Here is a 72,089-nt window from a genome sequence, read left to right as displayed (position 1 = left end):
ATCGTGTTGATTAATATTTTTCTTGGCTCCCAATGGTAATTTCCAGTGAATCGACTCAGACTTGACGTAGCGCATTGGACATCACATCGATGCCAACGACGCAATGAGTTGGTTTGCACGTCAATAGTCCTATTTTTAGTAATTAAAAAGACGTATCCTCAGGAATATTACGGTCTTTTTCCCACCCCTATTCATCCTTAAAACACGAGATTCATCCTACATTGAGCAAAATATACTTACTTTCTCTCAAATTCTCAAGAATAAGAACCCTAGGTGATTTAATTTCAAGGCAAACAATCAAGATTTCCACCATTTTCTTCAGGAATTAGCAACCAAGGTATGTCAAGTGTTCATCCATGGGTTCCTCCTACCCTTGGAGTCCAAGAAACTCTTTTAAACTTCAAGTAGCTTGATTTCATTCTTTCCATGATTTAAATTCAAAAGTATTCATGATTATATTATTGATTGGATTTCTATTCCATGATTAAGTGTAAGAATTCTGTAAAAACAACTATTATGTATGTAGTATCATGTTAATTCATGTTAAAGCTTTGAAATTGTGATGCTCATGTGTTGATTAGTACTATGTGCATATACAATGCCTTCCAAGTGTTTGATGAGTTGTTCATGAGAATTAAATAATGAAATTATATCATGTTAGCATGTATTCAAGTTCAAGTCATGCAAGTGCTTTCTAGAATGTCTCAGTGAAAGAATGATGATCAAGTAGTTATTTATCATATTTCAAGATTATGGCAATTAATGCTATCAACTCCTAGGGGTATTTAATACCTGACAATTTAGCTGATTACCTAGAGCTATGGTTAGTCTCAGGATAGTATTAGTCATGTCACGATCAGTAGTACTCTGAGTCAGTTACAGAACTTAGGAAAAACTCACTAGACTCAGTACCAGTCCAATCCAGTTTAGTATTCAGTTCAGACCTCATTAAATTCAGACAGTTAACAAAATTCAGTAGTATTCCATCAGTCACTGTAACTCGGTGAACTTAGTTTAGCTAGATAGTATAATCAGTAATAGTTTAGTCAAGCCTAGTATGAACTAGGAAATTGATTCAGTTTCTATTTAGATGGGAGTAGGATTCAGCACCGAGTTAAACCAGGGATGAGGACACTCCTGCTAGCAGAGGGTTTGACCTGTAGTAACAATCCCTGTATTATAGAACTACATAGCCAGCATAGGTTGAGATATCTTCCTATCAAACTAGGGTTGATACATCTTATACATATTTTCCTGCCATCAAGGGTTGACGAAAGAGCTTCCTATCAGAGAGGGTTAACTCATAGCTTATCTTTACTCATGGCACGGTACTGATACCCTTCTAACTGGGGTTACAGGATGGACCCCAATCTATTCAGAAAGAGGTATGTTGGTTAGATAATTACCTTCCACAGTCTCAGTTTTAGATTCAATCTCAGAATAGAACTCAGTTCAGTTCTACAGATTTAGGACCGTCAGATATAATCACTTAGTTCAGTACGGAACTCAGTATAGTTCCATAGGATCAAGACAGTTAGATACAGTCCCTCAGTTATTATCTACACAGTATCAGTAAACTTAGACATCAGTAAATCAGTAATTCAGAACTCAGTATCCAGTGTTATAACGATCTCAGTTACAGTATACGTATTCATGCATATATTCCCATTCAGTTATATTCATGTCATTCAGTCAGTATTGTTTATGCATATGAACCCATGCATTTTTGCCTACCCCACTTAGCATACCAGTACATTCAAAGTACTAACGCATACCTTTCTTTTGTGCTATGATGTTTTATATCATAGATTCAGACGCATGGGCTCCCGGTCATATATAGCAGTTTAGATATTCAACTAACAGAGTTAGTGGTGAGTCCTCTTACTTTGAGGACATGATGTTTGTTTTCGTAGTTCAAAGTTAGTTGGAGACATGTCCCATTAACTTCATATTTCAGACAGTTTAGAGGTTTTTTCAGACTAGAGTATTTTCAAATAGATTTATCAGATTCGGTATTTTTTATACCATATTCAGTTTTATTATAGTATTGAACCTTATTGCATGTTTTACGCCTAATTTCTTCTTACTTAGGTATTATTGTTCAGTTATTATATCAAGTACCAGTCATGGGTTAGCTTGTGGTCTTTTGGGATTATGAGCACCGTGTAGTGTCCGGAGTACAGACTCGGGGTGTTACAGTAAAACTCCTTAAAGAAGGATAGGAGCAAATGATTAAAATGGTCTTGATAATGAGACAAGTTCTTTGATAGATCACCATTACATAACACTTTTTAAAATCTTGGTAAAGGTTCAGGTACCTGAAAAATGATGAAATGAAGAGATCTCCATAAAATATGTATATTTGGAACCATTATCAAATAACCATCAATGGTATTTTTGATATAATATAGCACTCACAATTATAAATGTAATGAGGATCGTGAATTTAAATCTGTCAAATAGTGTGGACCGATAAAGTGTGCAATTTAAGTATATTATATTTCTTCTAAAAAGTAATTTTTTTCAAAATTAGTCCATACACTAAGGTATAATGTCAATAGGATACAAATTGGTGATTGTGTGAATATTAAAATCGTACGATATAAAATATGACTTGTGCCTTGAGGCATATAGGTTATTCGCAAAAATTCAAACATTATTGTTTGGAGATGTTTTTCCCAATGGTTGATAAAATAAGGTTTCTTCAAAATCTGATAATGTATGAAAATCTTGAATACGTATAATGAATTATTGTCATGTAAAGCTAGACAGTAAATGCTATAGGAAAGCCCTTGATCACTTATCATAAAGAAAAATTAATTTTGATCTCATAAAATGATTAGAAAATATAATGTATTAGTGAAATTGGTGCATTTTTATATCCAACTATTTTTATACATGAGATAATAATTTTTATCAAAGTGTAGAAAAGATATAATTTTAATTTTATGTGAATGTGAGTGAAATCAAATATTATTGATATGAATCTACTATTTCTAATAAGTATTACCGAAAGATTGTCGGTTATGTAAATGCAGGAAGAATATTTGATCTAAAGATAATTTTATTATCATGCAAATGAAAGTCTAATACCCTACAAGTTCCTATATATGTTTTCAACTATTCGTCATAGGTTTAAAAGCCCCTAAGTGATTATTCTAAATCATAGATAAGTGACATGATCATTAACCTTGTGTGTAAAGTATTTTCGATGTGAATCATTGTCATAGGAAGCACTTAAAGCAAAGTCGAGTTGAGAAAACTTGAATCGATTGAGTTTTAGAATCTGATCCTACAAGAGTCAAATTCAATTGAGTGTAACTCCTTGAATATAATGATTCAGGTGACCTACTATATATTAAATGAAAACTCTTCGAGTTTTGTTTCCAAAACATCTAATATAGCCTTAATCGAATATCGAAGTAGAAAGTTATGCTTATTTTATCCAGGAGTATCTGCCTTAGAGAAGGTGACGACTTGAGTGACGAGCTGTCAATTAACTGACGAGCTATCCCAAAAAAACCCTAAATCACTTAGGAAAGGTGACGATTAAGTTGATAAGCCGTCAACTACTTGACAAGTTATCAACTAAGTTGTCAACCTTAACCAGAAAGTGTCCAAGTACAACTAGAGGGTGAAGACTAAGTTGACAATCTATCAACTTAGTTGTCAAGAAAGTTCCTACAATATTTTTAGGTATTTGTAGGGTAATTTTGTCATTTTCTCACATCAAACTCCTCCCCCATGACTTAAATCACCTATAAATGATATTTTCATACCATTAGTCAGTTTTCAACACTTAGTCTCCTCTCTACCGTCAAGAGAAAAAAATTAGGGTTTTATGCCAAAGTTCTACTCCCAAGGCTCTAATTCATGTTCCTTTTAAGAAAATTTCTAAATTCAGGTATGTAGGGTTTGAGCAAGGATAATCTATCATCCTTGTGTCCAAAAGCTTTAATTTTTTTACAATTAAACTTGTGAGATTTCAATTAGGGTTCACACCCAATTTCTATGTTTTTGAGATTATGGCCTTATTTAAAGCTCAGCTTGCACAAATATTTACTTTTACTCATATTTTTACTTACGTGGTTGTTATTATGGGATGAAATTTATTATATTGATATGAATTTTCATAAGCTGGCAAACATACATGATTTTTAATATGATTCAGTCAGTTTACCAAAATGAGCATAAGAATTTATCATGGCTTTCAGTTTACAAAAAGCTCAGATTTTCTATTTCAAATTACTACAGTATGATTCATATTTTAATTTTGATCATATGATCTCAGACCTGATATGAAATTCGCATAGATAGTCATGAGTATGATTTATTAACATAAACATGATTGATTTTTAGATTTATAAACCCAAATGCTTATTTTAAGGCAAATTTCATTAGTTTGAACATATAATGTGTGTGTGTGTATATATATACATCTATATATATATACATATATATATATATATACATATATATATATATATACATATATATACGTTGGAATCTATATATGGATCAGATGTTGGAATTCATGCATACTCACATGATTTTTGTCGGTTATGAGAATCTCCACAAGAGAATAGTATTTTAGAAACTAAGTATAAAGACTCATAGTTTTATTCAGATATTGTTTACATGAGTTATTATCCCACAGAAAAGACAATTTTTGAAATAAAGTGTAGCAACTCACCAAGCTTATCATATTATGTTTGTTACTCATGTTTTATGATATTTAAGCTTTCAGTTTATTTTAGTATCTTGGTGAGTCCAATTGTACTTAGAATGGATGTTTAAGATTATGCATTGATTCAAATTACTTATTGCATTCATCCCTACTTACTTAATACATTCAAGAAGTACTGACCACATATACGTCTGCGTGGATACATTATCTCATAATGTAGGTTCCAGTTGTAGCCCACACATCATATTGAGAAAGTTTGCAGCTTTCAGCTAGAAGATAATGAGTTCTTTTGATTCAAAGACTCGAGTCAACTCTTGTTCCAGTATTATATTTGTATTCAATCATATTGATTAGGAATGGTTGGAGTTATATCCGGCTATCTATAGTAAGTATTAGTAGATGATTCATAGAAAGTCAGTCAGAGTTGATGTATTAGATTTTAGTTCTTTTTGGACATTCCAGCGTTGTAATTGTTTTAAGAAATATTGTATTGAACATTTCAGCTAACGACATCTCTTCCACTCATTATCTCTATTTTATGTGTTTTATTCAGTCGCTCATGAGTTATGTCAGTATCATGAGTTATCTTGGGATCACTTATGGTTCTAAGCACCATGTGACGTCCAGGGGCAGTCTCGGAGCAGTACAGAAAAAGTCCACAACTAATTAGATGTCGTTACGAACAAGTTCAATGTACAAACTATTAGCGACGATGTGGTTACTAATAAAGTGATTGTCATGAATTTATCTGACTAAGTTCAAAGACTTAACATATCCAAGAAACAAGAAAATAATATATCATGACGATTTTAAGAATGCAACATCTTCAGGAATGTGATTTGATCACAAATGCACAATCTATATCAAAATTTAAATGCTGACATATAAGATTGGGAGGCGTCGTCTTTGAGATGTGCAATGATGATTGTTTCCAAGGAGTAAAATACGTTCTGCATTCTTTTATCCTTGCCCTGAGCTTTGTCCATATGGGTTTTTCTTGCAAGGTATTTAATGAGATAGCAAACAAATGCGTATTATAAGAAATCTGTACTTTTTTTCCTTCACTGAAATTTTTTCCCACTATATTTTTTCTAATAAGGTTTTAACGAGCAATATCATCTATGGAAATCCAACGGAGAATGTTAAAAAATATATTATTTATGTGGATGTCCACTTAATTTAATTCCTCCATCTCCCCACCACTATTTACCATTATGTTCCACTACTTCATGATCTCGAATCCTAATTGCTATGTCTTTCACCACCTCCATGATCTTACTCCTTAATGTCATGTTTAAGACAACCCTAGTGAATCTATTTCATACGTCAGATATCCGCACCCCCTACAAATGGTATCAAAGCCCAGTAATTTAAAAAATACAGAAGTGAGATATATGTTAAGTGAGATATGTGAGATATATCTATTAGAGTTATCATCAGAATTTACCTATAAATTATTAAATTAATTATGAGAAGACCATTTAAAAATAGAGAAGCTTTTAGAAAAATTAAAGAATCTTTAATTAGTAATTATTCAGAATATATAAGTCTAAATAAAACAAAAGAAAACCCACAAAGATTAGCATACTTAATTACATTAATATCTAGTATTGAAGCGAAATTAATAATCCATTTAAAATCTAGAAGAATGAAACACATACTACCTAATTATGATAAAATTAGATTTAGATACCTACCAAGATATTATAAATATGGTTTAAATGAATAAAGTACAACAATACAAAAAATTAAAACAAATTATTTCTGAAAAACGTAAAGAATTAAAAATAAGAATAAAAAGACTACATTATAATATATTTGCCGGAGTTAGTAAAAACTCAATAGATACACAAAAAGATGAAATATCAAAATTAGAATCACAAATAGATAGTTTAGAATATATATATATATATCAACATGAACTATTCACAATAAAATGAACAAAGAAGAATTTATAATAGATGAAAAAATATATGAAAACCACGAAGGATTAAAAATAAAAATAGTATTTTCTAATCTAGGAAGAAGATATAAGAAAATAGGTGAACATTTATATCTAATGTTAGAAAAAGAAGAATTAAAATTAGAAGATAAATTAACAGCAATGGTAAGAATAGAAAGAGAAAATGAAGAAATAGATAGGAAAAAGGAAATAGAAAAAATAAAACAACAAACTACGGAAGAAATACGAAAAATAGAAGAAACTAAAAATAGTAGGATTGCTGAATTAGAAAAAGAACTAAAAATGTTAAAAGATCTGTATGAACAAAGACAAAAGTAAAAAGAAGAGAAAGATAGAGAACAAAAATTACTAAACGAGATAATAAATTTAAGGAAAAATTGGAAATAAGAAACAAAGAATTAGAAATAAATAATATAGAAGTTGAAGAGACAAATAATTATGATTCAGAAGATAGTGAAACATATACAGAAATATTAACAAATACAAAAAATTTAGAAATCAATGAAAAACAAAAAGAAATTAATGAGGAAAACTTAGAAAGTACCCATACAGAAATAAATACTCTTGATAAAAAAGAAGATGAAAATATAATACCTAAAACAGCAGAAATAAGAAAACCTATATATTATAAGAGAAAGTTTAAAAAATATAATGAATATGACAAATGGATACCAAAACAGATAGTTAATAAAAATTTTAACTTTTTAGACCTAGACTGTGTAATGGATACAGAAAAAACAATACAATTATGGATAGAATATATGACAAAACAATTATTAGATAATAATATAAACATAACAGATGCACCGGAATATATAGAAAGAACACTAATAGGATCAGTAAAATTATGGTTTTCAAATTTAACTGAAAATAGCAAGAAAGTATTAAGAACTAATAAACCTATAGAAGGAACATCATCGACAACAACTAAACTAACACCTATAGAACTATTAAAAAAATATGAAACAGCTATAAAAGATGAATTTGGTAGTACGACAACAATCGAAGAAGAACAAGATGAAGAAAAAGATACAAATAGGAATTTAATGTTAAAATTAGCAATATGTAATATATGTTATATAGATGAATATACTTGTGCATTTAAAGAATATTATTATAAAGGAGCATATAGTATAGAAGAAAGTAAGGAAATAAGAAAATTATATTTTAATAAATTACCCGACCCATTTAGTTCAAAAATAATAAAAAGTTGGGAAGAAGCAAAAATAGTAGATACGTTAGGAGCAAGAATAAAATTTTTACAACAATGGTATAGAAACTTATGTGAAAAATATAGAGAAGAATTAAAAATGGAAAAAACATTAATAAGAAATTTAGCATGTTGCAAAAATAAAATAGCACCCCAATTTGGATGTGAAGAAAGATATTATAAGAAAAGAAAAAGACATAAGAAATATAAAAAATATAAAAAATCAAAATATAAATATAAGAAACCGAGAAAAAGATATTATGTAAAAAATTATAAATACAAAAGACCATATAGAAAGAAGAAATCTATAAAAGAATGTACTTGTTATAATTGTGGAAAGATAGGCCATTTAGCTAGAGATTGTAAATTACCTAAAAATTCGAAAAATAAACAAATATCAGAAATAAAAATAGATAATACAGAATATATGCAGATAGATTATATAGATTATGAATTAGAAAGTGAGGATAGTATATATGAAATTTCAGAAAACGAAACAGATAATGAAATAGATAATGAAATAGATAGTGAAATAGATGAATCAAATTACTGAAAAAGATATAAAAATAATAACAAAGGAAGAATATTTAAATGATGAAGGAACGGAACAAAAAATAATATTTGACAGTAACATATTTGATGAAATAAAAGAAAAAGAATTAGATTTAAGTGTAGAAAAAATATTTAAAATACCAACAATAAAAAATATGTTTACTAGGAAAAAGGACGAATATTATGTAGTATGCCAAAAAGAACATGTAATAGACTGCAGATATGCAAAAGGCAAAGCTAGTATACCACTAGTAACAAAAATAATAATTAATAAAGAGATAAATGATATAAAAAGTAAAGGAGATCCAATAAAATATGTACACCTAGGAGGTACAAAGATATTAATAAAAGCATGTTTTAGAGAAGGAATAGATACACCAATAGAATTATATTTAGCAGATGATAGAATTATAAAACCTATAGAAAAAAACATAATAACTACCGTAAAAGGAAATCTAATATACGAAAAATTTAAATTTATAATAAGTGCAAATTATTCAGTAGCGGTAACAGATAAAAATATAGATAAATCACTCGTATTATATTGGAAAATATCAGGAATAGAATTAACCCCAGGAAGTAAAATATTTACAGCAAGATGCAAAAATTTATATGTATTAACAACAAAACATAAAATAACAGGAAAAAATAAGATTAACAAGATACGAATAGAAAGCTCATTCGAACAAATCGTAAAAACAATAGATTATAATGATTATAGCTATAGAGACATAGATATAGAAGAAAATTTAGAAATAGTAAATGATAGAATAAGTACAACAAAAAGAATAGCTGATGAAAAACCAGAATCATCAAGCTCATCAAAAAGAACAAGTTATGAAATAAATTCAATAAGTAATTTAAACCAATATTACATAACAGGAAAAATAAATGAAAAAGAATATCTAATACTTTTGAATACAGGACAAGAAGAAAATTATATAGCAAAATATCTAGTAAAAATGAAGAAATAAAAACTAATAATGATATGTGCCCAGATCTACCAAGAAGTTTAATAAATAGTAAAAATATAGCAGAAAAAGAAATAATAATAGGAGTTAGAAAAATAAAAATAGAATTCGAAGTAAAGGAAGAAATGCAAAAAGCAGATATAATATTAGGAATAAAATGGCTAGAACAAGTAAAACCATATAATATAGAACATACACAATTAACCTTAACATATAGCAAAGAGAAGTTATTCTTAAGAAGAGCCTTAACATAAAATGAAAATATATGTATTAATGAAGATAGTAGTAGAAGGATATTACAGTAGATATTATACGCCTATGATAGATACAGGAGCAGAAGCTAATTTATGTAGATATAATTGCTTACCAGAAAGTAAATGGGATAAATTAAAAACACCAATAATAGTTAAAGGATTTAATAATGAAGGAAGCTTAATTACTTATAAAGCTAGGAATGTAAAAATACAAGTATAGGATAAGATATTAACAATAGAAGAAATTTATAATTATGAACTAACATCAAAAGATATACTTTTAGGAATGTCATTCTTAGATAAATTATACCCACATATAATAACTAGAACAGACTGGTGGTTTACAACACCATGTAAAAAGAAAGTAAGAGCAAAAAGAGTTAATAATAAAATAAGAAAGCAAACTGATTGGATAAAAGGAAGTGAAAAAATTACACAAAAGTTAGAAAATATAAAAAATACTGAAGATACAATAGAACTAATAGTATTTTCGATAAATAAAACAGAAATAACTATATTTTCAATAAATAAAATAGAAATAATTAAGAAAAAATTAGAACAATTATATAGTGAAGATTCATTAAAAGGATGGGAAAAACATAAAACTACTATAAAAAATTGAATTAATAGATAAAAATAGCATAATAACCCAAAAACCATTAACATATAATTTTGACGATTTAAAAGAATTTAAAATGCATATAGATGAATTATTAGAAAAACAATATACACAAAAAAGTAATAGTAAACATAATAGTCCAGCATTTATAGTAAATAAACATAGTGAGCAAAAAAGAGGAAAAAGTAGGATGGTTATTGACTATAGAAATTTAAATGCAAAAATTATAACATATAATTATCCAATACCAAATAAGATATTAAAAATAAGGCAAATACAAGGATATAATTATTTTAGCAAATTCGATTGTAAATCAGGATTTATCATCTAAAGTTAGAAGAAGAATCTAAAGAATTAACCGCATTTACGGTACCACAAGGATTTTATGAATGGAACGTATTACCATTTGGATATAAAAATGCACCAGGTAGATATCAACATTTTATGGATAGTTATTTCAAACAATTATCTAATTGTATGGTATACATAGATGATATATTATTATATACAAAAACTAAAGAAGAACATTTAAAATTATTAGAACAGTTTACAGATATAATAGAAGAATCGGGAATAAGTCTAAGCGAAAAGAAAGCTGAAATTATGAAAAACCAGATAGAATTTTTAGGAATACAAATAGATAAAAGTGGAGTAAAAATGCAACAACATATAGTACAAAAAATAATAAATTCGAAAGAAGAATTAGATACAAAAAAGAAATTACAATCATTTTTAGGATTAGTAAACCAAGTAAGAGAATATATTCCAAAATTAGCAGAAACTTTAAAACCACTACAGAAAAAATTAAAAGAGGATATAGAATATAACTACAATGAAGAAGATAAAAAACAAGTTCAAAAAATAAAATTACTTTGTAAAGAATTACCAAAATTACAATTTTCAGATGAAAATAGAAAATTTATATATATATAGTAGAAGCAGATGCTAGTGAATATAGTTACGGAGGAGTACTTAAATATCGATATGAAGCAGAAAAAATAGAACACCATTGTAGATACTACTCAAGTACGTTCAATGAGACAGAAATAAAATGGGAAATAAATAAGAAAGAATTATGTTCATTATATAAATGTTTGTTAGCATTTGAGTCATATATTGTGTATAACAAATTTATTGTACGAACAGATAATACACAGGTACGCTGGTGGTTAACAAAGAAAATACAAAATTCAGTTACAACAAAAGAGATTTGGAGACTAGTCTTGAATATATTAAATTTCACATTTACAATTGAAGTGATCAGTACTAACAAAAATGTTATTGCAGATTACATATCAAGATAAAGCTACACAGACTGAAATAATAGAAGAAGATACTCTAGAAAAAATACTTAACACCCTAACTACGCTTTCAATGAAAGTGGACAGTATGGGTAATGAGATAGAAAAGCTAAAGACTAATGAAGATAAACTGAAGTCTATAGCTACAAATCAGCTAACTCAGCAGTGTGCAGAGCTATGTCGATCGGAAGACATTAAAGTTCCAGAGCTAGAAGGAGATGTTGGGACACTCCATAAAACCCATAACATTTATCAATCTACTTCTGCAGGTACAAGCAAAGGAGTTAATCGACCAAGATACCAAAATATGAATATGAATAAAATATTTGAAAAACTATTTACACCAAAAACACAAAAAGACCATTTGTTCATACCCCCACAAGTTACCACATACCGAGATAGCCTAAACCAAGATAAAAAAGTTTACAACTACACAGCCCAGAAATACATAGAAAATATCTACAGAGTACAAACTTTTCTAAACCATAACCCCAGAGCTACAAACATCAAAGAACTAAACACAAACTATATAACCCAAAAATTACAAGGATATAACAAGCTAATAGCACTACCCAAAACTAACCCAAGCCTAGTAAAAACTTGTTTTGACTATGGACTATTAAACACCATATACGCCAAGACGGAGAAGAATTAACAGCTATGGAAGAATTACACAAGATATTCACCACCTACAAAAGGATAACGAAAGGAAATCTATTTTACATAAAATATTATACTGCACCAGCAGAGATATTATATGATGAAATAAAATCAGTTATACAAGTTGTAAAAATAGGACTAACTAGAGATATGATCATACCAGAAGATATTACACAGCAACCGGAGATACCCAGAATTGAGATACCCGACTTCTACGCAAATAAACGACTTATTGGACTAGATACGATTATCCAAGAACTAGCAAATAATTATACTAATGGAAACCCAATATGGAGCTATTATTCGAGAGATCATCAAATGATTTACTCTAATTCAAAAGAGCTACGACAAACAGATATGGAAGATGTCAGACAATGGATAATGACATTACTTAACCCATAAAAATAATCTACCGTAAGAGCAATTAAAAAAGAATTTATTTCAGAAGGACTACTGACAAGATATTGTAAAATAATTGGACACAAATATCCAGATCACCAATGTTCAAGATGTAATGGAGAAGATAATATTATTCCAGAAGTACATCTAGAATAAAAGAAGACAAAATGCTAGCTGGAAAGATAAGATAAGAAGCAATAATGGAGATATAGCAGATACGACAACATCAACGGAAGACAAGATATTGGTTAGAATCATTGTATAGATTTTTTAGTCTTTACGTAAATTTGTAAATTAGCTTTTATGTAGACTTGGACTTTTCTTTTAGCCTTTAAAGGCTATGTATAGGCTTTTTAGGTTAGGTAGCCCTTTTAGACCTTTCTTAATAGCCTTTTTGACTTTACAAATTAGAATTTTAAAAACATGTAAGGATATTGTAAAGATTTCTCTATAAATGAAGGAAACTGAAGGCATTGCTAAGCAAGCCTTCATGCGTTGAAGCAAATACTCTCTCCATTCCACAACAAATATTTTACTCAGTTAATTAAAAAACAGATATATTTCAAATGGAAAAAGCTCTGGAGGAACAAACTTCAGAAATATCAAAACTACCCGAACAGGTATATTTATTTATGATTATGAATAGCTAAATTCATAATTCCCAACAATCATGATATGATAAAATAAATTCATATTAGTTACTTTATAGTAGAATTATTCGAAGAATAATATGTTAAGAAGTTTATTAACAAAGTGGAAACGGAGAAAAATCCCTAAGAACTATGCCATCCTAAAGGTGAAACCAATGAGGCAAGAAGCCACGGCGGGGAGTAACCAGAGTAGAGGTGCTGTTTAAGGGAAAAAGTATCCGGATTACCATGTTAATAGTGACCGAAGAACATATTATTTAAGAATAATCTAGTATATAGTAATCTAAGATGACCATATCTTGTTATGTACATGGTTGAAGGGAATATTGTGAAAAAAGCAATTTTATGAAAATGAATAATTATTTATCTGATGTGATGGTAGATAAATTTAAAATACTTATTTTGTATACACTTAAAGATATAAAAGTAGTAGATATAAGAAAAATCATATTAGAAAAAGCATTTGGTAAATATTACATGACTAGAGTAAATTATATACCATACCTACCTAACTACTCTTACAAATACTTACCATGATAAATTACATAGAATTTTTAGAAAAAGATATGAGAAATATACAGTTACTAGAAAAACAGATGAAAATAAATATAGACAAATACATGGAAAATAAAGATATAAAATACATAGAATTTCTTAGTAAAAATATGAAAGAACTACTAAGGCTAAAACAAACAACTACGGAATATTATAATAAAACCAATTTTAAAAGATAGATCATCTAGATCTTAAAGTTTTAATCTTATATATACTTAAAGATATAGAAATAATAGATATTAAGAAAATAATATTAGAAAAAGTAATAGACTATGAAATTGAAACCATAAATTGGCTAGAACAGTTATACGAAGAAATTTACCCAGAAGGATATTATTCAGATTAAGAGATGTTAGAATATATTAGAAAAACTAGAGAAAATCAAGATAGTCTAAATAATGAAATTAATTATAGAAACCGAATTAGAAAAATAATGGAGAATCTAAAAGAAAAATTAATATAGATAGAAGAAACCTTAGAAAATTTAGAGAAAAGCACATGTGATAGTTTATATAATTTAAAAAACTCACTACGAGAAGAACAACACAAGATAATAAATAACATTAAAAATCTAGAATTAAATATACATTACAGTACAGTTAGGATAAATTATTATACAGAAATTTGTAACTCTGCAATTACTACAGGATAAAATAATAAATCAAACAAATTAATGAATATATCTTACGAAAAAAGTAAATCATTAAAAGATATTGAAACAAAATTTAAGAAATATCCAAGTACAAAGAAAAATAGATTCACTAGATACGTAATTAATCTATTTCATACGTCAGATATCCGCAGTCCCCTACAAATGGTATGATGTACTTTTGTAATTATGAGAATTTTGTATTTACTTTTTTGTAACTTTTTGGGGTTATAAAATTCTACTCGACCACACAATTATTTATGTCAGTTGGCCGGATAATTTTTATTAGACTGAAACAGTGAGTTCACATATAAATATTTTATTTCATGAGAGTTAATCTAATGTAAATTAATTATATTTATTGGAGGAGGAAGAAGAGTCATTGCTAGAGAATATTAACAATAACAATCATTCGACGAATCGAACAAAATTGAGAGAATTCAATGGATGTGAGAAAATGGGTCGCAGGAGTTTATGTTATTAAGTTAAAAAAAGAGCTTTCTGTGTAAAAAGGAGAAAAAAAAAAAGAAAAGGTAGTGAAAGTTAAATAAGAAAAAGACACCACATGACCATTTTTAAAATAAATGACCAAAGTTTGGACCTACAGACATTTTATGTCTTGTCGGCCAAATAAATGTTATTGAATGACCGTTAGGTCGTTTAGCCATATTGAGCATTTTCATCCGGGGGCCATTCGGCCATATATTTTCATATTTTCATCCTTGGGCCATTTGACCCTTTCCTAAATGGCTATTTCAGTTTTTTTTTTAGCTACAAATTTTTTAACTAAAAAAAAGTCTGTTCTTTTTTTGGTTGTTTAAAAATAACAACTAAATATAATTTATTAAAATGGTATAATTGTTATATAAAAATGTACCGATATACGATATGTATAGAAATTGTATAGTTGTAGCAAATATGTATATGCATAAAATATAGATAAAAGTATATAAAATATATATAGAAACAATATAGTTGATGTATAAAATACGCATGTACTGAATGAGCTTAGAAATTGTATAGATATTGTATAAAATATATATCTGAAATAATAATTACAGCTAAAGATTATACATAATGTTCATAAAAATTATATAAATATTGTATAAAATTTGTATAGAACTGTATATATATAGAAACTATATAATTATTCTATAAAACATGTATCTATATAAGTATCAATATGATATAGGGGTTGTATAAATATGGTATAACAACTATATAAATATAGTTATAAGGATTGTATCGATATAGTATAATGATTGTATCGGTATAGTATAGTATATGATATTTTTTGTCTATAATGTGTATAGTACAGGATGTGCTCCAAAATTATATCATTTTTTATAAAAATAGTTATTTCACTATTTTATTATATTGTGTATATGTAGATATGTATTGTATTTTTTTCACAATAATAAAACTAAAAGATCAATTTTTTTAAAAAAAAATAAAGAGCTACAAAAAAAAGCCTAGCCTATAACCTCAAAACACACCCAATTTTAAATGAAACTCAACCCTTATTGGAGTTGTTGATGTTTGCATTTAAAAGAAAAGGGGAAAATTTAATTGGTATTCATCGTTAATTGGAGAAGAAAGTCTATTATGGGTGTGTGTTCATGATGATGTTTATGGAATTAAAAATTAATAGAGAACCATTTTTTTTAAAAAAAAGGTAGTAGTGGTCCAAAATAAAAACAGAGTCAGCCACCTAGCATTAGCCAATAAAATGGCTAGAATTTGAAATTTTAAAATATTGGTCATTCTCGTGTCATTTGTTTTGGCAGAGTGTCCATTTGTGCCTTTTCCCCTTAAATAGAAAAAAATGACCTATTTGTATTGTGGGCTCTTTCATAACTATGAGACTTATCTTTTTATAGATTTATTTTGAGTGATATAGTTATACTTGAATATGTACGGTATTAGGTAATTTTTTTTTGATTGAGATGCTTTTTCCTTTTGGAAATTAACTTAAATAGTTTTTCCTTAAAAAACATATACTCACATCATTCTAATTATGTAGTATTATTTAATTAAATATAATCTTTAAGAAACAAAGAGTTTTTAAAATTTATGGTTCAACGTAACATCCCAACTTAGGAAAGGATTCCAACATCAACATAACACAGGAGCGATGCTGGGTATATAAGTAAGGAAGTCTTACTCTTTAGAGATGCATTTTAAAGTCCTACGGGTCTAGGCCGAGAGCGTATAATATCACTAGTGAACTGGATTGTTACATTCAAGGTCTCGGGTTAGCGAATCTTCTTTTCCATTAAGCTTGACCTACGTTCCTTCTTTCTAAAGAAAAGGATTGGTAATCTTGCCTGTTTGAAATAATTATTATATATTGTTGTGGCGTAAATCCATTATTACGGATAAAAGAGAAATTTTTTAAAGTTAAATAATTTTATAGAAAGATAACATTCTATTTTAAGACAGACTAGAAAGCAAAATGTGTCACATAAATTGAGACAGTCAAAGTATAATATAAACTCTTTCATCTCAATTCAGACGGATAAAATGAAGTCTCTCCTCGGGAGTTTTGTGTGATAAGAAGGTTCCTCCAAAGCATAACATAAAATTTTATAGTGTTGCAGTCTATCTGGCCATGTTGTGTGGAGCAGAGTGTTGGCCAGTTAAGAACTCTCACATCCAAAAGTTGAAGGTGTTGAAACTATTGCATTGGATGTGTGCACTTACTAAGGGTGATAAATTTAGGAATAAGACTATTCAGAAGAAGGTGGGAGTGGCGTAGGTGGAGGACAAGATACGGAAAGTGAGGTTGAGATGGTTTGGACATGTGATAAGGAGGAGCACTGATTCCCTAGTTTATGGGTGTGAGAGATTGGCTTTGGATGGTTTCATGTGGGATAGGGATAGGCCAAAGAAATACTGGAGAGAAGTTATTAGACGTGACATGGAGCAGTTACAACTTACTAGGGACATGGCCCTAAATAGGAAGGTATAGAGAATGCAGATTAGTATAGAGGGCTAGTGCATGTGAATGAGTTGTAATCAGTAGTTAGGAGTGCTTTGATGTAGCTTGTCTAGTAGTCTTAGAGCTTTCTACATAGGTTGGAGCTTCAAGTAAGAAGGGTTGGGAGGAGGTGTCTACCTTTGTTTTGTTAGTTTATAGTATTTCTTTGTGGGTATTATACCTCTATTATTTCATCATAATTCATATTTTATGATGACTTTGTTTGCTGTCCTTTTGTCCTGAGCCGGTGGTCTATCAGAAACAACCTCTCTACTTCTTTGGAGGTAGTGGTATGGACTGTGTACATTTTACCCTCTCCAGACTCCACTATGTGGGAATATACTTGGGTATGTTATTGTTGTTGTTGTCTTTCATCTTAATTCATGTAGTGCTCTTTGAATTTTGGATAGTCAAAGGAATTTATTTCAACATAAGACATTCATATATCTTTTAAATACAACATAATACACGAACAAACACTCAAACTTGACCTTAACTATGAAATAAGCTTGACAACATTAAGTATGTACATTTAAACATCTTAATTCGTCTTCATTGGTTTAGTTGAACAATACAATTTACAAAATGACCATATAGACACCTTTAAAATTTATGAACCATGTTAACGTATGGTGTCCATAATACACAATGGAGACACTTTGAAGTGTTTAGTTTCCAGCTAAGAAAAAATACATTTTAAAAATTAAAGTGCTTACATGCCAGCTGAGGCCAAGTTGGATTGTCCATTTCAAATATCTATGAAAGAATCCAAGATTCAAAACTCAAAATGACCGCTAATCTAAATTAATGTCAAATAGACTTACTATTGGAGTAATATATTTTTTATCAATAAATTTGATTGATAAATTCTACGTAAAAGTCGAACCTGAAGTTTTCACGTAAGAATTATGATCAAGGGAAAACCCTTGAATTTCTATATCATTGGAATGAAGGAGCTCATCTCTTTATATAGTTACAAGAAAAACTATACATGAAAAATGCTATACATGGTAAGAACTATACATGGTACATATAATTAAAGAATATTCTAGATTAATTATATATAATCTACTTCCTAATATATGAAAGATAATTAAGCTAAATATGGTAGGTAAATATTGTAATTGATCGTGATTAACACCTCTCTTCAAACTGATAGTGCTCAATCAGAAGTTTACCAATAAAGAACTCATGTCGTTTCTTTGTTTGGGACTTGGTGAAGAAATCAGTTGATCTCTAGAAGAAACAGGAGGAAGAGAAATAAGATCGTCATTAAGTTTTTCCTGAACAAAGTAACAGTCATTCTCGATATGCTTAGTTCATTCATGGAAAATAAAATTGGTAGCAATATTTACAGCTCTTTCATTGTTGCAGTAAATGGGAGTGGGAGAGGAAGATTGAATGCCAAAATCAGGAAATAAAATACACAACAAAACCATTTCACTACAAGTATTTGACATGGAAAAGCATTCTACTTCGGTTGATGATTTGGACACAGTTACTTGTTTTTTTAACTTCCATGACAGCAAGGAGTTTCCAAGAAATAGACAATACCCAATGGTTGAACAACGAGTGTTGAAGCTCCAACCATAATCATCATTTGATAAGGTACACAAGCGAGTAAGTGAGTCATGACTGTAATATAGGCCCATAGTTGTGATTGATCAAAGATAATAGAGAAGTCAATGAACAACAGTAAGATATTGCCATCAAGGGTCGACACAAACAAACTAAGAATATGAATTGCATGAGCAATGTCAAGTCTAGTGAAAGTTAAGTAGACTAAGCTCACAACAAGGCATCGGTATAAAGTTGGGTCTAAGAGAGGTTTTCCATCAATATTAGAATAATAAGTGTTCAACAACATGGGTGTATCGACAGTGGTTTCACCTGTCAGATGAGGCATGTAAAAAATTTCCTTAGTATTCTGTCGTTGGTAGAGAAAATAGCCACAAAACATTACGAGATATTCTGAGATCGAGAAAATAAGATGCATGCCCCAAGTCCTTCATTTAAAATGAAGATTATAACATACCTTTAAGTTGTAAAATACCTTCGGCATCATCCCCAGTAATCAAGAGATCATCGACATATATTAACATAAAAACCATCCCTCGTGGTGAGGGAGAGATAAACATAGAATAATTATTATTGACATTGTCGATAGCCACATTATAAAAGAACATACTTAAACTTGGAGAACCAAACGTGCAAAGCTTGCTTCAAGCCATAAATAGCCTTCCACATTTGCAATCCATGGATGGGAAGTGGAGAAGATAAGAGGAGGCTTCATATATGCAATCTTGTATAACTCACAAATAATAAAGGCATTAGTGATGTCCATATAAAAGATGTCCCATTATCAAACTGCTGCAATAGCTAGTAATATACGAACAATAGTCATTTTAGTCACGGGAGCAAAAGTTTCCTCATAACCGATCCCATACTCTTGATTGAAGCCTTGCACCATCAAGCGCACTTTATATCAACCCAATGTGCCATCAGACTTTTTCTTCAGAGTATAGACCCATTTACACCTAACCACAGTTTGATCCAATGGTGCCAAAACTAGATCACATGTATGATTTTGGGTTAGTCATCAAGTTTAGTTTGCATCGTGAGGGTCCATTATTTACTAACATCTATCTATTTATAAGATATAGAAATAAAGATAGATCAAGTGAAGACAAAAAGGATAGTAGGGAAGGCGGTTTACTAACCCGACTAGATCTGGTAGTGACTACACTTTATAGTGGTTCAAAAGAGGAAAGAATATGAGAAGAAAAGAGGATACCTAGAACTGGAGACATTGAAGGAGGAGGAAAAACAAGGGGAACTCTCACATTAGGTTCATGCTCATAAAAAAAGTAGGACGATAAGGGACTCGAGTAAACAATGGCATATGTTGATTCTATAGTTGAGCAAAAAGAGAATGAGTCCTCAAAGAATAGAACATTGCGTAAGATCCTTATTCAATTAGCATTCAAATTGTAATAACTGTAGCCTTTTTAAGTGTCTGAATATCCCATAAAAATACATTTGGCAGACTTAGCATTAATCTTAGAGTACTCAGATCTCGGAAGAAGAACACAACACGTACATCCAAAAACACAAAAAGTGTAATACAAAGGCTTAGTCTAGAAAAATCTTCTGTAAAGGGGACTGATTTTGGAGAAACTTAGTGTGAAGTAGAATAATGAGATACACTGCTGTGTGGACACTATCAACCCAAAATAATTGTGGCAAATTAGCATGATGTCGAAGAGCACATTCAATAATATGGTAATGCTTCCACTCGTAACACAATTTTTCTGAGACTATCAAGGACATGTTTTCTGATGAATGACACCTTCAGTAGCCAAGAAATGCTCAAAATCATTAGAGATGTATTCACCGCCTGAGTCTGTGTGAAGGATCTTTATATTTTTATCAAATTGACTATGAGCCATGGCATAAAAATTCCTAAAGACCCTAAATACCTCAAATTTGTGTTTAAGAATGTAAATCCATATAAATTGAGATACATCATCTACAAATATTACATAATAAGAATTGCCAGAGAGTGACTTATTATAGCTCATAAGACTCCAAACATCAGAGTTAATAAGTTCAAATGAGAGGTAGTATCATGAATACTTTTATTAAATGGCAATAAATGTGATTTTGCAAGAGTAAATGATTCACTATCAATAATGACATTATTCTTAAAATTTATCTTAGACACGAAGTCACCAGAAGAAAACAAGGACTTAAGACTCTTGAGTATGAGGATTTCTCAAGCGCCTATGCCACAATTTCCAAAGAGCATTGGTGGAGTTGACCTCCTTAGAAGATGGAGAAAGAAAACACTTGTGAGAGTTGGACGATAAGCCCAAATCCATGATGAAGAGTTCCTTTTGTCTATGGCCTCGACCAATCACCTTCTCGATTGTCAAATCATTAATAAAATAACTATTAGGTGAGAAGGAAACTAAGTATTATTTGTCAACTAGTTGATTAACAGGTCAAATTAACAGATAGTTTAGGGACATAAAGAACATACAACACTAGAGAAGGAGAATTAAGAAAGATAAACTTTAAAGTGTCACTTCTATAAATGTCGAGATTCATTTGATTGGGGATAATGATGGTTCCATGACTGAAGAATTCTTTGAGGAAGCAAATGTTGCCAAGTCACTAGTCATATGATGAGTGGCACCCGAATCTATAATTCAGGGAGTAGTTGACTTATGCTTACTTAAAACTATAACATAAAGACCTTAGATAAGCTGATGGATGAGGTCGGTGGGTAAAGAAGAAGAGGAACCATCAGGAGGATCAACAATAGTTATAAAGGCTGTAGAGCTGGTTGAATGGTTGGAACATGGTGGAAGAATTTGACAATTTTCTATCAGATGACCATTTTTCTTACAATATTGATAAAATAATTTGGAGGTGGAACCTCTCTGGTTGCAGAATTGAGAAGCATAATGACCCTTCTCATGACAATTAAAGTACTCAACAATAGATAGGTCATGATATTTCTCTTTGTAATCAACAAAGGAATTAGGAGGAGAACTTAGAGAAGAGAGAGGCCAAATGAGTCTCTTCGGCAAGAAGCTCAACAAGGATACTAGTAAGCAAAGAGGTTGAGTTGTGGTTGATAAAAAGGCCCTAATATGCTCAAAATCTGGTCGTAAATTCATAAGAAACGTACCACAATGAGATTTTTGTCGTAGCTTAAGGACCATTTCGAGTGTCGTTTTTGGAATACTAGTGTCATCAATCATATCTATCTCATTCCAAATCAACATTATGGAACAATAAAATTCGTGAATGCTAGCAGTCTCTTGAGAAAGAGATTTAAGCAACTATTCTAATTGATAAATTCGTGCATCATTACTACACTGGTTCATCCGTTGGAGGTAGTCCTACATTATATGAGTAGAGTCAAAGGACTAAGATTCAAAGCAATTGTGCTGTCAATGGATTCCAAAATCCATGTGCATACCTTTGCATCAGAAACACACCATTCGGAAATGACTTCAGCATTCTCAGTCATAGTTTTTGGTTTGGGAGAAGTAACAAGAGTCCAAAGCTCTTTTCCCTCAAGAAAATTTCAAAAATACGAAGCCCACAAAAAATAATTGTTTTCATCAAGTTTCGTTACTGGACGTTGATAATGGTAATCCATTGGAATGGACTGGTAAAAAATATAAATAGAAGGAGAGGGAAAACAAGTAGAGGTGACTGAAAGGAAAGTTAAAGCACTGATACAATATGATCAAGGGAAAATCTTTGAATTTCTATATCATTGGAATGAAAAAGCTCATCTCCTTATATAGTTACAAGGAAAACTATACATAGAAAATGCTACACATAGTAATAACTATACATGGTAAATATAATTATAGAATATTCTAGACGTGATTATATATAATCTACTTCCTAACATATGAAAGATAATTAAGCTAAATATGGTAAATAAATATTGTAAATGATGGTGATTAACAAGAATAATATATATATATATATATAAGTACTATTGCTACAATAATTTGAAAAATTATTAGTGCGATATAAACACTTGTTTGGTAGAAAAGTGTAATGCCGTGAGACTATACCCTCGGCATCATACGATGCTTATGAACTCGAAGGACCATAATCTAACCCATGACCGGTACCTTCTATGAGCATTGAATAGTATTCATGAATCTTATGCGGAAGTAAAACTATAATACCATAAGGTTCATAATACAAAATATAAACTGAATATATTTATAGAATAACTACTAACTGATAACATCTGTAAAGCATCTAAACATCTGAAATAAAAGAGTTGATGGGACATACCCCAACTAACTCACAACTGCTGCATGAGATAACTGAAATACTGAAATAATATAATGGCTAAATAAATATCGCGTCCCCGATGGATGAGGACTAATTACTGTAGCTGTGACTGATAGACTGATTGGCAACATATGGTCAGGAACCCGAGTATCCAAACCTATGATAGGAGACATCATAGCACAATGTGAGAGTATGCATCAGTACTTTGAATGTACTGGTATGCTAGGTAAGCTTAGGCTGATATGCATGGGTTCATATGCATGAGGTGATAACTGTCAGGATGAACATTATGAAGTAACTGGATAAGAGTACATAAAAAACTGTAACTACTGAACATACATAGCATGGAATACTGTACATATAGGTATACAACTTGTATCTAAGATTATACTGAATCTGAGTACTGAATTCTAATGGATGAGTAACTGATAACTGATAGCCATGGTTCTAAAGAACTGACTGAATTCTCCATTGAATACTGAGATTGAAACTGTAATGGTGGGAGTGTTCATCTAACTGACATACCCTGATTATAAACTAATTTGGGTTCCAACTTGTGACCCTAGTTGGAAGGGTGTTAGAAATATGCCAGGGGATACTAACAATATTGTATCAACCCTAATCTGGTAGTAAGACTTATGAAATATATATATAATTATGTCAACCCTAGCCTGGCGGGAGGACGTCTTGCCCTACGCTGGCTATGTAGTTCAGTAACTCAGGGATAGCTACTAAGGGTCAAACCCTATACAGGCAGGAATGACCCCATCCCAGGGTTTGCTCGGTGTTGAATCCTACTCTTAATTAAACCAACACTGATCCTTAGAATGTACAAAGTTTGACTGAACTCACGCTGATTCTGGTATTGACTGAATGTGACTGTTTGGGATACCACGTGGTCATTCTAGTATGACTAAAAACTAAGTAAGCAACTATTTTTGGGTATACAATACCCCCCGGACTCGATAGCATAATTAAAGGAGCCATATCACAAGCTTAAAGAATTACAATTAGGATGTCATGCACAAATCATTCACATAGGCATTTTGTCGAACACTTAGGGAGCATGGTTCTTGAACATGAGGAATGTAACATGGTATTATCATGATTACAACATTCAATTCACAATTCATGGGTTATGACACGAGGAGTACATAAATCAACACATCTACTAGTTTATTTACTTGAAATTCATAATCTTCTTGGTTTAAATCCCATAAAATCAACACATACATGAGCACAATTCAATTTAAGAATATAAATCATAATTTAAATCTTACAAAGGGGTTCTTGAACTCCAAGGGTGGAAGGAAACCCAAGGATGAACACCAAACATACCTGAATAGTTGAGTTCTTAAGGTTTCTTGGTGGATTCCTTGAGAATTGAACTTGATTTTTGAAGGATAGGGTTTGCTATTTGAGAGAGAATGTTCTTAATTTGAGGGAATTTGAATAAAGTAATGACTAATTAGGATATTAGGGCATTAGTCTTGAGTTTTAGACTGATTAGGGTCATGGAAAGAGACCCTACTGCCCCTGGAAAGAATTAAATTTTTGTCACTGAAAATCCCAATTTTGGCCATACCACGATGCAGTGCAATTCTGATGAGCCATTGGATTTTGGATTAAAGCGTATTCCATGGACAAGTGCAAAAATGCACTTTGGCTCGATGCGGAGGTATCGAGTTGCGTCACTAGAAATTGACGAGTGCGAACTGGCACTCTATTGAGATGTGATGCTTATTGCAGTGCTCACTAGAAAATGCCAACTGAGAATTGGAATTTCACCACAATGTAGTACTATTACGGTGATTCACTGGAAACTGACGAATGCCATTTCGCCTATCCCCACAACACGGTGCGACTCGTATTAAGCTACTGCTTTCACTAGAAGTGCCATAACATCTCACCCGAGTATGGGATTTGTGAAAAATTTGTTTCATTGGAAAGCTTGTTTATTTTTTTTATAGTTTGGTGGGTATTGAGCTGGAAAATTCTGAGTATTGCAAAAGTTATGCTCGTTTGAAGTTGACTAAAGCAACATTCTTATCGAAAACTCAATTGATATGGGATATTTTGATTCGTCAAATATATGGAAATTATTTGGGACCTTAATATACATCAAACTAACTCATTAAGCTGCCAAAGAACTATAATGTACTACGCAAGATTTTGAAACATGACTCTAGCATTGGTTTGGATTTTTGGGGTATTATAATATCTCCCCCTTAGGAACATTCTTCCTCGAATGAGACTGGTTAATATGGAAAAACTGAGGGACCGAGATTACATGCTTAATATACGTGATTACATAACACATGACTGAACTAGTTTCGTGAATGCATGACTTACATGAGAATGATATGAAGCTGAAACTGAGCATGGAAAAGATAAATCCTAAGAATATTCTTACCTTAAGCTAATCCTGAGTTTGCAGAGAAAAGGTAAGGGTACTTGGTCCCGCATATATATATCAGCTTCCCAAGTAGCTCCCTCAACGAATTGATTTTCCCAAAGAACGTTGACCAAGGGAACTTCTTTGCTTCTTAGTCTGCGAATCTGACGATCGAGGATTTGGACTAGGACCTTTTTGAAAGAGAGATCATTCTGAATATCTACACTCTTTAGGGGACTACAACTGTTGGGTCACCAAAGCACTTCTTTTGCAAAGAGATATAGAATACTTGGTGATCTGAAGCTAATTCTGTAGGCAACTCAAGCTCATAGCCACCTTTTCAAAATGGCTTAAAATCCTAAAAGGACCAACATATCGGGGACTAAGCTTCCCCTTCTTACCAAACCTCTTCACTGCCTTCATGGGAGAGATTTTCACATATACGAAATCACCAATATCAAACTCAAGATCTTTCCTTCTCATATCTGCATACGATTTATGTTGGTTATGGGCTGTCTTAAGCATTTCTCTGATTAGCTGCACTTTCTCTAGGGCATCAAACACCAAATCAGGCCTTAATACCACGGCCTCACCTACTTCAAACCAATTAATAAGAGATCTACATCTCCTCCCATATAGAGCCTCAAACAGAGCCATTTAATTACTAGAATTATAGTTGTTATTATATGCGAACTCAATCAAAGGCAAGTGGTCATTCCAAATGCCCTTAAAGTCAACTTCACACACTCTCAAAATATCTTCAAGGTTCTGAATAGTTTTTTTTGCTTGACTATCTGTCTGAGGATGGAAGGCTATACGAAGGTGAACTTAGGTACCGAGACCCTTCTGAAAAGCTTTCCAAAAGTGACAGGTAAATTGGGTACCTTTATGTGAGATGATAGATAGTTGAATATCGTGCAACCTAACCAACTCTCTGAGATAGAGCTTGGCATAGTCCTCAGTTAAATAAGAAGTGTGGACAGGCAAAAAATGGGCTGATTTGGTCATCCTATCCACATGACCCAAGCGAATCGGGCTGACAACGAGTACGAGGCAAACCCATCACAAAGTCCATATTCACTTCCTTCCACTTCCAAGTAGGAATGCTGAACCCTAAATAGACCCACTAGGCTTCTGATGTTCAATATTAACCTGCTGAAACATTGAGAACATAGCTACAAACTCCGTAATATCCCTTTTTATCCCACTCCACCAATAGATTTCCCAAAAATCGCGGTACATCTTCATGGCCCTTGGACGAATTGACTAATATACACCAGGCGCTTCTACAAGAATTCACTATCTTAACTCATTAACACACAACACACATAATCTACCCTGGCAGCACAACATACCATCTCCTCTTTGGGAGAAAACCTTTACATTCTGTTCTCTGACAGACTCCTCCAAGATCACTAAACTAGGATATCTATCTTGCTTTTCTTTCACTTTGGCAACTAAAGAAGATTCCAAAATACTCTGAACCCATACACTACCCTCAGCTGAATAAACCAAATGAATACCTAATCTGGCAAGATGATGGACTTCCCTAACTAACTTATTATCATCTTCAATATCACCAACACTACACATAGACATTCTACTTAGGGCATCTGCCAATATATTGGCCTTTCCCAGATAGAACAAAACACTCATATCATAATATTTCAGTAACTCTAACCATATCCTTTAATGTAGATTCAAATCTTTCTATGAAAATACATACTACAAGCTTTTGTGATCTACGAACACATCGACATGCACCCCATATAAATAATGCCTCCTAATCTTTAAGGAAAACACAACAGATGCTGACTCAAGATCATGTGTAGGGTAATTCTTCTCATGAGGCTTAAGTTGTCTAGAGGCATAGGATACAAACCTACCCTTCTGTAGAAAAATACACCCCAAACCAACTCTGGAAGCATCATAGTATACATCAAATCCATCTGAACCTTCTGGCAATGTCAAAACTAGAGCTGTGGTAAGTCGAGTCTTCAACTCTTAAAAGATCTTCTCACAAGAATCTGACCACTGAAACTTAACTTTTTTTCTGAGATAATATGGACATAGGGGATACAATAGAGGAGAATTCTTCGACAAACCGTCAGTAATAGCTAGCCAAACCCAAGAAACTACTAATATTTGATGGAGAGATAGGTCTAGGCCAGTTTCTCATTGCCTTTGTCTTTTGAGTATCCACTCTAATACCATCACCAGAAGTAATATGGTCAAGAAAAGCTACTGATATTAGCCAAAATTTTCACTTGCTGAATTTAGCAAACAACTGATGGGCTCTAAGAGTTTGCAATACTATTCTGAGGTGGTTTGCTTGATCATTTTTACTAAGGGAGTATACAAGAATGTCATCAATGAAGACTATGACAAACACGTCCAAGTACTTCTTGAACACTTGGTTCATCAAGTCTATGAAGGCTGTTGATACATTTGTTAGACCAAAAGACATGACTAGAAACTCTAAGTGACAATATCGAGATCTGAAAGCTGTTTTTGAAATGTCACATTCTCTAAATCTAAGTTGATGCTAGCTAGATATGAGGTCTATCTTAGTAAATTAACTTATACCCTGAAGTTGGTTGAACTAGTCATCAATTCTGGGAAGTGGATATTTGTTCTTGATTGTGACTTTGTTCAACTGATGGTAGTCGATACATATTCCAAAAGATCCATCTTTCTTTTGCATGATTAGAATTGGTGTGCCCCACGGGGAAACACTAGGCCTAATGAATCTCTTATCTTTTTTTAATTCTTTAAGTTCATATGGAGCAATTTTGTATGGTACAATAAAGATAGGTTGAGCATCTTTAAGAAGGTCTATTTCAAAGACGATTTCCCTTTTGGGAGGAACTCTGGAAAGATCTTCAAGGAACACATCTGGAAATTCCTTATTACAGAAACTGACTTATGACTAGGAGTTTCAGAATTTGAGTCTTTGACTCAAACAAGATGGTAAATACACCCCTTGGATATAATTCTTCTTTCTTAAAGGTATGAAACAAGTTAACCCATAAGTGATATGGTACTACCCCTCCATTCAAGGGCTGGTTCATTTGGTAACTAAAAATGAATTACTCTCTTTCTACAATCAATTGAAGCATAGCATGAATGGAGCTAATCCATATCGAGAATAACATCAAAATCTATCATCTCTAGCTCTACAAGGTCTGCTAAAGTAACTTTCTAAGACATCATAATCAGACAGTTCCTATATACCCGTTGGGCTATGATAGACTTACCCACTAGGGTAGATACTGATAAAGGCTCTTCTAAGATTTTAGGACTGACTCCAAAGTTAAAAGCTATATAAGGAGCTATGAAAGACAGAGAAGTTCCAGGATCTAACAAAGAATATATATGTAAATAATAGATTTGCAACATACTAGTAACCATATCAGGAGAACTCTCCTAATTCTGCTGGGACTGAAGTGCATAGAGCCTGTTTGGGTGCTGCCCACTGGTGGCACTAGAAGCGGCACCCTATGGAGATAGGCGACCAGACTAAACTAGGGGATGATTATGCTGACTCTGTGAACCCACTTGAGGACACTCCCTGAGTCTATGTACTAGTTTTCCACACCCAAAACATATATCGCTGCCGGTTCTACAGATACCCTGATGGTTTCTACCATGTTTTTGACAAAGAGGATTTGTCTGAGCACTGTTTACACTACCATGAGTTTTAGAGCCTGGCGCCCTATCCTTATTATCATTCCTAAACTTGGGCATTGGCACACTAGCCGAAGATGGAGTAAGGACCGAAGATCTTAGGTGAAACTGAGGACGATTACCTCCTTTAGACTTTGGTTAAGTTAAACTAAAACTACTTGTTCTAGCCCTCTTTCTCCCCCTCTCTTTCTCCTTAGTCATTTGTTCCTCAATCTGTTGAGCATGGACCATCAACCTAGATAAGTCTATCTCTTTATTAAGCATTGCAGTCCTATACTCTTTGACCACACTGTCAGATACACCAGATATGAACTTACTCGTCTTAGACCTGCTATCAGCTACCATATGAGGAGCATACGTGGCCAACTAACTAAACTTGTGAGAGTATTCTTTCACACTCATACTGCCCTACCTCAGGTTGATAAACTCTAACACCTTAGCCTCTCTCAACTCCAGCAAAATAAACCTATCTAAGAAAGCAGTAGCAAACTTCTTCCATTTAATAGGCCCTGCATCTGTGCCTCTCTCTACCTTTTACTACTTAAACCATGTATAAGACACATCTTGAAACTGATAGGCAGCTAACTCGGCACTATCACTAGCAATTACCTTGATAATTTCTATTACCTTTTGCACCATGTCAAAGAATTCTTGTGGGTCCTCCCTAGACTTAGACCCTAAAAATGAAGGAGGGTTCATTCAAGTGAAGTCCTGAATTCTAGCTGCAGCAGTATTGGCCATTGGGTTGGCCTGAACAGCAGCTAGTCAAATATTTTAAGTTGCCACAGAATGGGATAGGGTGGTTAACGCTGCTTTAAATTTTATGTGAGAACATGCTCATTCAAGGGATCTTCTTAAATGGGTGGAGGTGCTGGCTGGTTCCTAGTTCTTCTATCGTTAGTTTTTTTGGGAGCCATATTGTGTAAATAGAAGGGTAAGTTGAATTAGACAGAGAGTTTTAACTTAAAATCATGCTCACTTGCATGATATGAACACCAAAAAAAGGAAACTTTTCCTAAAATGCCTCAGCCTTTTGCCCAAAAGTGTGGATCGCTACACACCCATGCACAAGACTATTGATGAGGCTTTCAAAATATTTAGGAATCTTTAGAATCTTAGACTCTGATATTAAGTTTGTAATGCTCCGAGACTACACACTAGGCGCCATATGATGTTATGACCCTGAAAGACCACAAGCTAACCCATGACTGCTACCTACTGTGAGCACTAAATAGTATTCATGAATCATATACGGAAGTAAAAATGATAATGCCATAGGGTTCATAATACTGAATTGATAACTCTCAAACTACACCTCTCTAATAAGAATTTAAGTGATCGTTGTTAATATATAACCCAACTAGGTTGGGGTCGAATCCCATAGGGAATATGGTGTGAACTTAAGTCGTTTACGAGTTAATCAACTGATAGTTGAATATTTCCTGAAATTGGGGGTTTTGAGTTTAACAAATAATTTTCTTGGGAACTTTAGTTCACATCAAGTTATTACTTACCAACTGAAGAAAGAAGTTAGGTTTTGAGCATACCTGATAGGTGCCTTCACTTGGTTACACGAGCAAGAGGAAGTAGAGGAAAGAATTTTCTTGATTTTGAATACAAACTCACACACAAGGAAGTTTTCTTTTGTTTTACTTGGAAACACTTTAGGAAGGGAAGAAAATAAAACTTCAAGTAAATAGAGGAAATACGCGGGAAGGTGGAAAGACAGCGTTGTGGGCCAGGTTGGATCTTTTCACCTGGGTCTTAGTTTTTCTGATAGCAAATTTTGGGATATTTCTGACGACATTTTCTGATGGCTTATTAAAAGTATGATAGCCCATCACAAATGTCATCAGCCTTAACAGAACCTACCTCAGAGCTGATATCTCTGATGACGAATCTGACGGCCTATCAAAGTTGTGATAGGCCGTCAAATATGTCATCAGGAATACTTGGCTGGATACATCGATTCCACCTTCTTTGAACTTAGAACCTAACTACAAAAATAAATAATTTGCTGGAACATAAAAATTTTGGGTTGCCTCCCAATAGCGCCTGATTTAATGTCGTGGCATGACTTGGTCATCTTGACTACTCAGACTTCTCCAAGACAACCTATTGATACCTCTTTACCATCTTTATAGAATGCATCCACGAGTGAGAGAATACTCATCTCCTTTTTTTGTGTAAAGGATGAGTGTATTTTGATTCTTGCTTCTTTATTGTTAAGTCTAAACTTCAGATATTCAGCTCTGTGTCCACTATCACTCTCCCAATTGTAAGGAATGGTCTACCAAGGGTGATGAGCACTTCAAAGTCCACCTCATAGTATAGGACTACAAATTCAGCAGGCAATATAAAGTCAGCCACCTTTACCAATACATCGTGTAATATGCCCACTGGCTGCTTTACAGACCTATCTACCATCACCAATCACATGTTCGTCGGGGTAGGATCCCCCAAAACCAATTTCTTGTACACAAAGAGTGGCATTAGGTTTATACTAGCTCCCAAATTGCATATTTCTTTTGTAAAGTTTAGGGACCCAACAGTGCACTGGCTAGTAAATGCTCTCGGATCTGCCTTTTTCTCTACTAAAGACCTTATGAAGATAGCACCACAATGTTGGAGATTGTCCTCCAGCCCATGGCTAACCTTCCATTTCTTCATGTAAAGGTATTTCGTAAACTTTGTGTATCATAGCATTTGGTCAAGTGCCTCAACCAATAGCATATTCACCATCAATTGTTTGAGCATTGCCATGAACTTGCTGAATTTTACATCATAAGTTTTTTTCTTTAATCATTAAGGAAAGGGAGGTAGTGGTTTTGGGAGATTTTTCAACACTACCTCCTTATTTTTCTTTTTTTTTTCTAGAGGACCATCAGAACCATCCAGCTTCTCAGACTTCACTGGACATTTTTCTTTGGGTTCATCCTCTGCCTCAATCACATCTTCAACCAAAATTTTGCCCACAGAAGAGCCAGGTAACATCTTACCATTCCTAGTGGTAATCACCATACATGAGCCATCATTCTGTGTATTCTAGACCGTATTGTTTGGTAACGTTCCACTCTTCCTCAGGTAAAATGCTGTAGAGAGTTGGCTCATCTACTGCTCTAATTATTTGATTATGGTAGAGTGTGAGTTTACCAATTGACTAATAGATAATAGATTGGTCTTCATGGTAGTCACACTAGAGTTGGTACCCTCCACTCCCTTCAGCAACTTAGCCATCATGTCCTCCATGGATATCTTTTCACAACTTGTTGTAGCAGCCTCACGATTTCTAGGAGGGACATAGAGCCCGCTCCTATCATTATTGTTTCTCTAATTTCCCTACTCCCTATCTTTATAACCAGGCTTATCATAATAATTCTGACCTTGATTCCCTTGGCCATTGACTCGGAAACCCCCTAATTATTAGCATAGTTCTTCCTTTCTTCTGCATCCACATTAATTCTATCTTGAGATCCCATAACTTTTACCTTCTCAGTCTTGTCTGATAACAAGTGCTTGGTTAGTAGATCCATTTGCATTTTTAGGTAAGCCATGTCTTGGTCACGCTCCTCTTCTCTTCTATATTTTTCCACAGTCATACCCACAGAAATAGTGGGGCTGGCTACCACAGAGTCTCTGGTATGCCATGCCCAACTCTGTTTGGTCATTCTCTCTAGAATCTCTGAAGCCTATGGGAATGTAAGATCAACAAACGAACCACCAGCAACATTATCTGCAATTGGTTTTGTAACAGAGTTAAAAGCCCTATACAAAGTCTCCATCAAGGGTATGTCAGTTATATTGTGGTTCGGACACTATGTTAGCTTCTTCTTGAATCTCTCTAAGGTTTTATGTAAGGTTTCAGTCGGGAGCTGCCTAAAGTTGCTGATCTCATCCCTCAACGGTACCCCCTAGAAGACAGAAAGAGCCTTTCTAGGAAAGCTCCTTTTAACTGCTTCCAGTTGGTTATAGAATCAGGTGTCAGCTCATTAAGACATAATGTTGCCTTCCCAGACAGAGACAATAGAAACAACCTCAATCGAATAGCATTCTGACCCACTCCTAGGTTATCAAAAGATTTATAAATGGTGACAAAGTTCACTAAATGCAAGTTCATGTCATCCCCAGGAAGGCCACCAAACAACCCCTTCAGATTGAGGAGTTGAATCATAGTACTCGTAATGTTGAATTTTTCCCCAGGTGCTAATGATGGAGGAATAATTGCACTCGTTACATCTGCTCCATACATTCTATCATAATTATCATTGAGGTTATACTGGATTGGATGGTAATCTTTTCTTCCTCGAAATGGATGGTTCCTGTTAGCATTACGTTATACTGGTGCAGCTACTTGCTCTCACGACTTGGGATACCAGGATTTAGCAACTTCTCGTCTCCCAAATCTTTATCCTCAGGATTTGGATGTCATGCTTGTTGCCCAACATTCTACACATTCACCTAAGCTCTAGCTAAGGCTGCTAATCTGTCAACTAGTCTGCCATTTTTCCAATTCGTTACGGTCTCGAATTAAGTGGTACTAATAGTTCTCCGGAACTTCTGGTTCTTGGCATACACTAACAAGATCCTGCAATAAACAAAAACAACAAAACAACAAATAAACATAAAACTAGGAAACTTGACTAACAGTCAATTATTGCACACAAACTTCAATGTACAATCGTATTCCTCGGCAATAACGCCATTTTTGATAATGCTCCAACTATACTCTCTAATGAGAATGTAATCGATTTTTGTCAATATATAACCTAACTAGGTTGGGGTTGAATTCCACAGGGAATATGGTGTGAACTTATGTCGTTTGTGAGTTAATCAACTGACAGTTGGATGTTTCTTGAAATGAGGGTTTTAAGTTTAACAAATAATTGTTGGTCACTTTAGGTTCAGTGTTTGTAATCAAGAGTTTATGGAAAACCAGAATTAGGTTCACTATGGGTTTTGGTACTTGACAGATGCTAATAGTGATTCAAGATTCTCACAGTAAATAGGACAATGGATTATCTTTATCGAAGTTATGCCTAAATGTCTCTCGACCTACTTAAGCATTTAATTACCTAATCCTCTCAAACTTAGGGAATTTATATTCACTGACCAATCTTTACCTCAGGTTAATCAACTTTGTTACAACGTCAAATATTAAATGGAAGTTTTTAGTGCTTCCAAGTCCCTGTTAATAATTCACTTCCTACTGTATTTGATTTCTTATCTCAAGCAAATCAAAGCAGGCGCTATCTATTATTTGCAACCAATAGACAATGATTAAAATCTTGGAATTATCAAGGAGTCCTATTACCTTTTCAATCTTAAACACTTAGCATCTTACCAAAACTTAACCCATAGATCCCATAATTCGAGTTAGAGGGGTTTAGCCACTCATGATGTAATGATCAGAACAACTAGATGAATTTATAATTTGAAAGATAAACTTACCACAAGATGAATAATAACTAGTGATTCTCAGATTAGATCACAATAGGAATCCCCAAAGTATTGATGGAAAAATCTTCAAAGTTAATTGTTTTTATAGCCAAGAAACTAGAGAGAAAAATAACAAAATACGTGTCTCCCAAAAGATGTTCGGAACTCCTTAGAAAACTCTAAACAATGCTTTAAATAGTTTACCCTAATTATGTAAACAAAATCATAGAGTGCAGCAATTTCTCAGACAGGTGACGCCATTAGTGACGCCTTATTAGGAGGCTGATGACTTATTATAAATGTCGTCAGCTCCTCTTTGATTTTGAAATTCGCTACCTTAGGCTGACGATGAGCTATAATGGCCTATCATATCTTTGACAACTTATCATGAATGTCGTCACTTATCTACCTCAGCTCCCATGTTTTGCCTTAGACTGACAACAATTTTGATGACCTATCAACTCCTTAACGGTTTATCACGAAATGTCATCACAACTTTTAGCTGAGGCCTATTATCTGTCTAAGGCTAACGATAAAGCTGATAACTTATCACAGGGCTGATGACTTATCAGGAATGTTGTCAACCACACTTCTCTTCTTTTTGCTTTAGATTTCAACTCTTTTGCTTCCATCCTTGTTGGTTCTCTAGAATCTTAACTTCTACTACAAAATCAAAGATAAAACATTCAAAAACGAAAAAAGTTGCTTAAGACATTACAATTATTCTCAATTAAAAGCTTCAAATATCTTAGCATCAACTCACACATCATGAATCAAAACTAAATACATTTGTAGAATAATCACTAACTGATAACGTTTGAAAAGCCTCTAAACATCTGAAATAAAAGAGTTGATGGGACAGGCTACAACTAACTCATATTTTCTACCTGAGATAACTAAAATACTTAAATAAAATAATGGCTAAATAATTAATTCATCCTCGATGGATGAGAACTCACTATTGCAGCTGTGACTGATAGACCGATCTGGCTATGTACGGTCAGGAACCCGAGCATCTGAACCTATGATATGAGATATCATAGGCAAGAAGAGAGTATATGTTAGTACTTTGAATGTACTAGTATGCTAGGTGAGGTTAGGCTGATAGGCATGGGTTCATATGTATGACATGATAACTGATACAATGAACATCACGAAGTAACTGGATGAGAGTACATGCAAAACTATAACTACTGAACAAATTCAACATGCAATACTGTGCATATAGGTATACAACGTGTATCTGAGATTATATTGAATCTGAGTACTAAATTCTGATGGCTGAGTAATTGATAACTGATAGCCATAGTTCTGAAGAACTGATTAAGTTCTCCACTGAATACTAAGACTGAAACTGTAATTGTGGGAGTGTTCATCTAACTGACATACCTCGATTTTAAACTGATTTAGGGTCCAACCTGTGACACCAGTTAGAAGAGTGTTAGCACCTTGCAATGGGATACTAATAATGTTATGTCAACCCTAATCTAGCAGGAAGACTCATGAAATATATATATATATATATATATATATATATATATATAATTGCATCAACCCTAGTCTAGCAGGAGGACGTCTTACCGTATACTGGCTATGTAGTTCAGTAACTAGGGATTTCTACTAAGGGTCAAACTCTATACTGGCAGGAATGCCCCTATACTTGGGTTTGCTCGGTGCTGAATCCTACTCCTAACTGAACTGACACTGATCTCTAGACTGTACTAAGCTTGACTGAACTCAAGCTGATTCTGTTACCTGATCGAATTTGACTATTTGGGATACTATGAGGTCATTCTAGTATGACTAAAAACTAAGTAAGCATCTAATTTTGGGTATACAATACCCTCAGGATTTGATATCATAATTAAAGGAAACATATCAATAGTTTAAAGCATTACAATTAGGATGTCATGAACAAATCATTCACATAGGCATTTTCTCAAACACATAGTGATCATGGTTCTTCAACATGAGGAAAGTAACATGGGATTGTCATGATTACAATATTCAATTTATAATTCATGGGTTATGACATGAGGAGTACATAAATAAACACACCTACTAGTTAATTTACTTGAAATTCATAATCTTTTTAGTTTAAAACCTATAAAATCAACACATGCATGAACACAATTCAATTTATGAATATAAATCATAATTTAAATCTTGCAAAGGGGTTTTTGAATTCAAAGGGTGGAAGGAAACCCAAGGATTAACACCAAACATACCCGAATAGTTGAGTTCTTGAGGTTTCTTTGTGGATTCCTTAAGAATTGAACTTGATTCTTGAAGGCCAGGGTTTGCTATTTGAGAGAGAATGTTCTTAATTTGAGGGAATTGAATAAAGCATTGACTAATTAGGCTATTAGGGCATTAATCTCACATTTTGGACTAATTAGGGTCATGGAAAAAGACCCAACTTCCCATGAAAAGAATTAAATATTTGTCACTGAGAATCTCAATTTTGGCCATCACCGTGACGCGGTGCCATCGTGGTGAGCCACTTATTTTGGCTGAAAGTGTATTCCCATGGACAAGTGCGAAAATGCACTTTGGCACAATGCGGAGGTATCGCTATGCGTCACTGGAAATTGACGAGTGCAAACTGGCACTCCACCACGACGTGATGCTTATAACGGTGCTTAACTGGAAAATGCCAACTAGAAACTGGAACTTCACTGCGATGCAATACTATCACGGTGATTCACTTGAAACTGACAAATTCCATTTGGCTTGTCCCCGCGATGTAGTGTTGCTCGTATGGAGCTACTGCTTTCACTAAAAGTGTCATAACTTCTCACCCGAGTATCGGATTTGGGTAAAATTGGTATAGCCAGAATGATAATTCAATTTCCTACAATTTGGTGGATATTGAGATGAAAAATTCTTAGTTGATCAAAAGTTATGCTCATTTGAAGTTGACTAAAGCAACATTCTTATTGAAAACTCAATCAGTATGTGATATTTTGATTCATCAAATAGATGAGAGTTATTTTGGACCTTAATATACATCAAACTAACTCTTAAAGCTGCAAAAGAACCATAATGTACTACGCATGAGTTTGAAACATGACTCTAACATTGGTTAGAATTTTTGGGTATTACAAAAAGAGACTTTTATTTATTTAATATTCTGCATCATACATAATAGTAGCAACAATACAAATGCTAGCAGGAGAGAGTATTGGCCTAATAATATTATTACAAATCAGAAAAGAGTGGGCTTTTATTGTCTTACAAAAGAAGTTCCTTGTCTATTCTTAATATGCTATGTACAAACACCTGAGGAACTTTACATTCTTCTAACTACTGGTCCAGAACCTTCTATTGGCCCTTCTTTGCTCTAGTCTGCTGCCTTGTTTTGCTCTTTGGACTCATGCCAAACCAGAGGGTTCCGCAGTATGTGGAGAAGATCCCTACAAGTACATAATAAATTTATATTAGTCTCTGTATCATTAGAAAGTATATTTATATGGGGCAGTCCAAGATTGTTTTTCTGGATGAGAGGTAGCACTGTTACATACAGTTAGGTTGATAAATTCCATAGCACTCTCATAGGTGGAGACTTTCCTCAAATGTTGTTCACTCTTATCGATGAAATATTAGAAGGTGGAGACTTTCCTCAAATGTTGTTCCCTCTTATCGATAAAATATTAGACAATCGTTGACATTAAAAATAATTTACATAATTTCAGATTTAGTTATGTCATTTTCTTACAAGATTTTTAGTTTGGGTAAAAGAATTCTTACATTGTGGTCTAAAAAGTTCATGAGTTGAAAGAAATAAAATAAAGGTAACTTACTAAATATCTATCTCAAAAATGGACAATCCGTGAAATTTTTTGGATTCGGAAGTAAGACGAAGAAGAAGAAGCAACAACACCAGGAGCATTATGAATTGTTTGTCCAAATTGGCTAAACTTGACATATTATATATGCACGAACTAATTTTTTTTTTTTAATTACTCCCTTCATTTAAAAAAGAATGATATTTTGACATGACAAGGAGTTTAAGAAAATAAAGAAGATTTTTGAATCTTTTGGCTTTAAATTAAAGTTATGTCGAATGTACCAAATACCCTTTAATCTTGTGGTCACAAACATGCCACATGAAAAGATGAAATTAAAGTATTGCTAAAAAGAAAAAGAGGTCATTCTTTATGCAACGGACTAAAAAATAAAGTATGTCACTCTTTTTTTTAAACGGAGGGAGTACATAATTTTTTTAAAAATAGGCATTTTCAGTGCCCAAAGCCGCACATTAGCATGGTTGTTGGGTTCAAAATCGAGAGGGCGTCATGCGGAAACTTAAAGTTTGCAAAAAATAGAGATGATAAATAAGATGACACAAGAAATATACTAAAAATATATTACTGAATATGGTTTGACCAATTGGCCTACATATTAAAAAACTAATATTATTGGAAAACATGAAAACTATGGGAGAAGTCTCTCCCTTAACAAGACTCTTTAATGACTACATTGTGGAAGCTATTGTATTATGATATGAGAAGGAGGGTCTTCTATTTATAAAAAATAGAGTTCCAAAATGTTTCATCCAAGAAAGAGGCTTGCCAAATATGAAAAGTTTAAGATTTTTCTTTTTAGGAAAAGTAAAAGTGATTATGGTATTACTTTTATTTTCCTTTCTAGAAAAGTATAACTTAATTTTGGTAAGAAAATCAGGGAAAACCCCCTAACAAATCTCCCCTTTTTGGCTTGATTTTTTGGCAAAATAATTTTGATCTTCCTTTTTCACATGATCTTCATATATCATTGTCGCTTACCATGATTGAAAATTGATATAGGTTAAAAATTGAAGCCCTATGCGATAAAAATAAAAACACGGGTTGATATTATTGAAGCCCTATGTAATAAGTAAACAGGGTTGAAAGTGGAGCCTTGTGCATTAAAAGTGAGCACAACTTAAGAGTGGAGCTCATGTGTTAAAAATAAATGCACAAGTTGAAAGGAACCTGATAACGCCCAAGCGCACACGCAAGTGTACGTGTCTTATCAAGTAGTAAAGTGGCTTCAAGAGAGCCGAAGTATCGATCTCTGAAGGACTTGCGTTCGCTGCCTAGCTAATTCTAGTTTAACCAATTGAGGAAAGTAGCAAATATAGTTTTAGAATTGAAAATAAACTAAAAAGAAACTAAACTTTTGCCGAAAAGTAAATGACTTAGGACAATCTATGGATAGAAGCCCAGGGTTATCGCGTACGAACAATCATACTACGTTATTGAACTGCATTCGTTAACTTGCTTATCTTGGTTGTTAATTAGTAGGCTTAATTGCATGATTATGGTTTTCCAACCTCTAATCCTTTACCTAAGTTGAACCTTACAACTACATCATTGAGCGGGGATGTAATCCAATTAGGTTATTTAAGCTATATTTCTATGTGTGAATCAAGTAAGGTATCTAAGTATATCCCTATCATAGATGCTAATTCAAGTCTCTTATTTTATACAGAAACAAGAACCCTAATTTGCTTATTCCCTTGTTCTATCTCCTTATTCCCTCTCCCGAGATCATAAGGTTGACAATTGATGCATTCTAAGGGTAGCTAATCCTTAAAATTGTTAAAACAAGAATAAACAAGCAACCAATAATGATAAGAAAATCAACAAACTTAATTCAAAACAAAAGTAATCATTATCTTTGGCTTAACCCCAGAAAGGGAGTTTTAGCCTTTAATGGAAATATTCATTATCCAATCCCTTGGATTGATGATACAAACCATAAAGAAAACTAAAATAAAGAGATATAAATCCTAAAAAAAGTGTTGAGCAGCCCCATAACTCATCCAAGACATCCAAAAGTATGTAAAAAGATGATATAACATGTATTTATAGTATAGGAGCAAGCCCAATCAGTGTTGGAGTTGAAAACCTTCAGTTATTGAGCCCGGGAGTGGGTGAGGTGTCGCCCTGGCTATAGACCCACTCCAGGTGAGGCTGAACCTTAGCTAGAGCGCCGCTCTAAGTGAGGCTGCGCCCTGGATATAGCCCCGCCCTAGGCAAGGCTGTGCCCTACTTATTTCCCCGCTCCAGTTAGGGCGGCGCCTCAACATAGCCTTGAGCTATTGGAATTTGCTCTCTGAATTTTGGTTAAGGGTTGAGTTTCCCCTCTTAATTCCTTATCTTGTGGCGTCTTTCCCTTGAATTCCAAGCTTCTTTAACATCTAAATATAATCATATACAGATCCAAAATCTTCCTATATCATGATACCACACGAATTAAACGTGAAACACAACAGAACACCCATAACGACAAATCAAGACAAGAGCTAAGCATAGCTAGTTCGCATTATCTTTCACTTATTGTTCCAACTGTAGGCTCATTCAAATTGAACTTTGCTCACCACCAACAAGTTATTCCACTCATAATCACTTATAAAAACCATTCGGAATACATTAAACACAATAGAATCCACTGAAATCAATTAGAGAAGGACCTAGCTCAAGCTAGTAACATTAATTTTCCGAGTTGAACTCTAAATGAATCTTTTAGGTACAAACTTGTTTGGAACTCACTCTAAACATCATAAACACATTCTTAAATACTTTGATACACATTTATCTAATTATCAACCCATATAGAACATGAATCATCCTCAAAACAAGGCTAAAATGGCTAGAATAATGATGATAGAATGCATAAATACACCCAACATCACCACCCCAAACTTAAAGCCTTGTTTGTCCTCAAACAACTGTTTACTCTAAGTATCATGAGCTGGAGATTCTCCACTTCTACTATATGCAAGACACTTAAGGCAGTACTACAATGACTAGACGGAATGCAAGTTTCTACACAAAGTATGTTATTTACACAATTGAAAGCTCATGAACATTACTTGAAAACATCTAGCCTCCAGAATTGACTCACCTAGTTGGAAAACTCATGCTTATAATTTAATCTAGGACATCATGAAAATCACCCATATTCATCAAGATATTCCCCTCACATTAAAAGAGTTACCCATATCACTAATAATAACACAATTTATAACATAATAGGTACAAGAATCAAATTACGCTCACTCTCACAAAGAATTCACAAGTTACACACAATGAAACATAGGCTTGCCCTTAGTGTAATGCTCCACTAATATTAGAATGTAAAACTTAGGATCAATTAGGACTTTTTCGGGTTGTAATGTAGGCTAAGGGACGGGTAGAAACTATTTTAGCCAAGAATAGTGACTAACCTCTCTAAGCGCTTTAATACACTTCATTATACATTTAAAATCAATCTCTAACAACCAAATTACACTTTTTTCATCCACCCATCACCTTTAGTTTTGTCGCATCTCTTTTAAGCATTTTCACAAACACTTGGTGAGCATATTGTTTATTCCTTCAAGAATCATTTGTTCTCATTCTTTTCTACCATGGCAATATTTCTAACATCATTTTTATCACATCAATTATAAGCACTAATAACTATTACCTTGGGGCATCAATTTCACCTTTTTCTTCTTCAATTACTTAAAGCCCTTACAAATTCAATAATTTTTTTTCAACTAAAGCACTTAGGAGCATTTTGGATCAAATTATGGTCTATCAAAGAAAGGATTAGGCTATATATAAAGCTACCAAATAAAATTCTAAAGGCTCAATGGGGGTTAACAAGAATAATTCATAGAGGGTAGGACAAATAGAATGTATAAAACAAGGCTATTAAAGAAATGCCTAAATCATCTCCTAAACCCACACTCTTTATTTCTCTTTACACATACACCAAGAAAGTTCTAGACATCACATATAACAAGGAATATACAAAAATCTCACAATCACATGGAACATTCTCAACTCAATAGGATCATCATAAACTCCTAACCAAACAATAGCATGAATTCAAAATTAAGCCAAAAAGTACAAGAGTCAAAAAATTGAGACTAAGAGTCTTAAATAATAGAAATTCATTCGATCAACATGCTATTACAAACAAACCCACTTATATCATGTAATAAAAAATAGCACCAACAAGAATATCTTACACCAATATTTTTTTAAATTGAGCCAAAATTTGGGAATTTCCTTAACCCACACTTGAAAATCTACTTTGTCCCCAAAGTGAACTTAAAAGTAAGAGATAGAAATACTCCCCGAGGCCTGTAGGCCTAGCTAGTAGCATTTTTACACATAAAGGAGATCCATGGGACCCCACACTCAATCTTTGCCATGCTTCAAGCTCAATTTTATGGTACTCAGACTTCCCATTAACCTATGACTCAACCAAAAACTAAAAACTATGTGAAAAAAAAACTAAAAACTAAAAAGAAAACATAACTAATTATCTTGGGTTGCCTCCCAAGTAGCGCCTGATTTAGTGTCGTGGCATGATGCAACAAACTTTTTCCTCCACCTTGAGGATATAAATTTCACCCTCAACATCACATTCATATTTTTGCCTCGATCATAGAGAGGTGTTACAAAAATTAAGGAATCGAGTAATGAAATGTGCATAGTAAAACACTCAGCCTTGAAGTGAGGTGTGTTTTTATATTGCTTGTCTGGTGTAAAATTAAGAATATAGGATTCTTGTTCCTCATCTTCACACTCTTACACTATTTTAAATAATTCCACAGACAAGACATCATCTAAACATAATATAGAAAGTTTTTTGAATGGGGCCCAACTAATCCGACTTCAAAATCTACACAATCTACTGCACACTCACTTTTGTTCACCTTCTCAATTTCAGTCTCAAAAGAAAGATGACAATCTAGTGGTTGCGATTCTTGTGTTTTCTCCACAAATTGGCTACTATCCTCCTCATATTTTTTTTTCTTAGCCACTGTAGACATGGTAGCAGCGGTATCTCCTCAACCTTTTCATAATTTTAATTTTTGAGTACTCAAACTTCCTCGAATTATCTACAACTTCAACTTCATCTAGACATGGTTTCACTTGTTTCATCATTTATTACAAATTGCTTGTTTGAGTTGTGGTCTGCATGTTTAGTTGTTGCTGCTGAAACTGCTGCTGGTTGGTCCACGTTTGAATTTATGACTGATTCAGCCCCGTTTGATTATAATAGTTTATATAATTTTGCCTTTCATCATAACCCACAAATAATTCTAAATCGAGATTTACAGCACACATAGCTGCAGAATGACCACTTTGACCATATAGCAAACACTAGGCTGCAGTCCATTCCATAGATAGAATAGCATCTGCATCACATTGTGAAGGTCCCATCCACGCACTTCCATCAAAATCTAGACAATAAGTGACTTAATGTGGTCCCCCACAGAAATAACAAGAATCGTCGCTACTCAAAAACCATCTATCCCAGGCTGACATATCAAAAACTGTGGCAAAAAGAGAAATAAAAGAAAATAAAAATAAACTAAGCAAAAACTATTTACAACTTAATATAGAAAAACTAAAAATAAGATAGTTGACTAATTATAAGTCCCCGATAATGGTGCCAAAAATTAGACAGTGCCCAACCACACACGAAAGTGTACGTGGTCTTATCAAGTAGTAAAATAGCTTCAAGAAAGCCCAAGTATCGATCTATGAGGGACTTATGTTCGCCGCCTATCTAATTCTAGTTTTACCAATTGAGAAAAGTAGCAATTAAAGTTTTAGAATTGAAAATAAATTAAAAAGAAACTAAACTAATGCAGAAAAGTAAATGACTTAGGACAATCTATGGAAAGAAGCCCAGGTTAAGGCGTACAACAATCATAGTATACATTGAACTGTATTCGTTAACTTGCTTATCTTGATTGTTGATTAGTAGGGTTAATCGCATGATTTTGGTTTCCTAACCTCTAATCCTTTACCTAAGTTGAACCTTAAAACTACATCGTTGAGCGGGGATGTAATCCAATTAGGTTATTTAAGCTATCTTCGTATGTTTGATTCAAATAAGGCATCTAAGTTCATCCCTGTCCTAGATTCTAATCCAAGTCTCTTATTTTATAAATAAATAAGAACCCTAATTTGCTTATTCCCTTTTTCTATCTCTCGAGATCACAAGGTTGACAATTGATGTATTCTAAGGGTAGCTAATCCTTAAAATAGTTAAAAAAAAAGAATAAACAAGCAACCAATAATGATAAGAAAATCAACAAACTTAATTCAAAATGAAAGTAATCATGATCTTGGCCTTAACCCTACCAAGGGAGTTTTAGCGTTTAATGGAAATATTCATCATCCAATCCCTTGGATTGATGATACAAACCATAAAGAAAACTAAAATAAAGAGATATAATCCTTAAAAAAAGTGTTGAACAGCCCCACAACTCGTTCAAGACGTATAAAAGTATGTAAAAATGTGATATAACATGTATTTATAGTATATGAGCAAGCCCAATCCATGTTGGAGTTGAAAACCTTCAGTTATTGAGCCCGGGAGTGGGTGGGGTGTCGCCCTGACTATAGCCCCGCTCCAGGTAAGGTAGATCCTTGGATAGAGTGCCACTTCAAGTAAGGCTGTGCCCTGGCTATTGGCCCTTTCTAGGCAAGGCTGAGGCCTAGTTATAGCTCCGCTCCAGTTAGGGCAGCGTCTCAATATAGCCTTGAGCTACTTGAATTTGCTCTCTGAATTTTGTTTAAGTGTTGAGTCTCCCCTCTTAATTCCTTGTCTTGTAGTATCTTTCCTATGAATTCAAAATTTTGTTAACATCAAAATATTATCATATTAAGATCCAAAAGCCTCCTACATCATCACACCGCACGAATTAAAAGAGAAACACAACACAACACCCATAACGGTGAATCAAAACAAGAGCTAAGCATAGCTAGTTCGCATTAATCTTTCACTTATTGTTCTAGCTGTAGACTCATTCAAATTAAATTTTGCTCACCATCAACAAGTTATTCCACTCATAATCACTCATAAAAATAAGTTGAACTACATTAAACAAAATAGAATCCACCAGAATCAACTAGAAAAGCACCTAGCTCAAGCTAGTAACACTAGTTTTTCGGGTTGAACTGTAAATGAATCTTTTAGGTACAATCTTGTTTGGAACTTACTCTAAACATCATAGAAACTTTCTTAAACAGTTTGATACATATTTATCTCATTATCAACCATATAGCACATGAATCATCCTCATAACAAGGCTAAAAAGGCTAGAATAATGACTCTAGAATGCATAAATACACCCAACATCAGAACCCTAGCACAAAAATAAGTAGGGGTGTAAAGTTGAATCCCATAAACATGGGTTAAAAGTTGATTTTGTTTTAATAATAGAGCAGCATGATTTGTAAAAATATGGTTGAAATTTCTTCTCCACATGTAGATGAACAAAAATCTTCATTACCATAAAATTGGTTGCAACTTTGATCTTGACATGTCCTCAATATGAACCATTAGACTATTGAACCATGGAACCATACGATCTGATACCGCTTATTGGGTTCGAAATTGAGAGAGCATCATGTGGAAGCTTAAAGTTTGCAAACCATAGAGATGATAAATCAGATGATACAACAAATATACTAAAAACATATTATTGAATATGGTTTGTCCAATTGGCCTACATATTAAAAAAATAATATTATTAAAAAGCACGAAAACTATGGGAGAAGTCTCCCCCTAAACAAAACTCTTTAATGACTACATTGTGGATGTTAGTGTGTTATGATATAAGAAGGAGGGTCTTATATTTATAAAAATAGAGTTCCAAAACCTTTTCTTTAAGAAAGAGGTTTGCTAAATATTGAAAAGTTTTATATTTTCCTTTTTAGGAAAAGTAAAAGTAATTATGGTATTACTTTTTATTTTCCTTTCAAGAAAAGTATAACTTAATTTTGATAAGAAAATCATGGCAAAAACCCTAGCACCATCTAGAGAAGAGTTACACCTCAATGAGTGTGATGAAGACAATCTATCCTACGAATATGATTAATGTTATGCATCATGCGTAGCTTGTGCCCGAATTTCAATGTATGAGGGCATTGAAGAAAAATGTGTGTAATTGTTTCACATTGTTTGCACGTAACACGCATGGGCTCTAACTCGATACCAATATAGTTAAGGTAAGAGTAGCCTATAGGCAAACAGTTGTGGTAGCAAAGTCAAATAAAGAATTTTATTTTGTTGGGGTTGTTTAACTTCCATATCCACTTGTAATCTTTATTAAGAATATCTAATGATAAGTTTTTATTCATGGTGTGGTAGTAAGCTGATCTAATAGAAAAACCACCGTTGGTTGTGAGAGGTTTTTATTCATGACGAATGGGCTCTCACAACCAACAATGGTTTTGCTTGACAAAGGACCATTCGAGCACTTTTTCTAAGTCAATTTTCAAAATAAAATTCCCTATATTGCTATTCATTCTTCCAAAATGGCGAATAATTTCTTGAACAATTATCGTATTGCTTGTCAACCTTTAAGGAAGCTAGTTTGATAGGACCCTATAATTTGGTCCATCAAGGGGCGTAGTCTCCTAGAAATGATTTTAGTAATAATTTTGTAGAATGTATTGCAAAGGCTTATAGAATGGAAATTTTTAAGGGAAGTGGCATTATTATATGTAGGAGTCAGATAATATAGGTTTTATAAGTCTTCACTGAATTTTGCTTCCTTAAAAACTTTTTTGCAAAAGTAGGAGACACAGGGGTCCATAAGATCCCAATATTCTAATAAAATAAAGTATGGGGCCATCAGGACCAGGGGCTTTGTACTATTGGAAAGAGAGTACAACATTTGTTTAACACACTTTCTATGGGATCCCTTGATAAATCCTCACTATCAATTTTGAATAATCTTATTGTCCCACAGATGATAGGCATTTGAGGGATTTATGATGATTTGTTTTAAACAAATTGTCAAAGAAAAGATGAGTGTGATTGATCGTGAATCCAAGTGTTATTCTCCATTTGAATTGAGAGGATTCAATTCTTTCTTCTTCTATTTAGAGTAATAGTATGAATGAATTTAGTGTTACCATCCCATCTTTTAGCCATATTATGTGAGACTTGAGTTTTCAGAAAGCCTGTTCCATTTTTAGAACTGTATTAAAATCGCAAATTTGTTGCTGCTCCAAATTTAATTGAAAAAGCTAGAACAGTGTTTCGGATATTTTTTTAAGATTTTAAAAATGGTGATATGGTTTCAATTTGTGACAACTTTTTGAAATGATTTATGTCATTAATAAGAGATGGATTGTCTTTCCAAATATTTTTAGTGATGTTCTTGAACTTTTGATATTATGTACACATTGTTTCAAACTTAAAAAACAATTTTCTTGGAGAAGTATCCTCCCGAAACAAAGTGAGGTACAATGTAAGTTCCAGAGAGGTGAATGACTTAAGTATTAGGGTAACATAGGATCCAGTCATTGTTAGCGACGAAACAGTTAAGTCGTTCAAAAATTAGAGCATTACTCTTTTTTAAATGTTTATTAAGCCATGTATATTTATTTCTTTTGAAGTTTATATCAATAAATTGGTAGTAATTGATCATATTCAAAAAATTACTAACACGGAGCTAGCTAAGTGAGTTGCCACCTTTTTTTGGGGGGTTGTGGAGGAGTGCATTGAACTCTCCTACTACTAGCCACTTACATGAAAATTTCTTCTTGATGGTCTTGAATTCTACCATATAATCTTTCTTTTTAACCTATTAGTGCTAGCATATCAGTAACTAAATAACCAGGAAGTGTTCATATATCTACCTTAATCATTGGATTTATTTACTACTCATTAATGACAATATCATCTTGTTTCAGGAAGGTGTCATTCTTCAGGACGACAAGCTCACCAGCATTACCAATAGTTGGGGCTAGAATAAGTTTGTTGAATGGGAAAATACCAAGTAAAATATGATAATTTTGTATCTTCATTTCCAACAGTGCCACAAGGGGAGGTTTATGCCAATCCAACAGAGATATAAAGTTTCTTCTAATGTCAGGACAATTAGCCCCCCACAGTTCAATACAATTAAATTCATGAATTTGTTTAAATGCGGTGGTTAATCATTGGAACATCCCTTGAGGATTTTGTCATGGGGGTAATCTATTTTTTCACTGTTGGATTGATAACTAGCATATAATTCCATATTTTAGGATTTAGTAGGTGGCTGATATCTAGTGATATTTCTTATAGATTAGGAGGAAAAATAAGGATGGATATCTTTCCATATGTCTCGTTTTATACCATGACTTATACCATATTTAGCATATTTATCTCTGTTATTGTTTCATGTATTATTTTGGAAGCTTTTTCTTTTCCCTAAGTAATAGTACTCGCCGGTCTTATAGGAAATAAGTTTACAAGAGGAGGTACCTGGGATGAGGAGGCTATGTTGTTTGGCATCTGACCTCCAGCTGTTTCCATATACCCCGCAAGTCCTAGAATCTGAGCTCCAACTGTCTCCATCGACCCCGCTAGTCCTAGAATCTGAGCTTTAGGTATCTCCATCAACCCCCTAAGCCTTATAACTGAGTAGAAAGGTCCTACTCCCTGGTTCATTCCCTGTATCTTCCAGTGATTGTAAAGAAGGTCGATATTCTTGTTGTTTGGATAGATATGAGGAAAAAATGGAATCATCGTAGATAGTAGGCCCTGCAGATTATTCAAGGTGGGAGTTTACCAAGTGGGGATATGGATGAAAGGGATAACATGGAGAGTGTAGTTCATGGGAGTTTGGAGGGGCGTTGACATCTATAGATGGTTTTTATACACTTCTATGGCCCTCCTCATTACCTCCGAGATTAGATGGGACAACAAAATGGTGTTGTGGATAACTATAATCACTTTCCAATTGTCCACAAAGATATTAAAGAATACTAATTTCCCTTGCATTACCATCTCCACCGTGGAGGCTGGGTTTAGATTTAGAAGAGCAAGAGGGTAGGAGTAGATGGACATTGATCATACTGACAGTCCGGTTACAAGATAAAATAGACCTAAAGAAATAATTAATGGTTGATTGAACGAAAGGAGTGGAGATTAGAGTTTGTCGATATTGAGAGTGGAGGGGACGTCAGAGCATAGTTATATAGAGGAGAGATTTCATTAACAGTGGAGTTAATAATGGTTAGACCTTAGTTATTCAAGTTAAAAGAATGAGATAAGACATGTTTGAAATAGATAAAATGAAATTCAATCACAATAAATTTAACGATAATATTCCAATTAGTAACGAATCCCATGAAATAACCTCCTTACTCATGAGATTCAAAAGAAAAAGTAGAATATCAACATTAAAGGGAGTTAAGACCATAGTATGTTATGTGTATTACTATATATTGTAAAAATTATTGTACATAATTCTACTATATTAGTTTAACTATACGTGCCAAACACGTGTAACATTTTATTATTTAAAATTAAATAATTTTATTTACTGAGGAAATTTTCAATGAAGTATAAAAAATCAAATTTAGTGAAGCAATAAGAATGGAGTAGACGGACATTGATCCTGTTGACAAACTAGTCACTGGATAGAGATAGGCCAAAAGAAATACCATTTAAGATGGGTTTGAAGTTGATTGAACGGGTTAAGTGGAGCTTAGAGTTGGTTGACATTGAAAACGGAGGATACATCTGCACATAGTTATATCGAGAAGAGAGTTCATTAATGTTGGAGTTAATGATGATTAGACCTTATTTTGAAGACTAATCAATGAGACATGACATGTTTGAAATAGATAAAATGAAATTCAATTACAGTAAATTTAACGGAAATTATTCCCATTAGTAATGAATGCCATGAAATAACCTCTTTACACATGAGATTCAAAAGGAAAAAAGAACAGCAATATTAAAGGGAGTTAAGACCATAGTGTAACACCCCGGAGGTATACCCTAGACGTCACACGATACTCAAGATTAGGAGTAGTCCTAAGCTAACCCTTTAAGCCCGCTAACAACTTTGGAACCCTAGACATCCCACGGTACTCAAGATTAGAAGTAGTCCCGAGCTAACCCTTTAAGCCTGCTAACAACTTTGGAACTCATAACAACGATAAACTTGACATGCAAAATCTTGGAATACTGAATTAATGTCTTAACTGAAACCAAATTAACATCTTTCTGAAAGTCTTAAACTTGAAAATAAATATTGTTGTAGTCTAAAAGAGAAATCTTTTCCAACTGACGCGAACTGAATGAAAACCAAATGACTAAAACACTTCACTAACATTAACATCTAGTAGAATGGGACCCTCAATCTATGAGGACTTACCAAGAGCTAGAATGTAGGTGGAGATGCTTGAAATCAATCATGTTGCTAGAACTGAGCACCATTACAAGATAATTTAACACATAGACATATATGTGGATCAGTGCTTCTGGAATGTACTGAGCATGTGGGCTGAATGCATAGTTAAAACAACAACTTAATGTTCGTTTAAACTTTTCAAGAATGCATGCTAAGTGTCAATGACTCACCTTTTATTGAATAAAACAAAGCTGCAAAATGATAAACAAAAGAAATAAAGCATAAGACTAACTTTCTGAACCATAACACTTAGTTCTAAAAGTTTTTCTTTTACTCTTTTCTGTTAGGGAGGTTCTTCTAACCGATATACACCATGTGAGCTATCATGGAGTCCAACATATTACCCATAGTGGGTAAAGCTCATATTGGGGAAAGATGTCCTACTTGCCATCGGAATAAGACCTAAGCTAAGTAATCACTATCTGTAACTTCACCCATATTAGGAATAAATTGAACTTATGTTGGCTCGTAGATCTAGGGCATGTGACCTCAGACGCATACCCAATTCGGTACTAAATACTGCTCCCTTACTTATATGCTTATACTGTAGGAAATCTACCTTAAAATAACATAAGGATTTCTAATGAAAACCAGTTATGCATTTGTTTGCTTTTAACTATAATCAAAATGAACAAATATGGATTTTCGCTCTTAGATTAGGATAAAAAGATCAATCTTTCTTTAAATCTTGGTATAAAACCATCAAAGAAAGTTAAGACCATAGTCTTCTTGAAAACTCAAACTCATTCTTGGTATGAATTTATCAAATAAAACTTATGAGCATAATCTTTTTGAAATCTCAACACTTAAACTTAGGTCTTACAACCCATGCTTTAATATCAAGTCAACACATAACAAAACTTCATGTTCAATAACAATCTTGAAAATACTTCAACAATATCAAGTAAAGATAGCGCAATCTCATGCATGATATACATCTCATAGTGTAAAATGTAAACATAAGCACTTTATGCTCAACTTAAAGCTTCAAATCTCAAAATAATCACATGCTTCAAGAATATGTAAACTTGGATATAAACCCTACATCAAAACAAGGAAATGAAATCATGAAATTTTGGCACAAGGGTGAAAGAAAGCCCTTGTTCATAATCCCACATACCTTATTAGGCTTAACTTGATATAGAAGCTTGACTTTGAACTCTTAAAGATGTTCTTGAAGGTTGCTTCTTTAAGTTTTTGGATTAAAAGCATTGAATTCTTGATTATCTTTTAGAGGATATAAAGGAGTTTTGGATTTTTTGGAATTAGGTTAGGTTTTATTAGAGAGAAATTTGATGAAGAATGAGGGTATAATGCTTAAAACGACATCTAATTTTATTTTTTTACGACTTGGGGTGAGGTTTAATGACTAATTTCCCCTCTAGAGTTTAAAGTCACAACTGGAATGTCATTTGTGGGATTGTTGGGATGCAATGGCATGCCCATCACTATTTCTGATGCAACGCGGTGGAATCGCGTTGAGTTGCTGAAATCAAAATCTAAACACGACCCAAATCTTGTCTGAATATTTTAAAACATCCCTGAGACATTCTCCTTACACCCCTAAATATAAATCAACTCAAAAACCATCATCATGGAGCTCAGAAGGTCAACTTAAAAATTATCAAAATTAAGGAGTCAAAATAAGGCTAAGTCTTCAACACTTAGCCAATATTTTTAGGCTTTAGGACTCTTAGGCAAGCACTAGGAGATGAACTAGACTAAGTCTAATACAGGGTATTACCATATCCCCTCCTTGGGAACAGTCATCCTTGAATGAGACTGCTTATGCTGAGAATACTAAGGAACTGAGATTACCCACTAAACTTGCACAACTGGAAACATGGCTACTTGAATGAACAAATTCAAATACATGATTATAACATAAAGATGATTACATAGAGATGGAACTGAGAATGGAAAAGAGATAATCTAAGGAAAACGGTTACCTTAAGCTGAGTTAGAACTTGTGGAAAAGATATGAGGGTACATGGTTCACATATCTTCTTTTGCCTCCCAAGTGGAACTGTCAACTAACTGATTCCGCAAAAGAACTTTGACTAAGGGAACTTCTTTGTTCCTTAGCTTACAAATCTGCTGATCAAGAATTTGAACTGGGATCTCTTCTTAAGAAAGGCTATCATAAATTTTAGTATTTTCCAAAGGAACTACAATAGCTAGATCACCAATACACTTCTTCAATAAGGATGCATGGAACACTGGATGGATGGATGACAAATCTGCAGGCAACTCCAGCTCATATGCTACCTTTTCAATACGACTTAATATTTTGTGAGGGTTAATATATTGGGAACTAAGCTTCCCCTTTTTGTCAAATCTCTTCACCCCCGTTATGGTTAAAATATCCAAATAAACTAAGTCACCAACCTCAAACTCAAGATCCCTTCTCCTCACATCTAAATAAAATTTTTGACGACTTTGAGCTATCTTAAGCCTCTTTTTAATCAACTGAACTTTTTTAATAGCTTCAAACACTACATCCAGCCCTATTAAAGTAGCCTCACCCACTTCAAATCAACCAATGGGTGATCTACATCTTCTCCTATAGAGAGCCTCAAATGGAGCCATCTGGATACTGGAATTATAACTATTGTTGTAGGATAACAAGAACAAAGGCAAGTGGTCATCTCAACTTACTTTAAAGTCAAGAATACACTCTCTCAACATATCCTCTACGGTCTGAATAGTCTTTTCTACCTAATAATCTGTCTGAGGATCAAAAGCTGAACTAAGATGAACTTGTGTATCGAGACCCTTCTGAAAAGCTTTCCAAAAGTGTGAGGTAAACTGAGTACCCTTATCTGAAATGATGGACAAAGAAATTCCATCCAATCTAACCAACTCTCTAATATAAAGCATAGCATAATATTCGGCTGAAAAGGAAGTGTGGACTGGCAGGAAATATGTTGACTTGGTAATTTTGTCAACAATAACTCAAATCGAATCATGCTAACAACACAAATGGGACAACCCTATCATACAGTCTATGTTCACCTCTTCCCACTTCTAAGTGGGAATACTAAACTCCTACAAGGTGCCACAAGGCTTTTGGTGCTCAACCTTAATCTGTTGCCAATTAGAACACTTGGCTACAAACTCAGTAATATCCCTTTTCATGCCACTCCACCAATAGATTTCCTACAAATTGCAGTATAACATGGCGGATCCTGGGTGGATAGTGTAGCATGCACCAAATCTGTTTCCACTAAAATCTACTTCCTTAAACCATCAACACATAGGACACACAGTCTACCCTGGTATCGCAACACACCATTCCCCATTGAGAGAAAACCTCTACTTTTTGATCTCTGACTGACTAGTTCGACTTGACCAAACTAGAGTCCTTATCTTGTTTCTCCTTCACTTCGGCAACCAATGAAGATTCCAAACTAGTTTTCAACCCATAAACTACATTTAGATGAATCAACCAGCCGAACACCTAATCTAGCAAACTAACGAACCTCCTGAACTAACTTCTTCTTATCATTCTCATCATGGACAAAACTACCCATAGATAGTCTTCTAAGGGTGTCTGCCTCTACATTGGCCTTGCCCATGTGATACAAAACACTCATATCATAGTCTAATAATTCTAACCACTTTCTCTAACAGACATTTAACTCTCTCTGTGAAAAACATACTGTAAACTTTTGTGATTTGTGAACATATCAACGTGCACCCTATAAAGATAATGCCTCCAAATTTTCAAGAAAAATACAACTGCTAATTTAAGATCATGGGTAGGATAGTTCTTTTTATGACATTTAAGCTATCTAGAGGCATAGGCTATGACCTTACCTCTTTGCAACAAAACACAACCCAGAACAACTCTAAAAGCATCACAGTAAACAACAAATCCATTTGTACCATTTGGTAGTGCCAAAATTAGGGCTGAAGTGAGTCGAGTCTTCAAATCCTGAAAACTTTTCTCATAGGAATTTGACCACTGAAACTTAACTTTCTTCTGAGTCAACCTAGACATAAGGGATGCAATAGATGAAAACACCTTAACAAACCATTGATAATAGCTAGCCAACCCCAAAATACTCCTAATGTCTGAGGGAGAGATGGGTCTAGGTTAGTATTTCACTGCTTTGTTCTTTTGAAGATCAACTCTAATGCCATCACTAGAAATAATATAGCCAAGGAAAGCTATTGATCTTAGCTAAAATTCACACTTGATAAATTTGGTGAACAACTGATGGTCTCTAAGAGTTTGCAACACAATTTTGAGATGGCTTACATAGTCATTCTCACTATGGGAATCGACAAAAATATCATCGATGAAGACTTTGACAAATATGTCCAAGTACCATTTGAACACTCTGTTCATTAAGTCTATGAAGGCTACTGGGGCATTCATTAACCCGAAGGACATGACTTAAAATTCAAAGTGACCATAATAGGTTTTAAAAGTTATCTTTAGAATGTCATGATCTCTTACTCTAAGCTAATGGTAGCCGGATCTGCATTCTATCTTAGAGAAATAACTTGCACCCTGAAGCTAGTCGAATGAGTCATTAATCCTAAAAAGAGGATATTTGTTCTTGATTGTAACTTTATTCAACTGGTAGTAGTCAATGCACATTTAGAGTGATCCATATTTCTTATGCATGAATAGGACTGAAGTGCCCCATGGAGAAAACTGGGACTTATAAAACCTTTATCTAAGAGGTATTTAAGTTGTTCTTTTAACTCTTTAAGCTTGACCAGAGCCATACAATATGGAGGGATGGAGATGGGTTGAGTATCAGGAAAAAAATCAATACTAAATTCTATTTCCCCATCGGGAGGTACCCCTTGAAAATCTTTGGGAAAAAACTTAGGGAACTCATTAGCTACATGACTGACTAAATTTTTGAAGCTTCAAACTTAGTGTCTTTGATTCAAATTAAATGATGAATTCACCCATTGGATATCAACTTTTCGGCCTTACAAAGATATAAAATGACTCTTGGGAGATTCAGAACTACCTTCCCACTCAAAAACTACCTTATAAAAAAACTGAAACTTCACCACACGGGTACAATAATCTATTGATGTATAGCACAAATGGAGCCAATCCATGCCTATAATAATATCGAAATCTACCATTTATAGCTCCATTAGGTCTTTTAGTATGATCTTATATAGGATGGTGATAGAACACTTCTTATAGACTCATATGCAATAGCTAACTCACCCACTAGGGTGGAAACTAGGAAGGGCATGGAGAGCTTTTAAGGATTTGTCCCAAAAATTGCTGCAATCAAAGGAGTTATATAAGAGATATATGATGCGGGGTCTAAAAACACATAAACACTAAAATAGAAGGCACAAATCATATCAGTAACAACATATGGTGAGCTCTCTTGCTCCTGTTAGGATAGCAATACACAAAACCAATTCTGGCGCTGAATGCTACCGGTATTGAATGATGTGCCCTAAGGAAGAATTGGGGACCTAGTGGAGCTGGTGCGCTAGTAGCCTGAGTTTGGGGACATATACATAACAACCCTTCTTTCCCATCAAACACTCAGCAGAATGGTTTCTACCATATTTTGCATATGTTAAATATCAGGTCCTTGTTCCCACACTACTTTGAGACCGAGAAATAGAATTTCGGCCTCATTGCTGCTTCTTGGTTCTGGGTACTGGAGAAATGGATAAAGATGGTACTGGTATAGATGAGTAACCTTAAAACTGCAAATGGTTTCCCCCTCTAGACCTTAGTTAGCCATACTCAAACTGTCTAGTTCTAGCCTTTTTATTTCCCTCTTTCTTCTTTAAATTCTCTACCTCAATCTGTTGAGAATGAGTCATTATCATTTCAAGATCCATATCCCCAATAAGCATGGGAGTCCTACACTGCTTGACTACCAAACTAGATACTCCAGTAAGAAACTTACTCATACTATATCTAGGGTCAGCTATTAACTTAGGAGCATACTTTGACTACTAGGTGAACTTAAGGCAGTATTCCTTCATGTCATCGAGACCTACCTTAGGTTCATGAATTCCTCAATCTTTGTTTCTCTCATCTAACGCTAAAGAACCTTTCCAAAAATATATCCTAAAACACTTGCCAATACATAGGAGCTGCATTCTCACCCTTACTATCCTTCCATATAACAACCCAATCATAACCAATATCCTTCAACCCATAGGATGCCAATTCTACACTCTCCTCCTCAGTAATATACAAAACTTAAGTGATCTTTCTTACCTCATCAATGTAGTGTTGTAGGTCCTCACAAACTTTAGACCTGAAGAACTTAGGTGGATTCATTCTCATGAATTCATGAATCTTAGTTGTAGCTAAATAACTATTTTGCTAAAGTAGGACTGCAACCTGATGGTTACCCTTAACATTACCAGTCATTGTTTAGACCAACGCTTGAAAGACAACCCAAAATTAAGCATGAGATATATTTTTAGAGTTTTCGCTTGCATTGGTGGTTGGTTACCATTTTTATGTGCATTGTCTCGGTGAGGAGGCATATTATTTCATGTAAAATCATGAGTTAAAACATAAATAGACAACCGTAAGCACGGTAGATCATGAAATAAAGAGGGTGACTTCCTAAATCATTTCGTATCCTCTTGCTCATAAATGTGGTATGCTTCACACCCATGATTAAGACTTTATATAACGCGACTTGCCTAAATCCCTAGGACTCTTTAAACCTTATGCTCTGATACCCAGTTTGTAACATCCCAAAAGTATACCCTAGACATCACACGGTGCTCAATGCTATGAGTAGTCCCAAGTGAACCCTTTAAGCCTGCTAACAACTTTAGAACTCATAACAACAATAAATTGACATGCAGAATCTCAAAATACTGAATTAATGTCTTAACTAGAACTACATTAATATCTTTTAGAAAGTCTTAAACCTGAAAACAAATACTGTTATAGTCTAAAATAGAAATTAGTCGGATAAGCCTTTATTTCTAACTAGAGAGCCACTGGTACAAGCCCCAGCTGACTTAAACTGAATGAAAACCAAATGACTAAAATACTTCACTAACATCAACATCTAGTAGAATGGTCCCTCGGTCTATGAGGACTCACCAAGAGTTGGGATGTAGGTAGAGATGCTTAAAATTAATCACACTGCTGGAACTGAGCACCAGGACCTACATTATAAGACAATGTAGAACATAATCATATATATAGATCAGTACTTTTGAAATTTACAGAGCATGTGAGGGTGAATGCATAGTTAAAAAAACAACTCAATGTTCGTATAAAGTTTTCAAGAATGTATGCTAAGTGTAAATGATCCACTTTGGCTTAAATAAAACAAAGATGCAAAATCATAAATATAAGAAATAAAGTATAAAACTAACTTTGTGAGCCATAACACTTAGTTCTAAAAGCTTTTCTTTTACTCTTTTTTGTTAGGTAGGTACTTCTAATCGACATAAACTATGTGAGCTATCTTGGAGTCCAACATCATACCCACAGTGGATAAAGCTCATGTTGGGGAAAACTATCCTACCCCTTCTTATCGAAATAGGACCTAAACTAAGTGATCACTATATGTAACTTCACTTATATTGGGAATAAGCTGAACTTACGTTGGTTCATAGTTTTGGGGTATGTAACCTTAGAGGCATACCAAACTCGGTGCTAAATGCTATTCCCTTACTTATATGCTTATACTGTAGGAAATCCACTTTAAAATAGTATAAGGTTTTATAATGAAAACTAGTTATGCATATCTTTGCTTTTACCTATAATCAAAATTAACAAATGCAAATTTCATCTCTTAGCTTAGGATTAAAATATCCATATTTATTTAAATCTTGGCATAAGACCATCAAACAAAATAAGACCATAGTTTTCTTGAAAACTCAAACTCATTCTTGATATGAATTTATCAAATAAAACTTATGAGCATGATCTTCTTGAAATCTCAACACTTAAACTTAGGGCTTAAAACCCATACTTTAATCTCTAGTCAATACATAAAAACTTCATGCTCAATAACAATATTAAAAAAACTCTAACATTATCAAGTCAAGATAGTGCAATCTCATGCATGATAGAAATCTCATAGTATAAAACATATACATAAGCACTCTATGATCAACTTAAAGCTTTAAATCTTATAATAATAACATGCTTCAAGAATATGTAAACTTGGGTATAAACCCTATTTCAAAACAAAGATATAGAATCTTATAATCATGAAATTTGGGAACAAGGGTGAAAGAAAGCCTTAGTTCATAACCCCACATAATTTATTAGGCTTAACTTGTTGTAGAACCTTGACTTTGAACTCTTAATGATATTCTTGATGGTTGCTTCTTGAAGTCCTTGGATTAAAAGCCTTGAATTATTGATTATATTTAATAGGATATAAAGGAGTTTGGGATTTCTTTGAATTAGGTTATGGTTTCTTGGAGAGAAATTTTATGAAGAACTAGTGTATAATACTTAAAATGACATCTAATCTTCTATTTTTAAGACTTGGAGTGAGGGTAAATGACCTAATTGACTCTCTAGAGATTAAAGTCGTATCTGGAATATTGTTTGTGGTCTTGTGTAAGACCCCACAAAATTTTAAGCTTAACCCAGTCCCTTAAAGCTTATTAAAGGGTCTCAGACTTAGAAAAATTTTAGCTAAGTGTTTCAACTTAGTAATATTTTGGCCTTAGTAAGTTGGAAAATCTATTTTATGACACTTATATTCTTAAAGTATTGATCTTTATATTGATTCATGATCAGGAATGTCATTAGGTGTCCCCGAACAAGTTTAAGATTTTTTGGACCTCGTTTAGACCATGTTTGAGTGACCAAAAATAGTGAGTCAATGCAATCTCGATGCATCATGTCGTCCACCTGTTGATAGATAATTTTTTCCTCAGCTCAGTGGAAATTCCAGTGAACCGATGGGGACTCAACGTAGAGTATTGGCCATCACGTCGATGCCAAGGACGTGGTGCGTCGTTCTGTGCGTCGACATTCTAATTTTCAGTCTTTAAAAAGCCGCATCCTTAGGGTTATTCGGGTCTTTTTCCCACCCCTATTCATGCCAAAAACATGAGATTCAGTCCTTATTAAGCAAATACACTTATTTTCTCCCAAATTTCTCAAGAACAAGAACCCTAGGTGATTTAATTTTAAAGCCAAGGCTCAAGATTTCACCATTGTTCATCAAGAATTTAGCAACCAAGGTATGTGAAGTGTTCATCCAAGGGTTCCTTCCACCCTTGGAGTCTAAGAAACTCTTTTAAACTTCATGTAGATTGATTTCATGATTTCTATGATTTGGAATTAAAGTGTATTCATGATTATTATTTTAATTTGAGTTTTCTATTTCATGATTTCTTACAAGATTGATTTAGAATTAATTGATTTGTGTGATTTATCATGTGAATTCATGTTGAAACCCATGGAATTGTGAATTTGGAATTGAATCATGATGCTCACATGTTGTTTTGTATTATGTGCATATACTATGCAATCCAAGTGTTTGATGAACTTCTCATGTGACTGTAATAATTAGATTATATCGTGATAGTATGTATACTAGTTCATGCCATGCAAGTGTTTGATAAAATGCCTCTATAGATGCCTTCTGAACAAGTGTGCATTTTTATGCTATGCAAGGTCATGTGATGCTTTACTTTTCATACTATCGAGTCCTGGCAGTATTTAATACCCGACAAATTAGTTTTTTATCTAGAGTCAGTGTCAGTTCCGAAATAATCTCAGTCATATGATGATCAGTAGTACTCTTATTCAGTTACATGACTCAAGAAAAACTCAGTAGACTCAGTATTAGTCCTGTCTAGTTTAGTATTCAGTTTAGACCTCAGTAAACTTAGTCAACTAACAGTATTCAGTAGTATTCCATCAGTCAACGAAACTCAATAAAACTAAGTGATAGTTCAGTCAAGTCTAGTATGAACTAGGAAATCAGTTTAGTGTTTATTCATCTGGTAGTAGGATTCAGCACCGAGCTAACCTAGAGATGGAGGCATTCTTGCCAGCAGAAGGTTTGACCCTTAGTAGCAATCCCTGCATTATAGAACTAAGTATCTAGCATAAGTTGAGATATCGTCCTGCCAGATTAGGGTTGATACATCTCATAAGAGTTTTCCTACCAGCGAGGGTTATCGAAAGAGCTTCCTATCAAAGAGGGTTAACTCACAACTTGTCTCAACCCATAGCACAGTACTGACACCCTTCCAACTGGGGTTACAGGTTGGACCCCAATATATTTAAAAAGGGGCATGTCATTTAGATGAATACCTCCCACAGTCTCAGTTTTAGTTCCATTCATAATATAGAACTCAGTTCATTTTTACAAATTAGGACTATCAAACATAGTCACTCAATTCAGCGCAAAACTCTGCATTGTTCCACAAAACCAGGACTGTAAGATACACTCACGCAGTTATCAGTAGTATAGTATTAGTAAACTTAGATATCAGTTAATCAATATTCAAAACTCAGTAGCCAGTGTTATCATTATCTCATTTACAGTTTACGTGTTCATGCATGTACTCTTATTCACCTGTACTCATTTCATTCAGTCAGTATTTTTCATGCATTTCATCCCACCTCACTTCGCATACCATTACATTAAAAGTGCTGATATATAATTTTCTCTTATGCTATGATATCATAAGTTCAGACGCACGGGATCCCAAGCACTCTTAGCATTTAGATCTTCAGCAGTCAGAGTTAGTGATGAGTCTTCATAGTTTGAGGACATGATTATTTTTTTTAGTATTTCATTTTATCAGTACAGTTTTAAATAGTTAGAGTTAGTTGGGGCTTTTCCCATCAACTCTATGATTCAGATAGTAAAGGCTTTTCAGAGTAAAGTATTTTTAGACAGATGTTTCGGTTTTGGTATTACTATTTCGTATTTAGTTTTATTTCAGTATTGAACCCTACGATAAGTTTTTGCCTAATTTATGCATATTTATATTATAACTATTTATTTATTACAGCAGGTACTAGTAATGGGTTAGTTTGTGGTCCTTCTAGACTATAAGCACCGCGTAGAGTCTGGGGTACGGACTTGAGGCATTACAAACTTGGTATCAGAGTCTAAGGTTCAACAGAGTCCTAGGAAGTCTTAAAGACGCATCTAGCAGAGACTTGAGCATGGGTGTGTAGTGCTCCGCACTTATGGAAATAAGGCTATTAGATGTTTTAGGAAAAGTTTCCCTTCTTTCAGTACTCATATCATACGAGTGAGTATGAGTTCCAGGTAAACTCTCTGTCTAATCCAACTTTCTCTTCTATTTACAGAATATGCCTCTAAATATGACTAAGGGAAGAGGAACATGAGACCATCCAGAATCCCAACCCATCCAGCTAAATCCTCTGGATGAACATGTCTCTCATGTTAAGTTCAGAGCAACATTCACCACCCTAGCTTATTCTATGGTAGCCCAGAATGAACGTCCAACTACGGTTCTAGCCAACCAGTGGATAATACTACTGTTGTCAAGATTTGGGATTTCACTTGAATGAACCCTCCATCTTTTACTAGATCTAAGTCAGATAAGGACCCTAAGGAATTTCTTGATCAGGTTTAGAAAGTTATAGATATTATGGGGGTGACTGCTTTTGAGAGAGCTAAGTTGGCCGCATATCAGTTACAGGATGTGGCACAGTCATGGTTTAACTAGTGGAAAGCAGAAAGGGTCTCAGATGCAGGCCCCTAGAATGGGAGTAGTTTGCTGTTGCTTTTCTGGATAGGTTCTTCCTGTTAAAGTTGAGGAAATCAAAGGTTTTGGAATTTATAAATATGAAGTAGGGAAATATGATTGTGTAAGAGTATTCTCTCAAGTTCCATCTATTAGCCAGATATATTGCCCATGTAGTAGCAGATAGCAGATCTAAGATAAGTAAGTTTGTGTCTGGGTTGTCTAGCAGTGTGCTCAAAGAGTGTAGGACCACAATATTGATTAAGGAGATGGACATATCTAGGATTATGGTCCATGTTTATTAGATAGAGAAGTCTAATAATAAAGTGAAGGAGAGGGACAATAAGAGAGAGAGAGAATATATATAGTTTCAACTTCGCTCAGCCTAAGTCAGAGGGTAGGAATCATTCTCAGTTCCACCCAAAACCCTCAATTCTAGCTCTATTCTCAGCCAGTGCTCCTGTGTCAAAATTCAGTGATGGTAATAGATATAGGTCATCAGTCCCTAAACCTCATGGTAGTATTAATAGTGTCCAAACCAATCTCTTTTGTCAGAAGTATGGCAGAAACCACTAGGGTATCTGTAGAGCTGGCAGTGATATGTCTTTTAGATATCGCAAGCCAGGCCACAGGGTCAGATAATGTCCTCGGGTGGGTTCGCAGAGTTAGCATAACCGTCTCCAAGCTTAGTCCGGTAGCCCAAATCAGCAGGGTGCCACATCTAGTATCACCAGTGGGCAATGCCCAAATAGAATCTATGATCTTCAGTCCTGATAGGATCAGGAGAGTTCTCCTGATGTGGTTACTAGTACGTTACAAGTTTATCATTTACATATTTATACTTTGCTAGATTCAGGAGCTTCTTTGTCCTTTGTTACTCGCTATATAGCTGTTGACTTTGGAGTCAGTCCCAAAATTCTAGTAGAGCCTTTCCCATTCTCTTCCCCAGTGGGTAAATCTATCATATCTTGATGGGTATATAGGAACTGTCTGGTTATGATATCTAAGAAAGTCACTTCAGCAGACTTAGTCGAATTAGAGATGACTGATTTTAATATTATTCTCGGTATGGATTGGCTTCATTCTTGGTATGCCTCAATCGACTGTAGAAACAAAATTTTCCAGTTTCAGTTCTCGAACGAACCCATTCTAGAGTGGAGGGGTAGTATTTCAGCACTTAAGGGTCAACTTATTTCCTACCTTAGGGCAAGGAAAATGATATCTAAGAGATATGTCTACCATCTTATTTGAGTCCAGGACTATAGATCAGAAACCTCTATTCTTGAATCAGTGTCAGTAGCATGTGAATTCCCAGATGTGTTTCCCAAATATCTTTCCGGAGTTCTTTCTGAAAGGGAAATGGATTTTGAAATTGATCTTCTCCAAATAGTCAGCCTATAACTATTCCGCCATATAGAATGGTACCTGCAGAACTTAGAGAATTAAAAGAAAAGTTGAAGGATATCCTATATAAGGGATTCATCAAACCCAATGTGTCCCCATGGGGCGCACCAATTTTATTCGTTCATAAGAAAGACAGTTCTCTCAGAATGTGTATAGACTACCATCAGCTAAATAAAGTAATAGTCAAGAACAAGTTTTCCCTACCCAAAATAGATGACTTATTTGACCAACTTTAGGCTTCCAGTTACTTCTCTAAGATAGACCTCAGATCAAGCTATCATCAGCTCAGAGTTAGAGAATGTGACATTCTAAAGACAGCTTTTAGAAATTGGTATGGTCACTTCAAATTGTTAGTCATGTCACTTAGCCTTAATAATGCCCTAACAAATTTTATAGACTTGATGAACCATGTGCTTAAGCAGTACTTGTACATATTAATCATAGTCTTTACAGATGACACTCTTGTCTACTCACGCAGTGAGCATGATCATGCAGACCATCTCGAAATAGTATTACTAATTCTCAAAAATCATCAGTTGTTCTCCAAATTCAGTTAATGTGAATTTTGGATAAGGTCAGTAGCTTTCCTTGGCCATACTATTTCCGATGATGGCATTAGAGCTAATCCCCAAAAGATCAAAACAGTGAGAAACTGGCCCAGACCTATCTCTCCATCAGATATAGGAGTTTCTTGGGCATGGCCGGCTATTACCGATGGTTTGTTAAGAGATTTTAATTTATTTTATCCCATATGTCCAGATTGACTTAGAAGAAGGTCAAATTCCAGTGGTTAGATTCTTGTGAAAAGAGTTTTCAGGAGTTGAAGACTGGACTCACTACAGCTCCAGTTTTAACCTTGCCAGATGGTTTAGACAACTTTGTTTTGTATTTTGATGCTTCTAGAGTTAGCTTGGGGTGTGTTTTGATGTAGAGAGGTAAGTTCATAGCCTACGCCTCTAGACATCTTATTCCCCATGAAAAAAACTATCCTACTCATGATCTTGAGTTAGCAGCAGTAGTTTTTTCCTTAAAGATTTGGAGGCACTATTTGTATGGGATGCACGTTGATATGTTCATTGACCATAAGAGCCTGCAGTACGTGTTCTCTCAGAAAGACCTAAACCTCCATCAGAAAAGGTGGTTGTAGTTGTTGAAAGACTATGACATGAGCATTCTTTATCATCTGGGTAAAGCCAATGTAGTGGTTGATGCTCTCAGTAGGATATCTATGGGTAGTGTTTCTCATGTGGAGAATGGTAAGAAGAAGTTAGTTCAAAAAGTTTATTATGTTTCCTGACTAGGTATTTGCTTAGTCGATTCAGTAGAAGGTAGAGTATGGGTGCAGAGTAGTTCAGAATTGTCCCTAGCTCTCGAAGTGATGGAAAAGAAGGATAGGGATCCCAACCTAGTTAAGTTAAAAGAATCAATCAAAGTTCAGAAAGTAGAGGTTATCTCCCAAGGGGGAGATAATGTATTGCGCTGTCAGGGTCGGATATGTGTGCCAGGTATAGATGACCTAAAACAACGAATTCTTGCAGAAGCGCATGGTGCGCATTACTTGAACCATCTAGGGGCCACTAAGATATACCATAATTTGTGGGAGATTTATTGGTGGAGTAGTATGAAGAGAGACATTGCAGAATTTATGGCTAAGTGCTTACCATATCAGCAGGTTAATTTTGAGTATCAGAAGCTTAGTGGGTCCATGTAAGAGTTTAACATTCCCACCTGGAAATGAGAAGAAGTGAACATGGACCTTGTGACGGGTTTGCCTCATACTCATTACCAGCATAATCCAGTCTGGGTCATTATAGACAGTATGACCAAATTAGCTTATTTCCCACCAGTTCATACCTCTTATTCAGCTGAGGATTATGCCAAACTCTATATCATAGAGTTAGTTAGATTGCACGATGTTCCATTATCCATTGTCTCAGATAGAGGTACCCAGTTGACGTTTCATTTCTGGAAGGCATTCCAAAAGGGTCTTGGTACTCGAGTTCACCTCAGTACAACCTTTCATCCTCAGATAGTTTTTCAACCAGAAAGGACCATTCAGACTTTAGAAGATATGTTATGAGCGTGTGCGATAAACTTTAAAGGTAGTTGGGATGACCACTTGCCTCTGATTGAATTTGCATATAACAACAGCTATCATTCTAGCATTTAGATGGCTCCGTTTGAGGCACTCTATGGGAGGAGATGTAGATCTTCTATTGGTTGGTTTAAAGTTGGTGAGGCCATAGTAGTAGGGCCTAACTTCGTGTTTGAAAACTTAAAAAAGGTTTAGCTGATCAGGGAATGACTTAAGACAACTCAGAGCCAACAAAAATTATACGCAGATGTGCGCAAAAATGATCTTAAGTTTGAGATTGGTGATTATATGTATTTGAAAATCTCTCCTAAGAAAAGAGTCAAGAGTTTTGACAAGAAGGGGAAGCTCAGTCCCTGATATGTCGGTCCTTACCGAATTCTAAGCCATTTCGAAAAGATAGCTTACGATATTGAGTTGCCTTTAGACTTAGCTTCAGTGCATCCAGTATTCCATGTCTCCTTGCTTAAGAAATGCATAGGTGACCCAGTAGCCGTAGTCCCTATAAAGGGCATAGATATTCAGAACAACCTCTCTTATGAAGAGATCCCAGTCGAAATACTTAATTTTTAGATTTGTAGACTGAGGAATAAGGAAGTACCTCTAGTCAAAGTTCTTTAGTGAAATCAGTCCATTGAGGGAGCTACTTGGGAAGGAGAAGTAGACATGTGGACCAAGTATCCTCACCTCTTCTCCACAAACTCATACTCATCCCAAGGTAATAGTTTTCCTTTGAATTTACTCAGTCTTATGTTTAGATATAGCTACCAACTTGGTATCAATTAACGTTGCATACTCAGTCATGCATTCACAAATCAGTTCAATCATGTACTCATGTATCAGACATGTATGTTTAGTAGATCAACTCAGCTTATTAGTAATCCCAGTCATGCATTCATGAATCATGTTCAGCTATGTATTCATACATCAGATATGCATGTCCAGTATGAAAATTCAGTATATCAGTAATTTCAATCATGAAATCATGCTTCAGTTATGCATGTCCAGTGTCGAAATGTAGTCTATTAGTATTCTCGGTTTAATCAGTATTATTTGAGGACAAATGTTTCCAAGAGGGATATTGTAAGACCCCGTAAAATTCTAATATAAACTCAGTCCCTTAAAGCTTGTTAAGGGGTTCCAGACTTAAAATAATTCTTAGAAAAATTCTAGGTAAGTATTCAGACTTAGTATTATTTTGGCCTTAGTAAGTTGGAAACTCTATTTAATGGCTCTTATGACCTTAAAGTATTGATCTTTAGATTGATTCATGATCAGGAATGTTATTAGGTGTTGTCGAACAAGTTTCAGATTTTTTGGACCTCGTTTAGACCATGTTTTAGTGAGTAAAAATAGTTATTCGATGCGATCTCGACGCGTTGTGTAGTCCATCGCATCGATTGATAATTTTTCCCTCAGCTCAGTGTAAATTCTAGTGAACCAATATAGACTCGATGCGGTACGTTTCTTTTTGCGTCGATACCAATGATGCGGCGCGGCCATCTGTACGTCAACAGTCCAATTTTCAGTCTTCAAAAAACCACGTTCTTAGGGGTATTTGGGTCTTTTTCCCATCCCTATTCAGCCCTAAAACACAAGATTCAGCCCTCATTAAGCAAATACACTTACTTTCTCTCAAATTGCTTAAGAATAAGAACCCTAGGTGATTTAATTTCAAAGCCAAGGGACAAGATTTCACCATTATTTTTTAAGAATTTAGCAATCAAGGTATGTGAAGTGTTTATCCAAGGGTTCCTTCCACCCTTGGAGTCCAAAAAACTCTTTTAAACTTCAAGTAGATTGATTTCATGATTTCCATGATTTGGAATTAAAGTGTATTCATGAGTATTATTTTAATAGGGTTTTCTATTTCATGATTTATAACAAGATTGATGTAGAATTGATTGATATGTGTGATTTATCATGTGAATTCATGTTGAAACCCATGAAATTGTGAATTTGGAATTGAATTATGAGGCTCACATGTTGTTTAGTATTATGTGCATATACTATGCCATCCAAGTGTTTGATGAACTGCTCATGCGAATGTAATAATGAGATTATATCATGATAGTATGTATACTAGTTCATGCCATGAAATGTTTGATAAAATGCCTCTATAGATGCATTATGAACAAGTGTGCATTTTTATGCTATGCAAGGTTATGTGATGCTTTACTTTTCATGCTATTGAGTCCTAGGGGTATTTAATACTCGAAAATTTAGCTATTTACCTAGAGCAAGTGTTAGTCACAGAATAATCTCTGTCATGTCACAATCAGTAGTACTCTTAGTCAGTTACAGGACTCAAGAAAAACTCAGTAGACTCAGTAATAATCTCGTCTAGTTCAGTATTTAGTTAAGACCTTAGTAAACTTAGTCAGCTAATAGAATTCAGTAGTATTCCATCAGTCAGCTAAACTCAGTAAAACTTAGTGATAGTTCAGTCAAGCCTAGTATGATCTAGGAAATCATTTCTGTGTTGGGAGTAGGATTCAGCACCAAGCTAACCTAGCGATGGTGGCCTTTTTGCCAGCAGAGGGTTTGACCCTTAGTATCAATCCTGCATTACAGAACTATGTAGCCAGCGTAGGTTGAGATATCTTCCTTCCATATTAGAGTTGATACATCTCACACGTGCTTTCCTGCCAGCGAGGGTTGATCAAAGAGCTTTTTGTCAGAGAGGGTTAATTCACAGCTTATCTCTACCTATGGAACGGTACTAATACCCTTCCAACTGGGTTACGTATTGGGCCCTAATCTATTCAAAAAGGGGCATATCGGTTAGATGATTACCCCCCACAATCTCAATTTTAGTTCCAGTCTCAGTATAGAACTCAGTTCAGTTCTACAGAATTAGGACTGCCAGACATAGTCACTCACTTTAGCACGGAACTCAGCATTGTTCTACAGAATTAGGACTATCAGATATAGTCACTTAGTTATCAGTAATATAGCATCAGTAAACTCAGATCTCAGTTAATCAGTATTTAGAACTCAGTAGCCAGTGTTATCATGATCTCATTTACAGTTAACATATTCATACATGTACTCTCATTCAGCTATACTCATGTCATTCAGTCAGTATTGTTCATGCATATGAGCCCATGCATTTCACCCTACCACACTTAGCATACCAGTACATTCAAAGTACTGACGCATACTTTTCTCTTGCGCTATGATGTCTTATATAATAGGTTCAGACGCACGGGCTCCCGAGCACCTTTAGCAGTTCAGATCTTCAATAGTTAGAGTTTGTGGTAAGTCTTCATAGTTCGAGGACATGATTATTTTCTTCAGTATTTTATTTTATCAGTAATTTTTCAGTAGTTGGAGTTAGTTGGGGGCTTGTCCCATCAACTCCATGATTCAGACAGTAGATGTTTGTCAGACTAGAGTATTTCCAAACAGATGTTTCAGTTTTGGTATTACTATACCGCATTCAGTTTTATTTCAGTTTTTAACCTTATGTAAGTTTATGCCTAATTTTCGCATATTTTTAGTATTACTATTCAATTATTGCAGCAGGTACAAGTCATGGGTTAGATTGTGGTCCTTCAGGACTATGAGCACCATGTAGCATCCGGGGTACAGACTCGAGGCATTATAGCTTGGTGCGACGCGATGGCATACCCATCGCTATTCCTGATGTGATGCGGTGGAATCGCATTGAGCTGCTAGAATATAAATCCAAATATGACCTAAACCTCGTCTGAAATTTTCAAAACATCCCTGAGGCATGCTCCTTACACCCATGAACTTGAATAAACTTAAAAACCATCGTCTCAGAGCCCGAAAGGTAAACTTAAAAATATTCGAAGATAAGGAGTCAAAAAAAGGATAAGTCTTCAACACTTAACCAAATTTTTTAGGCTTTAGGCCTCTTAGGCAAGCACTAGAAACTTAATTAGACTAAGTTTAATACAGGGTATTACACATAGTATGTTATATGTATTACAAATAAAATGTAAAAATTATTTTACACTATTTTACTACATTAGATTAAATGCACGTGCTTTGAACGTGTAACATTTTATTATTTAAAATTAAATAATTTTTCTATTACAGAGATTTTAAATGAAGTGTAAATTGTCGGATTTAGAGGAGTAAGAGGGATAGAGTAGATAGACATTGATCCTTCTAATAGTCTGATCACTGGATAGAGATAGAACAGAAGAAATACTATTTGAGATGTGTTTAAAGTTGTTTGAACTAGAGGAGCGGAGCTTAGAGTTGATCGATATTGAGAGAGGAGGGGATGTCTAGGCATAATTATATAGAAGATAGAGTTCATTAATGGTGGATTTAATGATGATTAGACCTTATTTATTGAAGAACAAACAATTAGACATGACATGTTTGAAATAGATAAAATGAAATTCAATTACAATAAATTTAACGGCTATTTTTCCCATTAGCAATGAATGCCATGAAATAACCTCCTTACACATGAGATTCAAAAGGAAAAGTAGACCAACAACATTAATGGGAGTTAAGGTAATAGTATGTTATATGTATTACTAATAAAATCTTAAAATTATTTTACACAACTCTACAATATTAGGTTAACTGCACATGCCTCACACATGTAATGTTTTATTATTTAAAAGTAAATAATTTTTTCTATTCGAATATCTTTAATAAAGTATAAAAAGTTAGATTTAGAGGAGCAAAAGTGGTGGAGTAGACAGATACTAATCCTATTGATAGTCCAGTCATTGGATAGAGATAGACCCAAAGATATACTATTTTAGATGGGTTTGAAGTTGATTGAATGATAGGAGTGGAGCTTAGAGTAGGTCGACATTGAGAGCGAAGGGTACATCTGTGAATAGTAATTTAGAGGAGAGATTTCATTGATGGCGGAATTAATGATGAATAGATATTATTTTGAAGATTAAACAATGATATATCATGTGTTTGAAATAGATAAAATGAAATTCAATTACAATAAATTTAACAAAAATTATTCTCATTAGTAATGAATGCCATGAAATAACCTCCATACACATGATATCCAAAAGCAAAAGTAGAATAACAACATTAAAGGGGGTTAAGGTTATGGTATGTTATATGTATAACAAATAAAATGTAAAAGTTATTTTACACAATTTTACTATATTAGTTTAAATGAACGTGTATTGAACGTTTAACGTTTTATTATTTAAAATTAAATAATATTGCTATTGCAGAGATTTGTAACAAAATGTTAACAGTAAAATATAGAGGAGCAAGAGGAGTGGAGTAGACGGACATTTATCCTACCGATAGACTGATCACTGGATAAAGATAGGCCTGAAGAAATATTATTTAAGATATGTTTGAAGTTTATTGAACGAGAGGAGTGGAGCTTAGAGTTTGGTAATATTGAGAGATGAGAGGACGTTTGGGCATAGTTTTATAGAGGAGAGAGTTCATTAATAGTGGTCTTAATGATGATCAGACCTTATTTATCAAAGATTAAACAATGACACACGACGTGTTTGAAATATATAAAATGAAATTAAATTACGATAAATTTAACGACAATTATTACCATTAGTAATGATATGGAGCAGTTACAGCTTACGGAGGATCTGACCCTTGATAGAAAGGTATGGAGGAGGTGGATTAGGAAAGAGGATTAGGGGGTGGAAGCGTGTCGGTAATAGTAATGGAGTGTTCTTTATTTGTTTATGCAGATTCTTATTTGTAGTGTTTATGACTTTGTATATATAGTTTTTAGTATTAGCTTGTGGTTGCAGTATTATCCGATGACTAGTGATGATAGTTTATTTTTTATACTGTACTAGTTTATATTAATTGATTTTTTGTATTTGTTATACTGTTATCGATCCTAATTCGGGGGTCTATCCGAAACAGCCTCTCGTCTTCACCTTAGGCAGTGTTTTGTTTTGTATACACTCTACG

General features: G+C 34.0%; 1 protein-coding gene across 1 annotated transcript; it reads right to left on the bottom strand.

Moving 5' to 3' along the window:
• Positions 1-37,952: 37,952 nt before the first annotated feature.
• On the bottom strand, positions 37,953-49,415 carry LOC124891640. The gene is made up of 2 exons (XM_047403352.1): positions 49,066-49,415; positions 37,953-38,216 (listed from the first exon to the last, which is right to left on the bottom strand). The coding sequence occupies exons 1-2, from the start codon at positions 49,327-49,329 to the stop codon at positions 38,175-38,177; spliced, it is 306 nt and encodes a 101-aa protein (XP_047259308.1). The 5' UTR covers positions 49,330-49,415; the 3' UTR covers positions 37,953-38,174.
• Positions 49,416-72,089: the final 22,674 nt, after the last annotated feature.

Source organism: Capsicum annuum, unplaced genomic scaffold (genome assembly GCF_002878395.1).
Source record: "Capsicum annuum cultivar UCD-10X-F1 unplaced genomic scaffold, UCD10Xv1.1 ctg3921, whole genome shotgun sequence".
Classification (NCBI taxonomy): Eukaryota; Viridiplantae; Streptophyta; class Magnoliopsida; order Solanales; family Solanaceae; genus Capsicum; species Capsicum annuum.
Note: the sequence above shows the minus strand (reverse complement) of the source record. Positions and strands in the feature narration are given on the sequence as shown.

Bases quoted from the DNA above. Each gene is read 5' to 3' on its own strand.
- LOC124891640 (XM_047403352.1), bottom strand. From the start codon at position 49,329: ATGATTCCATTTTTTCCTCATATCTATCCAAACAACAAGAATATCGAC. The intron at 38,217-49,065 runs GTACCTCCTCTT...ATGTACTTGTAG, and splicing joins ACATAGCCTCCTCATCCCAG to GGATCTTCTCCACATACTGC.